The sequence below is a fragment of the Excalfactoria chinensis genome, chromosome 5, assembly GCF_039878825.1.
Source record: "Excalfactoria chinensis isolate bCotChi1 chromosome 5, bCotChi1.hap2, whole genome shotgun sequence".
Taxonomy (NCBI): Eukaryota; Metazoa; Chordata; class Aves; order Galliformes; family Phasianidae; genus Excalfactoria; species Excalfactoria chinensis.
The window spans coordinates 21,491,170-21,552,117 of record NC_092829.1 but is presented as its reverse complement, the minus strand read 5'-3'; the positions used below and the strand labels follow the sequence as shown (position 1 = coordinate 21,552,117).

Sequence of the window (60,948 nt, the reverse complement as noted above, 5' to 3'; positions counted from 1 at the left end):
TCCATGGCTCTCTGAAGCCCACTTTCCCTTTTTACAGCTACAAGCTGCCTCAAGGCCTTTGTGTGGACCTTCTAGGCCTTTTCACACTTTCTTTTAATTTATGTTTTGCTTTCTTGTAGTTGTTGTTGTTTTTCTGTTTCTTTTTTACCTGGTGATTTTTGACATGAGCCATCATTCCCACAGTTCCTCTAAGATAGCTGTTTCAGACTTCCAGACACATTAACGCTTCGTGAGGTCTGCACGGAGCCTATCCTGCTAATAACTGACAAAGTTATTGGTGATGGTTAACCAGGCACACGCAGCTGGGTTTATCTTTTATGCCCCAACTGAGCCTCTGACGGCAGGAGCGCACCTGCGACTGCGTGGTGCACGCAGGTGTCCTCCCCTCCGGCAGGGGGCGCTCGCCCCCCGCTGGCCCCGGTGCCTCCCGGTTGCTTGGTTACGGAGCGCGTCCTTCCGTGCGACTGATGCGGCGTGGCTCCGTCCGCTGCGCTGGGCGGGGAGAGGCGAGCGGCGGAGTTTAAGGGGCTCGGGGGCTGCGCTGTGTCTGCTGGATGTGTTTGTGGTGTCGCGGCTTCTGGTGCGTCCTCGTGGGAGGTACTTTTCCTGCTGTAGAGGGGGGTGCTGTCAGGGGCCTGAGGTCACTTGTTTTTGTAGGTGGAAAGCCTTTGTAGTTACTTTAGTAAGTGCAGAGCTTCAGCCTGCCTCATTTCTTCCTCTGCTGGGCGTTTCTGTGTGAATTCTGGTTTATGCTCCCAAAGATAGCAATAATTCAGTTGTTTCCCTAGGTGGAATGGTAGTAACTATCACTGGTGCTTGGTTATATGCATCCATGGTGGTCTTGGTGAAATCCATGGGGACCTCAGCAAAACATGGACCACTTAAAAGGATTGGTTTCTGCATTAGTATATGAAGTATAAAAACTCCTTTCTGTTTGAGTTTACAGGCTGCATACTGCAGGAGAGAATTGCTGGAAAACATGAGCACTTTGAACTGAGTTATCTGGAAGAGCTGGCTGTGGTTACAAGACACCAGGCTGTATGCAGGGGATCTCAGTGGGACAGCCTGAAGATCAAATTAGCTGTAGTAACTGCTCCTAGAAATGTGGGCATGTGCAAGATTTAACACCAGGCCAATTGCACTGTTTAAAAATATTATCCTCTCCAGAGGTCAAAGAGTTCACATAAGCCTGTCATGAATATAAATAAAAATATCCCTGATTAATTCATTGTTCTGAAAGTAAGGATATCCTCTAAAGAAAAATGAAAAAACAAGCTCCTGATCGCAGGGTAATGAATCATAGAAATAGGACTCTGGGAGAAGACAGCGATGACAAAAACCAAAGTTACTCTAAAAAAGATAACAGTGAAAATGCTACTCAGAGCCAAGAAGGCTGCATTATAAAGCTGCCAGTAATAGCATCATTCGCAGGTACTGCTAAAAAAATTCCTCCTCAGAAGCCAAGGTACTGCAGGTCAAATTTTCACACCAGTAACTCCCCGGTCTTGTTAGAAAAGACAAAAGCTGTTAGTAAAGTAAAGGATAGAGCCCATATGCTACAGATGAATCCCTACAACTTAAGGAGTGATAAAACTGAGAAAATAGGTCCTGTGATTAAAGATAGTGATGAGTTTAGCTCTGCAGATTTAGAGAGAAATGAAAACATTCCCAGGAAGGAAAAATTAACCAGGGAAAGCTGTAAGAAGAGAAGCAAAGAGATTTCAAAACTAAAGCAGCAAGATTTACATGTCGAACTGGGACGAGTGCAGAGAAATGGAAGCAAGCAGCCAAGTGTGAGGTCTGCTCGAGAACAGTTGGAAGAGGTAAGAGATGTGACTAGACACTTGAAAAATATATGAGAACTTCCAGCAGAGCAAACCTGAAGAGCCTACTTCCACAGCAGCATTGCCTGTGAAAGTGGTTGCAGGGTCTGTTGATGAAATAATTGCTTCCCTGCAGTCTGCTTCTCCATCTTCCTCAAAACAGATGATCAAAGAACTCCTGGAGAGTGTTCTTGGCCAGAAATACAACATAAAAATGGAAGTAGGTGAACCAGAACAAGAGCAATATTTTTGTCTTAGGTAAATATTACTTTTATAGGAGTCGTATATTTTTTTTCCAGCTCCTACAACACAAAAGCCAGACAAAACAAACAGACAAAAACACTAATGTACCATAGAATATTCTTCTCTTTTTCTTCTGCCAGATCTTTAATTTCCTTAAAAAGTGAAAATGAGTCGACATCAAAATCTATTAAAGCATAAACCCCGTGGTTTGAGAGTTGTATTAGTCTATTTATAGATTAGTACAGCTTTTTCTTTATGTTCTTCCCTGCCCTCCCACCCCCTTTTTTTAAGATGGCATATTCCAGTCTAAGAGATGAAGAAGTGCACTAAACATACTTGAAGCATTGTTTCTTTCAGTTTGGCATAGAAAGCGTCAAGAAAACAATTTCATTGTTGTAGTTAGGTAGATTGTATCAGCTGTTGTAAGATTACAATAAGAGGCACCAGTGCTACACCAGTAACATCAAGACTTTCCTGGAATCTCACCAGATAGCCTCTTTTGTTGTTGCTAGTTTATTTGTTAACTAGTAACTTAGAGTTGCTAGTAATTTACTCTCAGATAGCTCTTTGTCTTCTCTGAGAAAGAGTAATGGTTTTGTTAGAATGAACCATTTCACAAGGGCTGAAGCTCATGTTATGAAAATGGCTATCATGCTTTGTATTCATGCTAGCCTTTGTTGTGAGGAGTGCTGTGGAACGAATACACCCATATAGGATCAACTACTTTTAAGCAGGAGCTGGCACTGCAAGGAATTATGAAAGACTGATGTGTCTGTGTTTTAGGAAATTGTGATGAAAATTGTTTCCTACAGCTATTAAAATACTACCTTTTATGATCACAGAGTATCTCAAATGGAATGCAAGTTTATTACCTTAATGTTCCTTAGCGTGAGATTGGTTGTCATTGGTTAGGTAAAAATAAAAATAAAATCAGGACAAAAAGGAATGCAGAACTGGTTTAATTCAGTTATGTCTATGAGCAGCAGTAGTCTGAAACTACATTTCTAATGGATCTATGTCCTGTGATTTGATTTATTTTTGTTCTCAGAGCTGTTTGTGTGGCTCAGGTACTCAGAATGTCTTTTACTCTGTATTTTCTGGTGTATATTTGGGGTTGAAATCAGGGAAGCCCTTTTTCAGCATGGCAGCACTGATATGATCCTTCTTCATTGCTTTACTCTGATTTTAGGAGCATAACAATTTGAGACTGTTCTCTAATTAAGTCTGGTTAAGTTTGACATCTGGTTACAAAATGTCAGAGGACACTGGGAAATAAGGAAGACTAAAGAAAATCCCAGACATGGAAAACCATTTCTTGTTCAACTTAACCCCCCAAAAAAAGTCATTAGTGTTGTAGTAATTGTATTGCATTGCTTGTCCTGTCTTACAAATTTATAAACATGTTTTACGTGTTATAGTAAGATTTTCAAAATCTGGCCTCTGGCGGGTCCTACTGTTCTTGATCTGAAGTTGTTTTCTGTTGCTTGTATTCAGAGTTTCTGTGCTCTGAGCTTTGAAAGTGACCTCTGGAGTACTGTGATATCTGAACATATCAATCAAATTCCAAGTAAAACAGAAGTTTAAGCTTGGTGATGACTCTCTGGTCCAGTTGTTAGTTGTTTAATGTTTGGTTTTTGTTTTTTTTTAGATATGGATTTATGGAAAATGAAGATGAATGACACTCTTACTGATTGTGCTTTTTTAATCAAAGGCATTTACAGCTGGCATCTTTTGAACTGAAGTGACCTTACAAATAGGATGAGGACTCTAGCAATTCTTTATTATTATTATGCGTGGTTTGTTTGCTTTAGATTGAGCTTCAATACTTGTCTTCTACCATGTTTTCTGTTAAAAAGTGAAATGCTTATTATAATCAGAATATCATTTCCAATGCCTGGAGTCACTTTGTTGCCTTGGGGCATGTTGCTACCCATGAAGTATCTTGTTATCAAGTTACGTGTTGGATTTAGTAGCCATAGGAGGGTGTTTATATTCATTCCAGAAATACATTTTCTTGGTGTTCAGCTTTCTTAGTGATGAGCTTGCAGCTCATCTTTAGCTGGCATGTTGTTTTCAGCAGATCAATTCTTTGGTATCTCAAATGAGTATGTGAAGGTGGTAACTAAAAGAAAATGCATTTTCTTCTTTTCCCCTCTGGAAAAATAGAATCAGATTTGAATGCTTCTATTAAAGGATGACTATACAGTGTACTGTGCCATCAAAGAACAAACATAAAATAGACTTCTGCTTTGGTATATGTCTCTAGCTCTGCAACTACTCAACACAAAGTGAGGCCTTGTGGGGGCTTTCTCTGTAAAGTATTGGTACTCTCCCCAAAGTACAGTTTTGTTTGCTTTAGCTACAAGCAAATATAAACAAGTATTTGCTCATCACGTTATAGCATCTTAAGTATTTACTGTATACGTTCTTTGTAATTCAGCTGACATGAAAATTATACGTCCGATCATTTATTATTTTTATTTTTTTGACTAAAACAGTAGGCGACTCACTGAAAATATTTTTCTGAAGTGCTGCAAGGTGTGTTCTGACTTTCTTGGAAATGAATGAGACTTGAATTGGTTTCATTTAGCTGTGTAAAATGGTCATGAATCATGACAATGAAGCTTTATGTTATGATTTTTCTACTGTATTATTAATTCTGTAATTGCGTATTACTGATTATACTCAGTAAGATTAATCATGGCATAGCAAAGGAAGTGGTATTGCCTACCCTTGCTTTAGGGAGTCATTCTTTGGGAGTAAACATTACCAATCCTGGATTTATGTTTGATTTTTTTTTTTTTCCTATATTACTTCAAATGTTGTATAACATATAGATATACATAAAGATATACTTTTTTTTATTTATTTTTAAGATATGATAATGAGAAATGCTTAGTATATGATATACATGTGGGGACTTCTGCAATCTAATCTGTTTATCTCTCCAGAGCTGCTAATACAAGTAACTAATTAGAGATAATCCATTTGTGCAGTTTGTGAGATTTGTATCAACAATCACTTTCCAGTATCACAGATCTTTATGCTTATTAGCATAATTACCACATAATCACCTCTTGTTGTAAGAAATGCTGCAGGCTTCATGGACTGCCTTTTTACCCTGAAGTTTAACAAAAGGAGAGTATGCTCCTGATTAGATTGGTGGGATGCTGTTATGAGAACAAACTGATTTTAATCTGATAAACTGTAATTTTTATAAGAGTTTCAAGATATATCAAAGGGATACAGGATGATTACTAATGCCTGTATAAATAATCTGTATAAGTTCACCAAGCTAAAAGAGTATTTTAGAATATTTGTATGATCACACGCCTAGACTATGTTTATTCTCCTGTTTACCAGGGTCTTTTCTACACTAGTGCTTGCCTAGAGAGGAATCAATTGCAGTGAATGCAGAGTAGGGCTATGAAAGATGATCAGGATGTTGGAGCATCTCTCCTGTGAAGATAGGCTGAGGGAGCTGAGGTTATTTGGCATAGAAAAGGCACTGGGGAGACCCATAGTACATATATACACAGTACACATTATATTAAAATACCAGTACAACATTGTGCCTGAAATTCTCCCATGGGGACTGAACAAAAGAGAACACCACACCCACCAAAGAAAAGCAGTCACGTAGTATGTACTGGAGCCTAAAAGAACACGAAGATACTGCTTGTTCATATAGTTCTGATGATTTTGGTGAGGAAATTAATATGTAAAACTAATCTACTTATTCTGTCAGTTTTGATCCAGCTTGTTTGAGTGAAAGGGTACATGAAAAATTCTCTGAGTCCATGCATTAGATAATAAATTGTGTGGGGAAAGAATTCCACATAGGTCAGATGGAGTCTAGTTGATAGTCCATTGTAGTTACTGTGTCTGAAAATGTTCACATGGCAAAGAAAAGGAGGATTATTTGATGCAGTTTGGAAAGATATTGCTGGATCTGTATTTTAATCTAGGATGTTTCATTTCTTTGTTTTTACTTACCCTCATAGTTATGAAAAGTATATGTAATAGGATCTTGTTAAAAAAATTAAGCTCTGACTTTTCTGTCAAAAGTAGCTAATTCCTAGGGCTTTGGGTGAAAATCAAATCACCGATGTGTGCAATCATAGAATCACCAAGGTTGGAAGAGACCTAAAAGATCATCCAGTCCAACCATTCACCTATTACCAATGGCTCCCAAATTCAATATTCTGCAATATTCTGCAATGAAGATTGTTTCCCTTTTATTTATTTATTTATTTATTGCTTAAGAACTCCTTTTGTATCATCTTCATTTTCTAATATGTGAGCAAAACAATGTTGCAACTCAGACTACACTTATTACATGTTTTGTTAAAATTAAATTGAGTATGGCATGCAAAAAAAAAATCCTAGGCATTAAAAATACATTTTTAGATGGCTGGCTCAACAATGCACAAAATAAGGAGTGAAATGTGTTTAAATCTTTTCAAAAGCCTAAGTTTGTTTCTGCATGTGTATGTTGATTTCAAGTATATTTCAAATATAAAGACCCAGCCTTTAATTTGTGCTTGAATATTGATTGATATTGTTTTATTATTTTAGGTAGTATGAATTGCACTATATTTTCTTTCCCTCTGGTTTGTGCAGCAGGTCCCAACTGAATGTAAGGAAATAAAAATTGATTCTCAAGCTAGCCAGGAAGTCCTGCCAAGTTTTCACCAAGCAAGCCTGGTAACATTCTACATTATCTAGGAATGTTGAAATATAATAAGTTAATTGTACTTCTATTTGCTTGTGGAGTTGTTAAGATAGGTAGATCATATTTTAAACTGATAAAACAGGGAAGGAAAGGAAATAGTGCTTGAAAACATTTTGGAACTTCATAAATCATAAACATACTTTTCTTTTTATGTCTATCCCTTTTGGTTCTCTTAATTTCCTTTTTTTGAGGGTCTGGTTCTTCAGCTTCTGGATATACAGATTTTGCCTTTTATTAAGCAGCACAAGGATTAGGGCAATGAACTTACAAAATATTCATTGATATTTGTATGTATTAATGCCTATCACTGTATGTCTTGCATTCAAACGGTTTTAAAATTTAAACTTGTAAGCTTAGATGTTTTTGGAGATGTTGCTTAATGTTTAGAGGTGTTAACAATTTATTTGCTTTAAAGGATCTATACATATTGATATACATTTCTTATGTGTGTTAATTCATGTATTTTTGAAGTATAACTTGTAGAAGAGGCTTTTTAGAAGAAATCTTAATACATATTATTACTTAGTGTCGATCATTGTAAACCTTCTGCCTATTTGTATATTAATTGTGTAAATCCAGTTCTTGGTCAAAGAAATATTTGGCTTCAGATAAAATAGGTACAGTGATCTTGGTGCTTCATAAAGTGCATGTATGATGAAAGAATAATTGAACATAATGAATATTGCAATAATTATTTGTCAGGGAGCATAGAAGTGTCTTTTAAGAAAATACTGTATGTTTATCTCTTACATGGATCCCTTTCCCTTGAAAGGCACCAGTTGTTCAGAAAGATTCTCGAGCAGCAGAAAATGAATCTCAGCCTACAGATGAGCTGTTAACATATAATAAGCAGGTAAGCAGGCTTAGTACTAGTGTGAGATCTGATTAGTTTTCCCATGCTTGAGGTTTTGATGTTTTAGAGCATACAGGGATTTGTAAGCTGTTTTATTTATTTATTTATTACCACCTGCCACTTAAAAGACTCTTTTATAATCCAGGTCTCCATACTGGTCTTGTAGCTTAATGTTAGAGGAAAAAATAAATTAAGGTTCATTCGGTCATATGTTGGGTTAGGTTTTTCATTATGAGATTGGGAAGATTAGGAATGAAACGATGTATAAATAGAATCCTCATTTACATTTAACAACTGTGTGCTTTCCTGGAAAATGGCACAATGATCAACATCCTTTTGGTTATGTGATGTTGCACAAAAGCCTTCATTTGGTATCAACCCCTTAAAGCTTTTCTAGTAAAGAACATATACCAGGTTTTCAGAAGCAGGACAAATTTGTTACAAAGACCAAAAAATGTCTTTGGCCATATGTTGCCAGTTTTAATCATTCTGGTATTTTGAGGATACAACTTTCATGTGCTTCCTTGTGCTTCCTTCTGCTGCTTCTATGTGAATGATTACTTTGCCTTAAAATTACTACATTTGCTAAATGTGTTATGTGAAGAACAACCAAGAGTGGGGAATGTTTCCACTAGACAATTTTATATGCAAATAATACTGAGTAGCCTTGGCCTAAAATCAAATAGAGGTGAATGCAAGGTTTGATAGGGTACATTATGGCAGATGGAGGTATTGAAATGGAGGAAATAAAAGGGAACAAAATGAAAAGGGGATGAGAGAGACAGATGTTGCTATCAACAAGAAATCCATATTATTGGAGAGCAGATTGTTTCTAGGTGTAGTCATAATATGACAGATCTAATCAAAATGAGAAATTTTCTGGATGCCTAAGGTCCTTATGTCAGCCGCTTCTTCAGCTCCTTCCACTTGGCTCTGATCATGTCTTGTCAAAAGGCATGGAGAAAGGCAGAGAGAGTGGTAGTCATACCCTTAGCAGCCCAGAACAGTAGTGACCAATTTTTCTCATCAGTTTTAGGATAGCTAAGAACCTGTTCTGAAGTGCTGAAGGATGTGGGGTACTCTGAGAGTGAGTTACAGGAAGATAACAAACTCCATGTCATTTCTGGTGCTGCATTTTGTTTTGGAGCTAGGATTTGGCTGTATCAGTGCTTGTGGAAGCATAATAATTTCTGTCAGATTGCTACCGCTGAAGAGTGTGAATGAAAACAGTAATTTAAAAGAATTGTTCTAAATCAGGAATAATGTTCTTTTGATGTTGTCCTTACAATATTTGTCTGTCAATAGGTCAAAATTTTTTCTAATTATTCATACTGTCTGTTCTTGACTTTATCTAATTAACAATGATGCTTGCCATAGGTAGCTGTAAGAAATTTCTCTGCAATCATATGCTTGTATATATAGATCTGTTGGTTACAGAAATAGGTGCTAAATGATGTGTAAACAATATACAACACAATGTCAATGTTATGTCATGTGATTTCTATACTATCTAAAACTATACTAAAATTACATATTCTAAGTTATATACTGTTGGCTAACAGAGCACTGCCACAGTTAGTTAAACAGCACTGGGGTACTGTGGTGGCTTTTAGACAGTATTATTTTTGGGCAATATGCCACTCCTGTAATGCTCTAGCAGTGCTGTTGTAACAACACCCATCAAAAGTATGTTTAATTCAGTTTCCAAGATAGGCACCTGGAAAGATAAAAATCATTTGGTTCTACTTAATGTAAGTACTGCAGAATTTAAATATGTTTTCCACAGTGTTCTGTTTCTATATTCCATTGTTATGATTATAGCTTTTAATTTTCTTGAACTTGCTTTGCTGTATTATGTATGGTAACTTTTCAGTGGAGTTCAGATGAATCCATTTTTCTGGCTGCAGTCAGTCTGTTTTATGAAGATGTTTAAAAGCATGCAGGAAGCAGAGTTGTCAAATGCTTGAGGCTGGAAGAGACTTCTGTTTCTTCTATGCTATGATGATTCCCAGCATATTCTGAAGTTTTTGAAGCTCAACTTTATGAATCTGCTCAGTGACAGTAGTGTTATATACTACTCTTGTTTAACTGAATTTTGTTTTCTGTTAGTCAGGGTTTCTTGTGTACCATTGCTTCTTGTTCTTCTCTGGAGTGGGTATGAAAATATCTGTATAGCTTACAGTCTATAACACCATGTTTATCTTTTGCTTGTGAACATCTTAGGCTCCATCCACAGATGTGCTATGGGTGGAAGGAAAAGCGATATCAAAAATTAAACCAGATGAAGTTCAGAAAGATCTACAAGAGGAACGCAACTTGCAACAATGTTTGTCTTTCCTGCCCACTCGTGCTTCAAATGTCAAGTAATACTTTAATCTTACTTCATTATAATGAAATTGATATTGGAAATGTGTTAAATTATAAATATATATGATGGCAGATAAGTATTGAGAGAAAATAATGCCATCTCCCAAAGTCTGGATCTGAAACATGCAATTCTGAGCAAGTTCTTATATAACTGTCAAGTTTAGTGTGGTGGTTTGTTTGCTACTTATCCCCTTGCAATGGATCTGATTTACAGTTTTTAAAACCTAGAGGGCCTGCTCATTCCTGCTGTATGCAGATGAAACTTCTCTTGACTGCAGCAGAGACTGAAGTTGCTTATTCAGGGGTTGAATTTGTCCATACAATTCCAAGCGTAATCTAATCAAAATAATTAAAAACAAACAATGGAAAATACCACAAATTTAATATAAGCAATGCCAGCTGTAAGTCATCATCTTTAAATAGAGAAGATGTATTAAAAATTCATTAACTTGAATTTGTATTACAGTCAGTGCTTGTCAGAAATTCAGGAGATTTTACACAGAGCAGTAATTTAAGGACAACTGCTTATTACCTTGCTGTTGTCATAGGTGGCATCTGTCATTCTCTAGTAGGAGTGCAGATTACTAAAGTAGTACAGCCTGTGTCCTGATTTAACTGATCCTGTCTGTCCCATGTTGAGTGAGACTCCTCAGTTTTATGGTGTTCACTACTAATAAGATCTTTATGGCTAGCTTTGCTTAGATACCATAATTTGCTTCTTCACTTCTTTCTTTTTTGAGGCTTAAAAAAAAAAAAAAAAAAAAAAAAAGAAAAGAAAAAAAAAAAAAAAAGAAAAAAGCTAGAGAAGCAGCTTTAATTATTAGCTTTTGTTGTTCTTAAGGTCCTGAATGGTCTATTGGATACAGAAGAGAGCCTTTTTATGGGAGGTCTGAAGTTTGTAAATGGATAATACTTTCAATTAAGTAGCTGAGAATAGTCATGGGAAAAGAATGCTTAAGTTTATGAAACAGTCAAATTGGCATTTAAGTGACCCTTTGCATGCCATTGCTTATCTGCATTGCTTAAAGATCATTTGGTTAGCAAGATTATATATTAAAACAAATAGTGACAACAGACAATGAGTGTTTTACCTTCAATAAATACTTACTGTCAGATTATCAATGGTGCAGAAACTGCGTGATTTTCTAAAAAACCTGTATTTAGTGCATTAAACGAAGGGTAATGTAGGCCACACACGTAGTATTGTTTCTTCATGTCCACTTTTTCAAAGAATGATAAATAGTCTGTTTTAAGAGTGTGTGTTGTAAAAACACTCACCTTTACCTGCGGCATGCCCTGAATATTTTAGTTTACATTCATAAAGCATTCAGTTAGTTAATTCAATGAAATGATCAACTTCTATGAAAGAGAATTAATTATACTGTCATTAAGATATTAAAAATTCAGATATTGGAAATTAAAACCTGTTTGAATGATAAATTTCAGAATTTATGTGAAAGAGTTCCCAGATGATTTTAAAATAATTTAGCTTACTTTTGTTTATATATATTACTCCAACTGTTTTAAGGTCAAAGTTGAATTGTTTGCCTACTTTTATTTTTAAATGCACATGTATTGATTTGCAGAGAAAGTGAAGTGTTAGAGAATCCTGAAGAAAAATATTTCATCTTAGGTCTTCTTTCTTCAGTTAAAAAGTATAGTGAAATATTTCTTTTTGTTTTAAATTAGCATGATCTACTTCTTAAAGCACCAATATGTTTCCACACACTGAAACAATTGCTTGTTTTCATTTGTGCTGTGAAATGTATGAATTTAACTTAAAAAACGAAAGCAAACTCCAAACACCCTAATTATTTTCACTATATGAAATTGCTGTAAGTCTTAAATTCTAATTAGTTTTATGTATTTTGTATTTCTTTTCCAACTGGATATTTCGTTTTAAATACTTTATCTTAAAATTGTACTCAATTCCTGTTCCCATTTAGTAAAAAGAATCACAAATTTGAGTGGAGGCTTTGGATTGTAGTTTATGGTGAAAATGTCCTGTTGAAGCATGTAGTGGCTTTCTTCAATACATTATTTCTATATGTTACATATATTGCATTAAACATATTATGGCTTGACAAAAAATATTTTAAGGTTTTAATTAAAACTAAAAGGTTATTTCATTGCTACTCATTTATATTTTGTTGTCATGTGCCTGTAAATATCAGGACTCAGATGAGTAAAATCTAACTGATATGGTGAACTCTTAATTGCAAGTCAAATTGATGTTCTATTGCACTATTTTTTGTCTGTTTTTGTTATGTATGATTTCTTTAAGCTTTTTTTTTTTTTTTTTTTTTTTTTTTTTTAACTGTTGTTTCTTTTCAGGAATGGTAAGTACATTGAAAAAGAATTTATATTAACTTGAGTATACATTGCAAGATGCAGTTGGTCTTGTATTTTTTCCCTTGTTTTGTAGTACTTATTAATTCCCCTTTTATAATCTCTTTATTTAAAAAAGACATAATTATTAGTAAAATAGACAAGATGTTGAAGGACTTAACGGGGGAAAAAAAGAGGAAAAAAAAGTTATGCCTGAGAGCTAATTGGTATAATTTCAAAGTGGATTTTAAACCATTTTCATTTAAGATTTTCTGTTAAATATGCTGATATTTATGAACTTTAATTAAAGTAGTGTGTATTTGGGGAGGCATTTCAGGGCTTGGATATTTTTTCTTTTCTGTTTTTCACATTGTAGCTGTCTGCACCTTTAGATACTTATTAACTTTGTAGAGTTCATACAGTAGCTGCAGACTGTTTTTAGAGCATGATCCATGGCCTGTAGAAGTCAATAGACTTTCATCACTTTTAGCACAACTTAGATTGGTGGGTTAAATGGTAGATTTTTTATTTTATTTTTTTAGTTATTAACTTTCTAAAGATAGTTAAAGGTACCGTGTTTCCTCTAAAATCAACAGCTGAATTGAATCATTAGTGATAGCGTATAAAAAAGCCAGCAATCCCTAATTCCAAGATTTAAGAGTATTTAAGTGGTATTCAGTCATGAGAGAGAATGCACTGATGAATGTACGTTACATTTAACGTTCATTCAAATACCCAGTTTAAGCTGTAAATGTATGCTACTTCAATAATTCAAGATTTCAGGGCAGACAGTGTGAAAGCTCTACTTTGGGAAATTAATGTTGACTACTGCAGTTATTCTTTAAAGTTAAGGTTATCGTTGACGTTCTTGCTTTTACCTTTGGTCCCCTCACTGCAACCTCTACTCCAGGTGATATTAACTCTGCTTTCAGTAGAAGTCACCTGGATTACCGGGTAACTTATGCCAAGTATTTATTTTAGCGATTTATATCCTATGGTCTGTGATGTCACACTGTAATGTTTAGATAAGTTGCATACTTTTACAGTTCAGAGAATGGTTATTAAGGCTTTTTTCCTCCCCTTTCTAGACAGCAAAATAATCGAAGCATTCATCATCTGTGTACTGCTTTTCCTGGTTTTATGTTGCCTCCATATCTACAAATGGCTTCGAGAATTTATCATACTTCAGACAGAAGAGGTCACAATGTCTTGTTTGCGGCAGAGGATATAGACAACAGGCAGAAAGAATCAATATGTTCTGAATATATTTACTTGAAAGAACTAGCTGAAAGGAAAAGGTATGAACTTATTATTGATTTTACTATGATTTAATTTTGTAAATTAAGGGATTATATTTTGAGAAATAACTTAGTGGTGTTTCAGTATTTAGTAGTTTTGCAGAAGTGGCAAATAAAAAGGCTTTTTTTTTTTTTTTTTTCTTAACCTTGTTTGTAAGATATACTTTAAATTATATAGCCGAAAGGTCTTAAGTCTTATCTTGCATGGAACGTAAAGGTGGTGTTAATTTTTAAGAATAAAGGTCACTTTATGTATAAACTCTAATATGTTGCAAATTATGTTATTAATCTGAGCTTTTATATTTAGCCCTACTAAAGAGTGGTCCCATTGAAATCATAAGCAATGTTGAGCAAATGAAGTAGGTTTCCTATGAATGTAAAATCCTGCAAGAGTAGAAGGTATAAAGTGTACAGTCACTAACCTTTTATCATATGGATAATCTTACTGATCCTGATTCTTCAAGCACTTAGCATGAAGCATAACTTTAATTTAATGTAGTTCTTTTGTGTTCAACATATAAAAAGTTAAGCACATATTATACTACTTGGATAGACCTGTGGTCGATACTATTAAATGCATATTTTTGAGGTACTCATGATGACTGCATTACCAATTTTTATGTTTGACTGAATTCCTAAATCCTTATTTCTTAACATATTTTATGCTAAAATAATGCGAAATAAGACTAAATAACAGAATGAATATTCATTTTTCACCCCATATTATTTCAGTTACCTTTTTTCCTTTTTCCGTGTCTTTCTGGACAAAGATCTTTAGATCTAGAACCTTTACACTCAAATTTTTCCTGAATATTCTTCAGACTGACAATTTGCAACTAAGGGTTTCTATACTGCACCAGCTCCAGAAATATAAAATCATTGCTTGTAAAGTTTGTAGTGATCTAAAGAATGATAGAGAGGTAAATAAGGATAAGAACAGGTCAGTTTTATTGGGCAATTTGTGTAGCTTGTTAACTTGGGCTCCCTTGAAAAACATGCATTTTAGTGCAGCCAAATGCAAGGTCATAAGGCGAGGAACAGGGAATAGGAGTCATTGTTTATAGGAGAGGAGATTGTATCCTGAAAAGCAGTAATTTTGAGAAGAGCTTTGCACTCTTGAAAGGTAAGTAACTGAAGATGGCTATGTAATAGCCTCAAACCTTCAAGTATGTACATTAAAATGGAGGAGACACAATTTGAATAACATAGAAAATGTTTTGGGGTTAGAAATGTTGTACCAGGTAAGTGCTCTTACAACTGAGGCAATCATGCCACCACTTGTTTTTTTTTTCCTGGCTACATGATTTTTGCGTTCTTTTCTGCTCAGCAGTACAACTTCCTGCACCCAGAACAGTCAGATCATGTCATGATGAGTGAGGTTTGAATCCTAAGATAAGCAATGAATTCTCATATCCGGGCTCTGTGCTTCAATAGCAAATTGTCACAAAGAGATGGAAATTGTCACTTGTTGCATGGCACTATTTCAGATTAGGCCCTGATCTTTCTGATTGGTTTGTGTCAGCTTCTGTAGGAGTGGCCAGTAGTCTGGCCATTAATTGTTTTGCAGGTCATGAAGAAACAGTCTTTAAGGAAATTCTGAGAAAATAAACTGATGTCTGTAGTGATCTTTCGTCAGGCATGGGAGGCAATTTAGGTGTGGGCAAAAAGGTGTTCATAAAAGGAGAAAATAAAACCCTTAGGAAGGTAGTGATGGAGTCAGAAGTTGTGTAGAAATAGCAGTTGGCACAGCTTTACTAATCTGGAGATAACAGATGAAGGAAGGTCTTTGAGAGCTTTGAAAGCAGAGGAGCATCTCCTGCTTGAATTAGCAGTCTTTTGTTACTTCAAAGAGTAGCATAGCATTCAAAGCAAGGAGCTATAACCTTTGCAGTAGCATTTTGAATGAACAAGAACAGAACAACAGAATTGAGTGAATAGAACAAGGTGTTGCTTATCTGAGTTATAGAAACAGATGCTGCAGAACTGAGATATGATATCAGATACCAGACTTCTAGCTTTTTAGGGAGATTAAAAGAAGACTAATTTTAGAATGTTGTGAACATTACCTGTTGCATGATGAGGCTGCTCATCATAATGATGAAAGCAAGTAGTGGGGAAAACATGAGAATTGCAAAAGCTCGTATAATCCTTCAACTTCAGGCTCATTGAGCTAGCATTGGCATCTCTAGGAGGTAGGCAGTCTGGTATTTTTGTTGGGGCAGAATAGTTATGAATCATACTGGTTCATTACTTTGGAGAGGCAACTTGTACAAAGTGTTTATTTGTACATATCATTGGGAATAGGGGAAGTGGGTAGAGAACAGGATGCTTTAATGTAAAGAGATGGGAATGAAACTGTGAACTGTGGAAGCTATAGGAAGGTGGGCCTTGAAGGAGAAAATGGTTTTGTTTTCAAGGGGTAGATGATGAGTGAAGGATGAACCTGAACCTTGTGTGTCAGAAGAAAGGTTTCAATGGAGATCTACATTCCCACAGATGAGAAGTTTTAAAAGATGCCTGTTTTCTTTAAAAAACAAAAACCAAGTCCTTACTCAAATTTGTTTGACCCAGAAAAACCAGAAAACTAAACTCTTTGGAGCACTGCCATCTAGTGGCATAATCTGCCACAATCTGTTACTATTCTTAAGAACTCTGATTCATGTGAGTCTTGAACATAATGGGTGTAATTTATATGGTACTAATTTGAGTTTATTTAGACTACTCACATCTATTGCTGATCAATCCTTGGCACTTGTCTAATTTCATGAATACAAATAACCTAATTGGGAATAATCATGATTTCCATGTGTTTGGTAGTAAAATTCAAATGACTTTGTCAAGCAAGCTTACAATGGTAAGATTTTGTTTTAAATTTTTAAATTTTTTTATTTTATAGTGGATCGGATTAATAGAGCAATAATTGGTTTGCTTTCAAGACTTATCTTTATTATGGAAAAACATCTGGAGGCTTAAAAAGCAACAACAAACTTTTCATTCACTACTTCATTCATGCTACTTTTCTAGCCATAAAGACTTAAGAATGAGAATGTACGTTTATGAGTATTATATATGGATGGCCAAATCTATTCCTGGCAGAAATCTTGCAAATATTTTAACATGATTTTTAGTTTCACCTTATCTTTGTTAAAATCCCTTCAAGCAAGAATACTTCAGTCTCCTAGAAATGTTATGATAGAATTTGTATTTATTAACCAACAGGTGGAATAGGAGTATTATTAGAATTTATTATTAGTGCATTGCGCTTTCCTTCATGTTGTTTTCTAGAAATGAGAAGCCTGAATATTGTTTCACATTAACTCACATTCTGTTACTTGGTATAAACTCACTGAATTGAGAACTTTTTATGACAAAAGTGCCTTTAAAGAATGGCAACTCTTACCTTGTTCATTAAAGATCGTCAAATGCTGAAGAATCTTTTGATTGTTTTATACCTTTCTCTATCTTGTATTACATCTTGACATACCTTTTATGCAGACTCTCACCTTGAAGAGTCAGAACCACCAAATACTTAAATGTAAACAAAAACTAGGAAGGACAAACACTTGCCAAAAGTTAGGCTTTCAGTTCATGGTTTACAAGAAACAAGTCTTTTTTTATTTTTTTTTTTTTATTTTTTTCTCCCAAAGCTTCCACTTCAAGAAAGGAACATTCCAGAAAGTGTTTAAGAAGTACTTTCAGGTCTACAGTCTTTCTCTGCACTAGTTCTGCATTTTAAAGATTCCTTTTCAACATGGGGTTGTACTTCAGAGGTGTTTTGTTTGCTAAATCAAATGGCTGGTTCTGAGTTATATTGAGAACTCCCTGCCGCTCCCTTTTACAGTGTTTTGATAAGTCTTAAATTAAATGCAACACGTTTCTATTTTAAGTGAGAATGAAGCCCACTGCAGCAGATATACACCTGACAGTGGTGTTACAAGTAGCAGGAATCAAGCAGTTTAATTCCACAAAAATACAAGGAAACCTCACTATTTAGTGTTTATAAACTACCCCAAACCTGATTAACACCAGTAGATGTCAGTGTTGGCATATGCCAACATGTTAAGAATAATTGTATTTATGTCATGAGCACTTTATATACAGTTTTCATACATATACTTAATTATACTTTTCTTGTACCTCTGTACATATAATAATAGGTGAAACATTTAATATATTTTGTGTTTGTAATTCTGGTACTGTAAGAACTATATAAGTGACAACAGAAGTAATTCTTGTACTGTCAAACAAACAACAACAAGAATAGCTAAATATACAGATGTATTTTCTACTCTCTGTAAAAATATTTCTTGTCATTTTTTACATAAATCCTGTAAAAGACATGTTTAAGTGATGAAAGGTATTAGATCTGGAACAGTGATTACTGCTGTCCTCTAAAACAGTTTTACTAGTCTGTTAGGAGTAATATGTTCTTCAGATATAAATTTGGCTTTTCAGGTGCCAGGAACAAAGGAAATAAAGGTGAGTTATAGGATTATATACACCTATGGACATATGTAAACAAATGAGTTACTTTGTATTGTTTAAGTGTTCACTATTTTTGAAACTGAAACATTGATAGGAAATTAAGATGCATAATTTCTTACTCAACAACCTTCTAAAGTGAAATCTTTTTTTTCAAGGTGATTGCTATAGGTAACTTTACTTAAAATAATAAAAGGCAAGCAAACAATCAGAATCCTATCCCAAAGCAATCACAAAAAATACTGCTCAAAACCAGCACAACATTCTTGCTGAAATAATTTCTCTTGGGTGTTTAAGTATATCTGACCATAACCACAGTACTTGAATCGTGTATTTGCCATGCATGAAAATGCACTTCATACTCAGAAGTTACTGTTAAATTGTGACTTCATTTACAAGTAATGTACACCATGGGCCTAATTATGAAACTCTTAAATTAGAAGCCTAGCAGCAGGTTCCTTGCATATGTGAAGTCATTTCAACCTTTAGTTCTTTCCTTTTGAGAAAAAAGCTTTTCTAGTTTGATTAGAAATTACCTGCTTTTCTGTTTTACCAGTTTCAAACCTGACAGCATCCCAATAATTTAAATAATCTTCTGTGTTGCTGCAGAATTTGTTTTGAAGGAGTTCCTGCTTCAGAACTGTTTCAGAATAATCAGAAAGATGGGATTCGTTCTCTTCCACGTCATACATCAACAGCTCTACCTGAGTGCCAAAAAGCTGATTATAGTCTCAAAAAAGCGCAACTTCAACTGGTAGGAGAGAAAGTAAGAAATAATTTTAATTATTATGTCACTTAGTTATGCAATTCTGCAAGTGAGGCACAATATTTTGGGAGTATTTTTTAGTTGTTCTGCTGCGTGAAACACCTACAAGAAAAACATAAAGTTTACATTTGACAAGATGCAGTATAACGATGTTTAAGGCTTTTATTGATGGAGAGTGTTATTCTAAAATCTCATGACTCAGTTCTTAATTTGTCCTCTAATAATATTTTGCTAAAGTGCCATTAACAAACAAAACTACTAGAACTACAAACCGTGTAGTTCTTTCAGGTGGCAGAGCCCTGTAAGTCACTAAATTTCATTGTATTTGATACACTTTAAAGTGTTTTCTATTACAAAATAATGTACAACACCATATTTTATCACCTAATAATTCAGACTCAATACTGACAATAATAAACTTGATTTGTATCAGCTGATAACTGAATTCCATTTGTTCTGAAGGTTTCTATTTATCCAGAAGCATTGAAAATGTTTTGGGCTCCTGTTCCACCAAAGTTCTTTGCTCCTATTTCTTCTATGAAGGAAATTTTATTTCCTAAATATGAGGTAAATATTCTAAAAATGTACCTTTTGCAAAAATATTTGATTTTCTAATGTTATATTTATTAAATGTAGTAGTTACATTTTGTACTGCTATTTTAGTAATGCTTCACTATTTATAAGTATGGTATGTAACTCATTGTACAGTTTGTATTAATATATGCTAAATAGTATTATTTAATTTCCATTTGGACAATCAGAAAGTTTTTGGTAGTAGATAAGAATAACTACTGATTGCTACTCTATATTGCTTATTAGCATTCAACATAGATGTGAAGATATTTTTACACAGGCTTTCTTCTGCTGTACTGGCTCTGATATATATCAGAATTTAATAACATTACAGTATCTAATGAAGTCTACTTTGTAAATTGTCAATGTTTTTGAAGTTTGAAATTTCTTGCATGTAAAATCTTCTGTATGGTTATGTTGTTGCAAGAGGTCAGCCATTCATATGAAAGCCCATAGATGCTCATATTCATGGTACATTGCACCTTCCAATGGCAAAGCTTACAGGAAAAAAAGTCTCTCACAATCAATTCACACCCCTTTGCAAGATGTATAGCACATTTATGTCTGGATTAATTAACAGCAGGAATAAACCTGATATTATTTGCTATTTCCTAGCCTTACTGCTACCCGAAATGAAAGCTGTGTTAATGTTATTATATGGACTGCCGTGAGCTGACATAAATTACCAAGGCTACAGATAAAAACTTTAGAGAATGAGGTAGCAGTAACTGTTTGTTTCAGGTTATATGCCCCTTTTGCACCATGTCATTCTTAATCGTATTAAATAATGTTCCACTGCCTGTCCTTCAGAAACTTAAGATAAATGGCTTTTGTGAAGTTGATCTTGACCATCATGTGTCTTTAGCTCAAATATGCAATAGGCTTGAATTCTGTTACTATGGTTTCTGTATGGTTTCTGACAAATAATAATGTTGTATGTATTTAAACACACAAATATATTCGTATTTCAGAGCAATGTTATTGAAGATATAACTTATGAAGACTTTTTAATTTCTGATGAAGAAGAATTGGAAACTGAACGAGATGATCTTGATTTCTCTGATTATTTTCTGGTGTGTATCTTATTATTATTATTATTATTATTATTTTGAGTGCAGTTAAGCTTAGCAAAACAATTGAGTCTGATGTCGTAAGGCAATATATTATTACATATATTTGACTGCTAAAATCTGCGCAAATGAAATACAGTATTTAAATTTGATTCATGTTTGAGTATACAGCAAATGCTAAATTTCATGTTTTAGAACCCAAGATGGTTCTTAGTTGCTTCTGGGGCGGGATTTATAATGTAAACAAGAGATTTCCGGGGTGCACAACAGGAAAGATTACTGGATGTTCCATACAGCCATCTGAAAACCAGCAAGAGTCAAGGAGGAGAACAGGGGAAGAAGAATATATCCAAGTATGCAAATTTTTTCATGTAGAATTTCTCCAAAGGTACTATTAATGTTAGAGGATAGACAAGGAATTCTGTGTTGTGTAAGTGAGAACTACAAATGTAAGTTTAGTGTGAGTCTGTCCATTTATAAAATTGTGACCATCTTAAATGCCTTTGGTCTTTAGAGGCAATGCTATAATGAGAGCCATAGGCTTCACAGAGAGCCTGAAGTGCCAGATGATGCTATTCACTTCAAAGTGCTAACTCTCTGTGAACATTTAAGTAAATGGATCTGAGAGGTAGAAGTAGGTAAAAGCTAACCCAGATCCCACAGGACAATCTTTCCTTACCAAAGGATGTGAGATTCAACTGAGTATTTGTGTATCTGAAACAACTAAAACCTGGTTTATTTTATTATGTTATGATTTAATTTCACTTTTTGTTTTACTTATAGGAAGAAAATCTGCTGAGAAGATGCCAGTCCTTCTCACATTTTTCTGACAGTGAGAACTCACAGGTATTTTATATTTACTTTTATTTGTTCCCAAACTGTGGTTTTCTATTTGTGGAAGAAATTCTTACACTGAACTAAACTGAACTTAATATTTTCATATTCAATGCAAAAGTGAGCACTTCAAAGATCTTTCAGTTTCCCAATTAGAGAACACAGCTTTGTAATGAGAACCTTAAATTAACTTCACAGGCACTTGGAAAGCAGTAAGTGAGAGGAGTCTTATATCATATTGAATAAGTTCGGTGAACTAGTAAAGTTTTGCAGTGTCTGGTCCTTGGATTTCAGATATTCAATGGTGTCAACATTAAGTTTACAATCTTTAAAGTTATGTGTTCTTTTAAAATGTTTATTGAAGTAATGTTAGATGTTTCATGAAATATATAAAACTGCAATAATTCGTGCATATTTTACACCTCTGTAAAAAGGACTTTATATAGCTAGAGTTTAATTGAGAAAAGTAGTTTTGAGTAAGAATTTGCAGAGTCTATATTTAAAACTTCTGTATCGTCCATGAAAACATGCTTAAGGTGTTATGGCCATTTTATTTTTAAGAGGGATAGGAAGCATGGTAGCAATTCAAACTGTGTGCAGTAATAGATTGAGTAGCTTAAACACTATGTCTGCAGTTTGAACTGTGCACTGATGATTTTTAAAACATCAGAGTTTCCTGTTCAAATACAAGTAGTCTTGTTGAATGTTTCATTTGTTTTTTTCAGATTATCAAATGCTTTCTTTCCTCTCTAACTTTCAGGCAGTGAACATGAAATTGCATTTCAATTTCTTTGATGAATTTGTTATGCCTCATATTGTATAGAGTAAGACAAGTGAAATGAGATTAACTAAAAGAGTGGGATGCAATATACTTTTAAATTGCAGATGATAAGTAATGACTAATTGCAATTAAACACCAGATCATACCAATTATGCTTTTTATTTTTGTCAGGTGATTCGGGTGTTGGGACACAAAATAAGTGTACCAAATTCAACTCAGATTTTAACTGTATTTCTAGGCAGTACAACTGTATTTCTGAACATTACAGTTGTCCCATCTTTTGTTCTAATGTTACGAATGTATCTCTGTTCATCTATTTTTAATGTCACCATCAGAGGTGTACATTTTCCATTTTAAAATTTCTGTTCCTACAGGAAAAGGGGTATCTACTTCAAATTTCTCATGATAACATTCTAGAGAAAATTAAACTTATCCCTACATGACCTTAATGCTCATGTCTTTGTTTTGATGCATATCTGAAGGTGTGTAGCTCTTTTGTCTCATTCAATACTATGCCTTTTTCAAGCATAGTACCCCTGTTGCTTTTTTCTTTGTAATTCCATTCAAAATGAATTAAAATCCAGTCTATTCAAACTAAGGAAATGTGGTACATTAATATTAACTCAAATGAACATTTAAATGATTTTTTATTTTTAATTATTATTATTATTATTTTAAAGGAGATAAATTTGATTAAAAGATCAGCCTCTGCTCCGGAGATAACTGTTTTCAAGCATGAAACTACATTAAAGATGTCAGCTAACTTCAAAACCAGCATGGCAGAGTTGGAGTTTATGAAGCAACAAATAGCTAAGCCAAAAAGCTCCCCTGCCAAGCGTCCTTTGAATCAAATCTGTGATGATTGCCACTCAAAGCAGACAAATGCACCAGCAGAAAAGATGCCTACTTTGACTGGACAAGAAGGTAGTGAGAATACTGCAGTTGCAAAGGGAGCTCAAAAGGCTGGAATTAAATATGTTATTGTCCCAAAAGGAAAGAAGAAGAAGAAATCAAAGAAAAAAATAAATCCTAAAAAATTAGAAGATGTGATTAAGAAATTAAATCAACCTCCAAGAATCCTCAAAAGGTTTTCTTTACTGTTTTGCCATTTTAAAGAATGCATTCTAATTTATATTATCTACTTACAGGTTTTATCTTTTTACATATAAGGTATTCTCTAAAATGTTGCTCTAGTGAATGCTTATTTATTTGGTTATACATTTGTTATTATTTATTTAGTTATGCATTTACTTATTTATTTAGTTACATTTAGTTATTTAGTTATTATATGGGTTACCTTAAAAAATATACAAGCTGTAGTTTTGGTTTTAGCAGAATGATACTTTTTAAATACAGGTGTTTTGAAGTGTAAGCTCAAAAAAACCTCCTAAAGGTTTTCTCATTTTGCTCATCAGTTGCTTTAACCTATGGGGGTTTCATCTTCATATTGTTTTACGTATTAATACTCAAGATTGCTTTATTTTCCTTCACTTTCCCTTTTCCCAGTGGGCTCTTTAAATTTAAAGTACTATTGCAAATAAATATCTATATTGCTTATGTAAAAAAGATTTCTTAGTAATCTCTCCCAGTATTTCATTCTGTGTTAGCAAGGCTAGTATTCTTTGTGAAAAATATTAAGTGTTTCTGTTAAAGATTTGTTTCTACTACTTTGAGGTCCCAAGCAGATGTTGATTGTGATACTTTGTGGAGAAGAAACTAGTTTTCTTAGCTTATAATTTTGGAACTGTCCTTTCAAGTTCATGTGGTGGTGTTGTAGTTGTTCAACTGTGATAGCTAATTCTTATATTTTCATATCCTTCTTCAAATATCATCCACGTATATATATGATACAATATAACATAGTACATATATTATTATAGCAATATAGGTATTATATACAATACAATATAAAATATAGATATCTGTATCATATTTAGCCAAACTGAATTATTTTCCTTTCTTAAATTTAGCATTGTCATTGTAAACTGAAGTTAGAAGGTTTTGGAAGAAGTGAGCATGAAATTCCAAATAAGCACTGAACTACTTGGGATCACGAGTCATTCAGGATTCTGCTTACCTCATATCTTCAGCAATATTCTTTATAAGTGGATGATGTTAAAAAGTTGTTGCTATTTGTAAATGTACTGTCAACTCTCTTGTTAATTGTTGACTGGCAGAATGTAATTTAATATTGTTAATATAGCTGGAAATATTAATTTTGAGGTTTTTCCCTTAGGTCTGTGTCTTTAGGAAGACTTCTTATTCATAATAAATTCATTATCAAGGTGTCTCCAGCAATCAAACTATATCAGAGCCCAAGTGTCCCTTGTTTGTTGGATTTTGAAAAGTTTGCTCAAATAAGGGGTGGAATTCCAAAAGAAACTTCTGCTCGTGAGTGGGTCAGTGGAATCTGGAGCTGCTGGTTTGATGAAGCATTTCCTAATTGTAGGACTGTTCCTGAGGAGGAAACTGAATTGCTAGAAGGAGCTAAGGCAGTGGGCTCTCAAGAAACAAATCTACAGATAGAATTAGCTGACTCAGTACAGTCTGTTCTGCTTGAAGGTGCTGTATATACTACTGAGGATTTAGAAGAAGAAGTAAGAAGATTGACTGATCTAATAGAAAAGGTTGAGCGTCCTTCAGCTTTTCAATATTGCAGGCGTGGAGCAATACGAAGAAAGTTAGGCAAGCTAAAATCAGCTATGGATGACTTGGAAAAAGTAAGCTTAATGCCAAGCTTTCCTACTGTGTGACACCCAACCTGCACCATCTATCTATCTATCTATCTAAACTCATTTTATGACCCTTGCTCAGGATACAGCAGTTTTAAGACCTGAGGTGATATGATACACGTTGGAGAGAGGATAGATGTAAAGGACAGAGGCTATTTGCTTCAAATAATGCTGCTACCAAATATATTTTTAATTTCTGCAAAAGCATAGGTAGAAATTAGAATGGAAAGTCATGTATTTTCTTTTTATGATTAAGCTACCATTTCACACTGATGTTTTATACGGTAGTATGAGTATGGCCCATTGACCAGTGAGCCCTTATCAACTGCTTGGAAAGCTACTGCATAATTTAGTGAAAGCAATGACTGTTGTTTTCATGATACCCAAATGCAGGCTCTATGTAGTTAATGGATTCTAGAAATGGCTTACAGACCCAAATCTGAGAATTACTTTTGTAGAAGACCAGTCTCAGATATGTATATGCCTCTATTTCTATATGGCTGTTAAGTTTGTATTATCTGTACGATGAATATATGTGGAATATATATATGGATAATATCTATCAAATAATATCTTAGAACACTAGGAATATAGGAATATTAGGATATATTAGGAAATGTATAGTGCTTTTATGGGAATCATGACAATGTAGTTTGAAAAACAGGTACCTTTTTTATGGACACATGCTTATTTCTTACTTTCAAATAGACGAGCAATGTTGTTTCTAAGCATTCTGAGTTTCTGGAAGTAATTCAAGTAACTACTAAAGAAATAAATGTGGTAATGCCATGACTGTTTTCTGTTTTATACTGGATTCTGGTAGACTGGTTTTTGATTATGTGTATTTGTAAGCATGTGTAGCTTTTAAATGGGTGCATCAGTCAAACTCTTCAGATTTATGGGTTAAATAGAAGTTTGTCTAAGACTTATTAAAAATCATTTTGGTACAAAAAATATTTCATTTCCCACATACTATTGTTAGCACACTTGAGAAGTTGCTTCTGCAAAACAAAGTATTATTCTTATTTTGGTTGCAGGCTATAAGCTTAGAACCACTACTACTTGATGCTTACTGGCATAGACATTTGATTTACCTCTTTCAAGACAATTTTTCTGCTGCTTTAGATGACCTGAATCTCATAACTAAGTGGAATAAAAACAAAGCAGGTAAGTATCTACTGAAGCATAATTTAACTTTCTCAGCGGCTCACTTTTTATCCAAAGTAGATATTTAACCAACTTCAGGTGGTTTATCCCTATTATAGGAGAACTGTAAAGCTAAAGTATTTGGGACAGGAAATTGATTTCTAAGCCAAAAAAAAACAACAACAAAAACTTTAGTGTACTTTAAACAAACAAACAAACAAAAAAACCAAATGTGTGTGTGTGAGGGGGGGGGGAGGGATTCATTAATTTAATGGGGAAAGCTGATTATCTTATAGTGGGGACAACATGCTATTGTGCATTCAATCAGACCTATTCTACTATGAGCTTTATACTATAAAGGAGGACCTAAATAGGAAAATGTGTGACCTATTGGCCAGAAAAATGAAGAGAATCAAGTTTGGTCCGTGTCTTCTAAAGAATTGGTGTAAGTTTTTTAGGTGCCTGTTATCTGTATGGACTGGGAACTGGTGACTGAGTATCAGCTCTCCAGTACAAGATGCAAGTCATCAGAGCAGCCTTACATCAGGGAAGGCTAGCTATACTCTGGATGCATTGGGAAGAGTGTGGCCCTGCAGGTGGGGTAAAGTGATGCTACCCCGCATGACTGTGGTGTTGCATCTCCGATACTGTGCTTGATTTGAGAAGGGAAACTGGAGAGAGTTCTTTGGAAATCTGTTAAGATGGTTAGGTGCCTGGAACATATCATTTTTATAAGGAAAGGCTGAAGAAACTGATATGGCCTTCAGAACATGAGGCTAATAGGTAAATATGTCCTCAGCTGTGGGATGCATAGTAATAGAGAGACAGAATCAGACTTCTTTGTTCTGTCAGATGGGAGGTAATGGACACAAGTTGCAACAACAGAAATCCTTGGGCATGAAAATATTCACTGTAAGGAATGGTAGAGTACTGAAGCAGTTATTTCTTGGAGATTCAAAATCTGGACAAGGCCCTGTGCTGCTTGATCTCAATATTTAGTCCTGATTTAAGCAGGAAGTTCGACTAGGTGAGTTGAAAGCTCCTTTGTGATTTCCCCCCCCCCTTTGATTTTTCTTTAATACTTCTTTAAATAACTTAGGTGATCTTAATTTACTGTAACCATTTCTCTGTGCAGAACATCGAAAGGATAGCTAAGCAAGATACTGAATTTTAAAGTCCCTGTACTGTTGTTTTGAATACAGTACATTCATTATGTGATCTCAGTGTGTAGTTCATATTATTATAGTTGATCAGAAAATGTCTACGTTTGATGATAAACCTCTGTTTATAGTGCAAGTATGTGTGGGAAGTATTTTTCATGAGGAGAAAATTTTTGAATTGAAGGATGACAGTGCAAGATGAGTAATTGTATGCTTTTTCTTGGATAGATGTTGAGTTATAAACTAAAGGGATTTCTAACCATTTTAGGAGTGAAGCTCTGGAGTGGCTTTCAGAATTGAATAATGTAGCTAAGTGAGGTGTTTAAAGCAGAGCTTGCTAATGTGAAATTAGTTTTATAACAGTATTTGTGGGCATACAGATTTAAATTCATGACTGTCTTTGGTTGTCAGGTCCAGGTGGTGAAGGAAAGTGACTTGCTGTTTTTTGCATGACATGTATTATGTGTTGCTTGAGGCTTTGGCTAAGCTATATGTAAGGGGCAAACGTGGTTTTCTTTGTGTTTGGTTTCGTTTCTTTTTTCCCACCCTCACAGTCAAACATCTTACTTGTGCTCTACTTATGATCAGTTTTAACTGATCAGAGGCGAGCTTGAGACTGGGAGAAACTATTCACTCCTTCGTCAGATTGTCATTGTCTACTGGAGAGTTCTGTTTTTTTTGTATTTGGTATTGCAGTTGAGGCCTGCTACAGGACACAAAAATGAGAACATCCTACTTCTGAGGATCATTTGAAACTTCTGTATCACTTGCTAGTGTGGAGGCTTAAAAGAGTATTGGTGCCCTTGTCTTCAGCTGTTCTGGTGCCACTGTCCTCTGCTCTATTACAATTTTTTCTTTGAATCTTTTTCTCTAGAAGTTTGTTAGAAGGCACTGGGAAGTGTTCAGCCATTTGTGGAAGTGGATGTGTGGGGTGAGTTGACTCAAGTGCCTAAGGATCTGTATAGCTGCTCCCTTGCTCTATCCCACCCCTGTCAGGACAGAGAGAAAATGGGTAGATCAAAAGTGAGAAAACTTATGAGTTGGTGTGCTGACAGTTTAACAAATAAAAAGGAAACATTCAAAGAAAGGGAAGACAATCACTCATCGCTTCCCACAAGCAGTATTACTAACCCTATTTTTCACCCCAAATTCAAAACACAGCACCATATAGGCTGTTAGGAAGAAGGCTAGCTCTATTCCAGCAAGGATCAGTAACTATTTATAGGTCCATTTAAACCAAATCTACTCTTTATATTTGTTTGTGGCCAACAGGACTAACTCAAGTGGCTTGATGAGACATTACTACTGAGCTCTGCAGAGAATGAAGAGATTTTAGCTTTTGTTGGATTCACGGGTACAGTCAGTTTCCATCTGTATGGACTTGATGACAGCACACAGCTCTAAATTTCTGAGCTCTGTTGCAACAACTTCCAGACTTTTTGGTTTATTTTCTACTGCTTGTTTCAAACACAAAAAGCAGATGATGTTATTTTGGGCTGCTAAATACTGCTTTTTATATTTTGTGGGATTATTTCAGATGCATACCTGTCAAAGGCTGAAATTTACAGAAAACGGGGTGATAATACAATGGCCATCATCAATTACAGCTCTGCAATACAGTGCAACTCTACAGATGATGACACTTATTTCAGAAGAGCTGAGTTGTATTTTGAGGAAAATGAATTGTTATTGGCTGTAGATGACTGTGCCAAAGTAAGTTAACTTTTTTTGTATTGTTACAATAATGTTGTAGTTCTTGTTAACTTTGAAAGTAAACGGTGAATATATCTGGAAAGCAGCTCTGAGCACAGGCATCCTTTCTAATAAATGATGTTTAAAAAGAAATCAGTGTCATAGAAATTACTTATTTCTGTTGTTCCTGTAAATTACTGAATGTCTACAGATTATCAGGCATTGATAGTTTGCATCACTGCTTCTATATCTCAGCGCACTATTAATGGAAATGACAGCAGATGAGAGAATCAGAAGAAAAAAAAAATAAAAAAATGAAGGAATGTAGTTTTATAACATTATTTTTATAGCATTATGTAATTCTTTATTTTTCTTTTACTACAGTGTTTTCAATATAACCCCAAAAGAACAGATGCACTTATGAAACATGGAATATATTTCTTTGACCATTCAATTTTGACAAAAGCTATTCGGGATTTTACAGCTGTGATTAGAGAAGACCCTAGCAATGCTCAGGCAAGGTACAACATAGAGTGTGACATAAGTATTTGAATTTTAATTGGATTATTAAAATATTAATATACAGAAGACTAAATATGCATTATACAGTAATAAAGCAATTGCACTTTCGAAGAGGTATATATCAGAAACAGAGTAAGACTATTCGGCCATGATATTCACAGGGGACTCTTTGTATTTCTTTAGTGACTTTGGATTAGTACCTAATCCTTAATTTAACTATGCATTGAACCATGTATTCAGATTCCTCTGAAGTACTCCAAATATAGAGTAGGTTTGATGTGCTTTGCTGTAAAGAACTGGATTTAAATAAATGTGAAGTGAAGAATATATTCAGTATTGCATAGTTCTATGCTTAATTTCAATTTTTTTTTTTTTTGACAGTTCTTAGCATTATGCTTAGTTAATGTTTTCTGCAGGATAAAAAGAAGAACAACAATGAATATATGGATGACAATCTTTATTTTCAAATAACAACAAGGTTTTTGAGTTTTGACTTTAAAAGATTGTTTTTTTTTTCCTAGCTTTTTTCATTGGATAATGTATCTAATTTTTATTAAAGTTCCTGCAAAGATTTACATTATTTCTATACTATAATCTGTGAAATAAGTAAAACAAACAAACCACACACACACACACACGAAAAGAAAAAAGCAATACCACATGATGACACTCGAATTTAGATGTAAGTGCTGTTTCCCTGGGATATAGAATTTTGAATTTCACTGTGGAGTAGTATAATAGGTGACTCTGTAAACCTGGCTGCTTTAAAGAAATATTGAAGAAAGAACTGATGCTTTCAGAAAGCTTTAATTAGTAATGAGACTGCTTTTATTTCTTGTTTATGTAAGGTTTGAGGAAAATTAGCATTTTCCATACTCAAACTGTTGCACCAGTACACTGTGGAACTTGGAGAGTCTCCCATTCAGCTAGTCTCCAAGCTGACAGTGCTGTGTTATACTGAGCTTCAATTATGGAAGTGCAATAACATGCCTGTATGTTATAGGTTGTAGGACTTTGTTCCTTTAAACTTTCTTCAATGCACTGAGAAATAGAACAAGCATTTGGTTTTATCTTCAACTTTTTTTTTTTTTTTTTTTTTTTTTTTTTTTTTAAATACCCTAAATAACTGCTTCAAATTTGCATGTTATTAAGAAAGGAAGAATGTTTGGTATTAAGTTGACTCAAGTTGTTTCTTCTGTATTAGGTTATATCGAGGAAGAGCATATGCCAAACAGAAGCAGTATAGAAATGCACTACGGGACTTAACAGCAGCAATTCGTCTAGATCCCTCTTGCTGGTTGGCATTCTACTATAGAGGTTGCATCTTACGGGAGATTGATCCAAAAAGAGCTCTGCGGGACTTCAGTGTTTCTGGTATTGTTACTATTAAGGGTGCATGTGTTTGTTAAAAGAGAAATGATCATCAGTCATTAATTACTTAACAGCAAAATTACAGCAAAATTATTTCCTGTTTAGTTTCTGAAAAATATAGTTGGTTTTCAGTATTTACTAACAATTTGTTCCCTTTCATTTCTATTAAGTTCACTACATCAACTGTTGCTGCTGTTGCTACTCCTCAGGTATTTTCACTCTGAAAATAGCCTCTTTGATTTCACTTCTAACTATTTGAATGAATGTAACTAAGAATTCTATACACCTTGAAGATATTTGAAGCAATATTGAAACCACTTGTGTTATGATCCAATATGTTATGTTACAATGCTGTTAAACAATTATATTTTATAAAGCTCTAGGAAAGCTAGAGAAAAGAGTGAACTGCAGATAAGTTGAGTAGAGTAACAGAAATACATGAGAATATTTGAACTATGGATTTTTTTCATTCCTTCTTTTTCACAGTTCTCATCAATGACACTCAGGAGAATTTTTCTTCTTTTCTTCATCGTGGGGTCATTTACTCAAAGCAACAGCAATGGTCAATTGCAATCCGTGACTTTGAAAGCCTCATAGCATTGGACAGGTAACTGGACTTCAGTACCTGAAAGCATAAAAATACTAAAAGGAAATAAGTACTAATAAAGGAAAGTTGAGTCACTAATCAGAAAATAGATTGGAATTAAATATAATGTTAAATATAATGTTGTCTTCTGAAAAAAGTATCTTTCATCTCTTTTACCATAGTAAAAATATATTAAAATAAATAATTATTTGGTTTTGATTTAAATTTTATTTTACCATTTATGGCATCTTGGCAAACAAATTGCTATTTGGCAAATGAAAGATGAAATTGAAATCCTAATTACAGGTGATGATTCATGCCATAATTATTTCACAGGTCTTCTGAAAGGAAGTTTGTGTACAATGCAGGTGAAAGCACTTTTTTTTTTTTGCCAAAAGAACTATGCCACAATATTTTGCTTAGCAAAGTCACTAAATAGTATCCATGAAATAAGTTAAAGCAAAAAAATTCCAGGTAACACAAAATAAAACAAAACTGCCTGTGATTTGTTACAGTTGGTGACTGAAGCTCATGCTGTTTCTGCAAATTGGACTTCTTGCTGCCACTTAGTACTCTATAAGCAGACTGTTTGCATGATCAGGCTTCTGGTGACAGTCTTGCAAATTGAAAAAAGCTTCCTATTCCAGTTACTTAGTTACCCATTCTTTTAAAATAGAGTTCTTTCAGCCTCAACAGTATTGTCTTGAGCAAAGGCTTCCATTCCAGTCTGTGGCAGATGTACAACCCCCTCAGCTCTTCCTTTTTCCTGTCTCTTTTGTTGGAAATCTAGAACTTGCCTAGTAACTTTCTCCAAGAGATGGCTGCATGAGATACTGCAAATCCTGGAAACTCTGGTCTCTCACGCTGCTAGCCAAAAAAGTAAGGGAGCAGGCTAGGTGAGAGACATGTATGTTTTTTTTAGAGTCTCTTATAAGCAGAGCATGCTTCTAGATTGGAAAGTTCAGTGTTCCTTTGTTTATTCAGTATTTGTGAATTACCATCTAGGTCTACTGTTAATCTGTTCTGTGCAAAGAAGCTATTTCCTCAGCTGGAAATTATTATTATTTTGCTCAGTGTGATCACAAAATATGTTATAAATGTCATAAAAGCAAATTAAGCCTGTTGCAGAATTTATAAAGTTATGTTATTTCATGCAATAACAAAAAATATATATTTTTTAGGTCTGTCTTCTTTGCTTACCTAAATATTGGTTTGATACTGCTGTTGCATCTGGATCAATACTATGAAGCTATTCGTCAGTTTACTAATGCCATAAATATTGATCCTCTCAATGTTCGAGCATACTTGTGTAGAGCACAAGCATATCACAAGGTAATACTCGCCTTTAGTTTTTTATTGTCAATTATACAGCTTTGTATTTAGCATGATTGCAAATATTTTAATATTTACATATTGATATTACATTGTTAGAACCTGTTTATAGCTATACGCTTGAAGTAGTCATTATCACCATACTAGTATTTGAAGGGTATGTAATTATATAAAACAAAATTGGCATATGATGCAGCAACATAAAATATTTCAATTTCTTTTTTCTTTTTTTCTTTTTTTTTCCCCTACATCAGCATCCATCTACTCTGGGATTTAATAAAATATACTTGAAATAAAAGAAATTGAAACATATTTTCTAGACATAAGGTTTAGTTCCCATTAAAATATTTTACATCTGCATAGATGAGAGAATAGCTTCTGCCAGCAGATGTTTTTTGTGAACTCGGGAGTATGAGGAACATAGCCTTCAGTGTGACTTAATTTCTGTGGACTGTCATTGGAAAGATGGAAATAATTATTTCTCATAGTGCTTAATTCACTTACTAAGTGTTTTGATCAATTATTTAATGGTATTCCTTTTATTTGACCAAAGAAAGCTACTTTTAACTCATCAGTTCACTTGGATGGACTCTTATATCTTTAAGTTTTATTTTTTTTTAATGATACTGAATTTACGAGCTTGTCTGACAGTTCATATTGGATGTCTTCTACTAATGCTCAGGTGCTTCTGTAGTTTGTTTGAAATATAACTGAGTTATGTAGAGTAGCTAAATTAAGATTAGTGTGTGCATTCCAGCAATATTCTTTGATGACAGTTCCAGCTGGTACCTAGCAAGTCCTTGACATCTTCACTGCAATGATTCTTGCCATTTCTGTTTCCCTTCTGAAAAGCAGTGAATGGGACCACAGATGCAACCTTGAAAAATCACTGCTGTAATGATTTGCAGTTAAAATTAATCAGGACATTTGTGCAGGTGGATCTCATGTCCCAGTCTTCTTTGCAGTAGTCCTTATTTGGACTCTTATTTGGATTTCGGAAAAGACAGTATCTGCTGTTCAAGTCTGCCCTGTGGGAGAGTATGGAAATCTGTAGGTGACAGGCCTTTTAATTAAAAAAGTGTTGAGCTCTTACTTTAGAGGGCATTTGCCTCATGAATTATGATTATGTGGGTATTATGTCTGTAAATGTGGCCCTACAGGACATAATTTTCTCCACATTGTGTTCATAATACCAGTTAAATAGTAGTTTTTTTGTTTGTTTTAAATCACAGATTCATAATTTATCAAATGCTGTGAAAGATATAAATCGAGCCATTCATCTTTATCCAGATAAGTCAGATCTACTGAAATTGAGGTAGGAAAGTTTTTAGTGGAAGTCTTCACATGTACCTTACTCTTAACAGCATTTCCCACTGGAATTATTTTTGTAGACACTTTGTATGCTTTGAACCCTGCTCTCAATAGGTTAAAAAAAAAGTGTATTGTAATGGCATTTTCGAACCTTAGGAACTTCATATCTGTTTAATGTCATCCTGTTAATGTAATCTCAAAGGAAATGTGGTTTTGTAATTCCTACAGTCTGCAAAGAAGCAAGCCTGTTGTGTCTTGGCGCTTTTATGTTAAAGAGGAAAAATTAAGATTTGATATATACTTCTGATGGGCATAAAAAGAAAAAAATTCAAATGTTTTTATTGGAATACATTGTTTTTCTTTTTTTTCCCCCCCTCCTTTTCTATGAAAGAAAATAAGTTGCAGCAGTGTTTGCATTTTGACAGAAATACCTGGGAGCTTTACTAATTGTACCCAAAAATATTTCCTTGCAGGGGAAAGTATTTAATGGAGTTGAAGAAATATGAACTGGCAAGCTTATGTATTCACCAACTTGCAAAAATGAACAAAGGTAATGTCAGTTTGCTTGTGTTGTTGTGTGATCTCTAATCAAGGAATTATGAGCTTACATTTAAAAAAAGAAAAGTTCAAGCACTCTAATAGGTTACTTACCATGAATCAGCTAAAATACAGGATAATGTTTGGAGACAGTAAGTGTACATTATTTCCTAATTTCCATTTGTGATTTCAGAATTTCTTTCTTTTGAGTTTTTGTTGGTTTTGTTGTTGTTTTTGTGGTGCTTTTTTTTCCTTTTCAATTTTCTGATTTCTGCTTTAAAAGCAATACAGAGTATGGATTCTGTGCTGTACTCATTTACAGTCCTTCCAAATAAAATACTACACAGCTCCAGGGTTCAACCTTTGCAACGCATTCGAATGGTAAAAATGTTGCAGTATAGAAATTCCTTTTTATGTGATGAACATAAAGTGGCAGTATACAGTGTATCCTTATAGTTATTCATGAATCCATATGAATACCAGTTCTGCTCAAGATGAATGATCTGTCTCTTCTAGGGATGAATTTTGGGTGTGCAATCTGTAGCAGTATAAAAACAATAGAAGCATGCGGTGATACTTCCAACATAGCACAGACTTCCTAGATGTGGGAAGAGGAGGGTTTGTGGGTTGTGGGTGTGTAGCCATTGAGCTACCCTTGTTGATAATTGTTCAGCTTGAGATTTTTATGTGGATTTTTTTTTTTACCTTATTGAAAAAAAATATTTTAACAGCATTCTGAAATTGGTATATAATTTAAAGAGATTTTATACTAGAAAACACATGTTGAAGTAAAAGATTATCATTTTCTGTGGTGGTTTTCTTCCAGTGTCCTCGGAGTTCCAGCCTGTTCAGCAAGCACTCATTCAGTCATTTTGTCAAAACCACAGTGAAGCCATAGAGTGCTTACAAGAAGCTGCTACAACTCACCCTGAGCCTTCAACATTTGTTCTCTTAGGAAAAATACAAATGAAAGCTGCAAAAATAGAGGTTAGAAACATCTACGTTATACATCTGTGCCAAGCAAGACGATGTTTTTCCTTAATTCTTTTAATATTTTATCTTTTAGTATACAAGTACGCATTTGGTGCACCTTACTGCTTAAAATTCAAGAAGACCTGTGTCAGACATTTTCAACAACAGCAAAACTGCAGTTCTGCATAATTTAGGCAAATTGAACTTTAATACATTTTCATTGGGGGAAAAATATTAAGATATAACTGATCTTAGTCTATAACTGCAGGCAACAATTTCTTTTTCTGAAATAAAACTATAATATTTAGTGTTCTTTTTCTAATTACTGTACAAATATGTCATTAATGTACATGAAGTGAATATATATTGTAGCAAGTATTTCTCAACTTTTTGAATACTTCTGTCATAGGATTTAACTAATACTGTCACTTCTCTGGCTCATGCAGTTAGCTAATGCCTGAGGCCTGCAGAATTGTTGAAACTGCCAGTATAGATATGTGATTTCTTTCTGTACAGTCCTATTTATTTATGCAAAATGTAGAGAGTCCCGTTTCTTTAAATAACAGCAGTAAGTAACAGGTAGATCAGGAATAACTTGAATCTCCCTATCTAGCAAGTTCTCTATTTGACATGCATGGTCTTTGTTTCATTTAAGACTTGTTTGCACACACACATATATATATATATGTATGTATATTAAAGTGAATATTAGGTATATTCTATGCAAAAACCATACTCCTGCTCTCTGTACATGTACCAACTGAAGCATCTTGAAACATTCACTTTTTTTGTTAAGCTTGTGGGTTTCATTAGTCTGAAATCATAACAGAGCAATATTATTTCCACTGTCTTTGAACCAATGCTAAGTGAAAGATGGCTATTGTTAGTATCATCTGATCCAACCCGTTTCAGTTGTCATGGTTAAGAGGTGTGTATTAGAGTCCTGCCCTGATTCCTCGGAGTTTTAGTCCCAGTGAGGGGGCCTCACTGCTGGCAAGGATTTAGACAATTCTTCTAACATGAGTAAATGACCAGAAATCAGGCTGTGCTGCTCCAGCATTAAGGAACTCCATACTTGTCATTTTTACATTTATGTTCCGAAGACTAAGACATTTTAAAATTTCACTTAAGTGCTTTAAAATTCTTGATATTCCCTGTTTTGTAGGATGCTGTGGAAAGTTTTAAGCAAGCTATAAATCTTCTGATGACCTCAGAAAAAATCCTGCCTCCTACATTTGAGGCTGCAGAAACGTATTATCTTATGGGCCTGTGTTATATGGAACAAATGAATTTATCAGAGGTTGGTATTAGTTCTGTGTATTTGACTCCTTTGACTCCAGTGCCTACAGACAAAAGTGATAACCAAATGAATAATATCAATATTTTCAACAACCTTAACTGCCTTAACAATTCTTTTTAACTTATGACATACGCTAGATTGCCTTGCAAGTTTGTGAATCATTTTTCAGTGTTAATGTTCTGATTTTAATATATGAAAATAATTCATATTTTGATATCATTAGAAAATGGCACAATTTCTTACCTTCTTATCAATACTTCCGTGGATCTTACAAATACTCATGTAGCAATCAGTGGCTTTGTTGATTTCTACTAAACTCAAAGGAAATCCTAGATTATTATATTAATTATGGAGTTTGCATATAAGTGTTTTTTTTGTTTTTGTGTGTGTGTGTGTTTTTTTTCTCTTTGTATTACTGTAGCTCAAAACAACCCCTAGATGGTTGTTTGGCACTTAGTTTATATGTGATACTTAGCAAAGCATTTAGTAATAATAAACTTTTTTCAATAAAATGAATACCTCAGATTTGAGGTAGTGGGGAAAAAAAGATTAAAGTCTTCCTGAAGAAAAGTATTAAAATATTAAACTTTACCTGTGGGCTTTTGTAGCAGGCTTAGGATGGGTTCTTGAAAATGCTTTCTATTTTGATTTGGTAAACATGTGTCAGTTGCTGATTTACTAAAGGCTCAAGACTGTAATTAGAACTGTGTGAAATGGCAAACTTTCACAGGGCACAGTGTCATTCTACTCCTGCCTCTCATCTGCATTGTCGTAAGTCAAAGCGGATACTCTTTTGGAAGAAGGCTTTCAAAGTTGTCATGTGTTACCATACCCGATAATTCAGACAACTGATAAAGTTAACTATGCCATTGCATATTATATTATATTATAGCTGATACTATAGCTGATATTATAGCTGTACACCCTGGAAGAGCCCATGACTGTGTGATGAGCAATGCGGAAGAAAAAAATGCCGGGATGAATTATGAAGGAGTTTCATGTCAACCACTGTAACAAATAACTGCACAGTTTCAGCTTTTATAGACAGAAAACCATGTACTTTATAAGTTTCACTGAAGATCATAAAATGAGTTAGGTTGTACTTCCCTGTGATTATGATTGTACTATTAGGGCATTTTAAGTCACAGTGGACTAAAGCAATAAAAAAGTGGATACATATTATATTCCAAATGCTTAAATAATTTATATCTCCCTGTTCAAATGAATCTGTTAATTTGACAGCCTGTGGTTTCAACTGAACAAACTGTTTAACCCAGATGACTGTAATACTTCTAGGCCTGTGATGCTTTTAGTATGGCTATAAGACTACATTCAAGATACCCTGATGCTTTTTATCAACGAGGGCTGTGTCGAATGCAACTCAGACAAACAAAGTGCATCCAAGACTTCAATCATACTCTTATCCTTTGTCCATCACATTTCCAGGTAATACTAAAAACTCCTGATGGTTTGTTTCCTTGAGGCATGTTAGGATGGGTTCAGAATATGACTAGTTCTGTGTTTATGGATATTTTGCCTTGTAGCCTGCCAGCAAGCACAATGATCTATATTTTTATAAAGCTTGTTATTTCTTTTATTTAAACCTTGTCTTAAATAAGCAGCTTTATCTTTTCTTTTAGCATTATTCTGTCTTCAACTCCGTAGGCTTATATGGGTCGTGCTGCTTACTATGAAAGTAAAGGCAGATACTCAAAGGCAATTATGAATTGTAATGAGGCAATCAAAATTCATCCTGACAGTATACAAGTTTATTTTTACCGAGGAATACTGAAGTATCAAAATAAGGTAGGTATCTCTTGTTGTTGTACTGCTGCTTTCTCCCTTAGAACTTAGTGTATGAGGGCCACGCTGATAGTAATCCTTCCTATTTTATTGTGGTGGACCACAACATCAAAGGCACCTGTTTGTGGTATGGCAGTATAGGTTGAACCTTCTGCCAGTATTCCATTACATGTTGCCGCTGTGTGACAGGTGGCAGCAGAGCAGTCTGATAAAATGATGTCTGACATGGAAGTGTGTAAGCAAAGGTGTGGAACTGAATACTTCAGTGTGGAAATTATTTGCATCTGTTGACATCCACCAATTCTTGTTGATAAGACCAAACAGTTGATGTGTACAGTGAAGGAGTGGGTGGTGCATTTCAACAGTGGAAATTCATGTCTATATGACAGACAACCCATGTTCTGGACAGACAGGCAGACAGACTTCTGTGAGTGTGACATACAAGCTCTTGTATACTGCTGGCAAAAAATTCACAGCTAATGGTGGTGATTATGTTGGGGAAAAAAAGCGTTTTGTAAATGAGCTTGATTTTTAAATCAAATAGCTTCAGAGAGCACTATAACACTATTGTAATTTCATGGGAATAGATAGGGGGCATTACTTTTGGAGCAGCCCTTTATCTTACTTATCACTTTATGATAGTAAAATATTGGCAAAACTTTGGAAAGCAGTGTTTCTGATGGAACCAAGAAATTCATCTTGATTTTTATGTTGCTTTCCTTCTTGAAGCCACTCTGATCTGTATGGTTTTAATGATGAATTGAGCAAGCTACTGTGTATCCATCTACGTGTTTTCCTCCTAAGTTCTATGGGATAGTTTGTCACTTAGAGATAGGTGTAAGTATTAAAACTCCACATAATATACTTTTTAGGTGAATATAAGAAAGAAAAAATAAGCCAGAAAAATTAAAGGTAGATTACATATTGCAATATGAATATTTTCTAAGCAAACAGTAAAAAGATTGGGATGTACTGACTGTCCTAACAGAGCTTCTGAAAAAGTACTCCCTCTACAGTATCTAGATTTTAGTGAAATGATACCTTCAAGTACTGAAGAAATAAGAATGGAAAACTATGAAACTAAATTTTACAGTATGCTGTAATTTCAGTAAGAATATATGATGTTGTGAATTGTAACTTCTACATAATAATTTTTCATTTCCAGACATTTCAAGCTGCAATTGAAGATCTCTCAAAAACTATTGATCTTGACAATACCTGCATTTCAGCATATTATAACAGAGCAGTCTGTTACCATCAAATAAAGAACTTCAGAAAGGTACAGTTCATAATTTTACAACATCACTCTGTTGTTAACACCTGTTCATAACACCACTTCACAAAATTTAAAGGAAAATTCAGTTAATACAAGTAGTGGTTAATCTTTTCAGTAAAAATAAGATGTATTTGAAAATAGTTTAACAAGTACTTCGTTTCAATAATAGAATATATTATTATGAATAATAATACATCTATGACATCATTAGAAATAAGAATATGGACAAAAATTTTAGAAGAAGAAGCCATTATGAATTTTGGTTGGTTAAACAAAAAGAAATTTAAATAACAAAATGAGTTTTAATGAAGCCGGTTTAATATATCTGTATTAACTTTGATTTTGTACTCTGGGATTACTTATGTACATAATTATGGAAGGCAACGTATATTTCTCTATGAATAAGCAGTTGTGTAAAATGCCTTTTTTTTTTTTTTTTTAAACAGGCTTTGAAAGATTATGGCATTTTTCTTCTACATGAGGTGAGTAAGGAAATAGTTCTAAGAGTGTTCATCAATCGTGGACTACTCTACCTGGAACTTGGTGATCACGCTAATGCCTGTGAGGTAAAAATAAATAATCCTTATCTGTGTAGAGCAAATAGAGGTTTTTATCTTAACGATGAGCCCCTGCTTACATAGAGACCAATTTGCCAGGCTTAGTGTTTCAAAAGTAGTTAAGGTTCCCTTTTAATTTGCTCAGCATCTAATACCAAACTGCGCAGTGAATCTGCAAATAAAAGACAGTTCTAGTCATTTTACAATTTTGTACAGCTGGAGTTAAGTACAAGAATTGTACAAAATTCAATTAATGAGAACAGACTTGTCCTTCTCTTTGTAAAAAAACAAAACAAAAACAAAAGAAACAAACAAAAACCAAAACAAAAAACCCCATGAAAACAAAGCACAACTTTGTCATTTATTTTGGGTCTAAATGAGTACTGATTCATTGCAGAATCCTAAGTAAATGGAGGAATCCAATCGTGTGAGCTTGTTTTCTCTTCCTCTGTGTGTGTAAGTGACTTTTGTTGAAAGACAGGGAGGGTCAGATCTCAAGAAATGACTGACACAATGCAAATGATTCATTCAGAGGGACTCCACCAGGTGCTGAAGTAGCAGGCTTACAACTTAAGTATTAAAAACTACTCTTTCAAACACGAGGTTTTTATTATTGAATTCTCAATCATTTGCAAGTTGTCTGAAACTTTTTTTTTTGTCTGTAAAGTAATATGTATATGAATGCACCAACTGCTGTTGAAAAAAAATACACTGACTGTGTTGTGGACTATGAGCTTTAAACTTTATTATCCATGTTACGTGACAGCAATGATGCCATTCTAAAAATTGAGTAGTATTTCTTATTTGCAAGCAGGAATTAAAGAAAGGATGTGAATCCCTTTCCATTAACCCCAAAATGTCCTGCAGGAAGTGTGTGCCAAAGACTCTTTACAGTTGGTAGACCTTATTTAGAAACAAATAGAAACACTGCATGATCGGTCTCATACTTCAGGATCAAATTGATCAGTATTGTTCAGAAAAGATGCTGAGAGTAAAAGGAGACTGGGAAATGGATCACAACTGGCAAGATGAGCAAAAAAATTATTTGACTAGGGAAGATGGATTTTAAAAAGGCAATTGAAAAACAGGCACAAAACTATATTAGCTAATTTAAGAAAAGAATCAGTGATTATAAATGTGCTGGAGCTGTATCAGTTTAATTGCAGGTATATCTGTATACATGTATTAATGCTTGCTGAAATGTAATTATTTTACTTCTTCTCAAAGTGAATGTATTTCTGAATTGTGCACACTGGAAGAAAGACAAAGTTGCAATTCAATGTATGATCTGAAGTGATGCATAGAGGTGCCTGTCTTTTCTGCATGATTCTAAGAAGAGTGTGTGGTGATGTTTGAGGATAGGACTTCTGGTTTAGAGTAAACCAAACCTAGTCCTTAGAACAATCTGCTGTGCTCCATGCATGCAGCAAAGTGTGTAGTTCAAACTGAATACATGAAGAGTCACATTAGTTTTGTTGGGAATTCACTGAGAGGGTTTGATAGGTTGGATCATTGCTGCTCAGTGATGTTGGTTTTTTTTTTTTTTTTTAGGTTTTTCATGATATGATTTTATGATAACATGTTTACTAAAAGAAAGGTTTTATTTTAACAAAGAACTGATATATATATTTGTATTTCTGTACATATTGAAGTATTGTGCCACTTTTGTAATTCTAATAGCACATCTTCCACATCATTTTTAAATTTGCACCAGTAGATAATGCTTCTGACAGTGGATGCATCAAGTGAACCACTCCTACTGCCTACAGGTTTCTTTCCTGTGGAAAGTGCTAAAGAGCTTCCTTATAACTGAAATGATTGCATTCAATTTTTAAATCACTTCTACATTTTTCTTTTTACAGCTGAACCACACGGAACACACTGTGGTTCAATTGTTCAATTGAAATCTAAGTGGTGAGCACTAAGGTTTAGTGGGCTATATTGGTGTCAGAGGGATGTCAATATTAGATCTTAGAGGGCTTTTCCAGTGTTAATGATTCTATGAGTCTGAAAACCACAAACATTTTGACAGTGTTCTGTGTGTTAGTAAAAAGGAAAAGTTAAAAGCCCTGAAACAGTGATTTATAATAATAATGGGATGTCCTTCACTAGAACATTGTAAGCAGAGTTCTAATGCAAATATGAATTTGGTTTACTGTAACTTTAAAATGTAGTAATTAAAATAATTTGCTTACTGGAAGAGTTCTGTTGAAACTGCATGTAGCAAAACACAGTTTCAATATATATGTATTTAACAATAGCTATTATTTCTGTTAAAAACAGTACCCCTCTGGGAAGCTTTTTTATTGTCCTGGAAAAATTACTTCCAGCTTTGTGAGAAATACTGTGATATCGCATAGCTTACTATCAGACCATAGGTCATAGAATGTGAGAACAGTTAAACAGTTATGCAGTACTTCTGACATTCACCAACATCAGAAGTTAACTCCCTTTTCCTGCAGAGGTGTAGAACTGTTCAGCAGAAACCACAGTTCTAGTGAACTGTCTAGAAGTGAAACAATGTCAATTCTCATTCTGGGTCTGTTCATTTCAGGATTTCAAAGAAGCAGCGCTGCTTAGTCCAGGTGATAGCCAGATCTTTCAAGCTATTGGAAACTGCCATTATAGGTATGGTGTAACTGCTGTGGAGTACAAAAATGAAATAATTCCTAGAATTTGTTTTTTCCATGTACTTTTTCATATTTGAGGGCACTGAGAATGGAGAGAGGGAGACGGGACTGCTTATCATAGTGACACGTGGAGTCAGTTATTCCCATTTCACACAAATATCACCTAGGATAAAAAGGGAATGACTTTTGCTGCTTTCTTCTTCAGATCAAAGAAATTAAACTGATGTTTGACTATCTTCTTTTTATAATAACCATCAAGATGAACATAGAAAGCAAATTTAAGAAATAGAGTATTCCCTTCAGTCTGAGTTGAACTACTTTTTGAAGTCAATCTTGTTTATAAATTTTCTAAGCATTAAACAGAGGCAATGTTAATCTCCTTTTTAATTTTAATTTTTATTTATTCATTTATTTTTAGACTAAATGAGTTTGAAGAAGCTGCGAGGTCATTCAGTCAGGTTCTCAGACTAGAGCCTGTTTCTGTGGAAGCCTATATTGGACGAGGAAATTCATATATGAAAAATGGACATCAGGCTGGTCTTGAACAAGCACAGAAGGATTTCTTGAAAGCAATTCACCTGAATCCGATGTGTACGAAAGCCAGAATTTGCTTAGGATACATCTTGCAGGTAAGACACAAAAACTCATTGTCAGCACAATGTATAACCTAACATAATACAGTTTATATAATGTGTGTATTTCTATAGAATCATAGAATGGCTTATGTTGAAGGGGATCTTTAAATATCATCTAGTTCCAAACTCATGGGCAGAGTTGCCGACTGCTAGAATGGCATCCCTGTCCATGCAAAATATAGAACAGTTTGTGTACTTAAGATAGATTGTTTTCTTTTTAAGTCAATGAATAGACCACTCTTTTCCCCACACTTGTATCCAGTTGTCTTGTAAATCTGTTTTTAATGAAATAGCAAGTAACTTTACCTTTGGTTTGTATATTTGATTATCTGATAAATGAAAATTAAGAGCTTGTATATTCTGTGTGTATGAGCTGTTTACAGATTTAAGAAGTGGCAGAAAATCACTCTGCAACAATCTCATTTGTTCCAATTATCTATAATAGAGTTAGCAAATCTGCTAATATCCCTTGGAAAAGAGCTTATGATCACTGAAAAATACTTAACTACATAGAAAATGTAATTCTATATTAGCAAAGGGATATAAATTATGACTTGACAGCTTTCCTTCCTCTGTTTCTAATTCCTGTGATTTACTTTGATTTATAATATCCACTTACCTGAAATGTCTTGAGTTGTCATGAATTTTGCTGGGAGTTATTTTTACGAAGGTGGCTGAGGGACTAATGTCAGTGACTTGGGTCAGATCTTTTGGCACTGATGTCAAAAATTTCCTTAAGCTTACAGATTTACCAGTATAGTTGATTTCTTACTAATGCTTTCACTTGGAGGGAATACATAGAAATTAGACATCTCGGAGGCAGGAGGAAGCCCAGAAAGTTCACGTCATGGCATGTGCTTAATTTCAAGAGGCCTAAATCTCACTAAATGCCTTTTCTTCAGCCTGATCATACCTTTAGGACTTAAACATACATGTGTGTGAGTATTTTGATGTGGGGAACTAGATATTTAGCTTTCTACCTTTACATAATTAGCCCAAATGTATTGCCACAGGGAAAGGGAGATTGGAATGTATAAGGGGGAATTTTTATCAGTGTGTATAAATACATAGTGGAGGAGCACAGAGGAAAAAGGAACCAGGTTTTCTTAATGGTGCCTAGTGATAGGACAGGACGAAAAGAGCCGTAACTAAAATACAGTAAATTCAATTAAAAGTCAGATTATCATTATTTTTACTGTGAGAATGACCAAACACTGAGAGCAATTACACACATAGGTTGTGAAGTCTCCATCCTTGGAGCTGTTCAAAACCCAGCTGGATGCAAAGCTGAGTGATCTGTTGTAGATGATCCTGCTTTCAGCAAGGAGTTAGAATAGGCAGTTCTTAGAGATGCCTTCTAACCTCAACTATTTGGTTAATCTATGATAAAAAGGGGAAATACTTTCAGGTAAAACATTTGTGGCAGGTATATTGCATGGTTGTAAGTACAATAAGTATTGCATAATTAACAAAACCTTTTTAATTTTTTTTTTCCTGTAATTTAGGTAACTGCATTAGTAAATATAAGCATGCTTCCTTATTCTACTGTAGCTTTCTTAAGTTGGACAATTAGGGTTTTTGATATTGTGTGGATTTCTTTTTGTGTGCAAATTGCAATTCATTTTAGGCCCTTGGAAAGCTTCGGAGTGCTTGGAACCAGTTAACAGCTGTCATTGCTATTGATTCAAAATGTGACACTGCATATGAAGGGCGAGCTTCAGTCTCTCTTCAAATGGGTGAAATTTTTTCTGCTCTTCAAGATGTAAATGCTGCGTTAAAGGTAGGTGTGAGATTAAAGTAGTTTTTACTAAGATTAACCTGTTTCTATGAAGCTGGCCAACACTGTACATGAACAATTGATGATTTGGATTCTTAAGTGCTATTCTATTTTAAATAAATAGAATAAATAAATAAATTTTTGAACAACAATGAATTACTACATAAGGGTAAATTTTCCCTAATAAGGATGCCTCTGCTATCTCCTTCTAGCTCACTACCACTGCTCAACTGCTAACAAATCGGGGTATCATCAACCAGTTAATGGGGTATTTATCCTGTGCCATGAAGGACTATCAGCAAGCAATTTCTATTGACCCCAACTATGCATTAGCTTATTTCAGTGCAGCAAACATCTACTTCAATAATCATCAATTTTCACAGGTAAGACTTCAGAAAATTTATACTGTCTCTATCCTGTCTTCAAAAAAAATTCTTATACTTGTCTTATTAATAAATACTGTAGGTACAAAGATGTCTTCTAATATGCTTAACTTGAAGCTTTTTTAGATTAATTTTATGATCCTCTAACAGAAAATTAAACTATAGTAGTTAGTAATAAGTAATTGCCATATATGGTAGCATTGGTATGAATTGAGATTCATAGCAGTTAAGACACTCATCACAAAAATGGAGCATGTTACCAAAATCTCACTGATGCTGAGTAAGCTCCCTCAAGCCTAATTGCTGTGTGTTAAATAACTTGCCAGTTTCACCATAACACCATTAGAAAGGGAAATGAACAGAATCTTCTGCTGATGGGCTTTGATTAAGAAGTCAGATATTACATCTGTAACTACAGTATCTTAACAACATTAAATCTCCTAATTCTGCTAAAATACAGTATGCATCTTCCAAATACGAAAGAAATACTTCAATTCCTCTTGAGAGTATTCAAAACATTTATTTTTCTTCCTGTAAGGAGGGCCCTTAAGCTGATTTCCCCCCCCCCCCCCCCCCCCTTTTTGGCTTCCTGTCATGCTTTTTGTCACATTCTGTGGGCAAAGTTAGGCTTTTGATTAGAACTTTATGGTCCAGCATCTTTAGTAATGCAGAACCAGTAAAGATGCTTCAGCACTTTTGATCAACTTGAATTAATCCCCTACTAGAACTGTATCTGTAAACACTTCAACTTGCAATTCACCATGTAAAATACATACTCGACATATGGCTTTAAGCTGAGATTGTACTTCATACAGCACAAGAAGTCAATGATGTTTGAAAGCAACTTAATGTTCCTGTTTGTTTCTCTGAGTTAGACTCCTTGCTGCTCTTGTGAATTAGTTAGACTTGGATCATAAATCCCTTAAAACTACAAGGCCAGTGGCATGTGGCTTCTCCTGTGACCTTGTACTCTCTTTTTATCTGCATCTGAAATCATTCATCAAGACTGGTCTTGGAAAGGTTGTTCTTAATCTTTGCTATTGCTGTGATTCCTTATTCTGTCTTCTAGAAGCTGTTTCTTTATGGAGAAAAGTTCAAGAATGGGAGCTGGACTATAAATTACTTTGTATGTTAATCCAAATTATCCCTAGTGAGTGGTTCATTTATTCTGTGCTGTGATTATAATTCAGTGAAGCCAGCTGTTCCTTTTTCAGAAGTCTGGATGGTTATTGATCCCATACTGAATGTTCTGGGTTAACTCTGGTAGGCAGCTAAGCTCCATGTAGCCATTTACTCTCTCCCTATCAGTGTGATGGGGAAGAGAACTGAAAGGGTAAAAGTGAGAAGACTTATGAATTGAGATAAAGACAGTTTCATATGTAAACCAAAGGCTGTATGTACAAGCAAAGCAGGGAATTCATTTACTACTTATGATCAGCATGCAGATATTTACCCATTTTCAGGGAAACAGGGCTTCATTGTACATTATGGTTACTTGACAAGACAGACACCATCAGTCTAAATTAATCCTCTCTCTCCTTCCTTCTCCCAGATTTTGATGATGTTCTATAGAATAATTATGGTTGGAGTAGACCACTATGCACCTAGTCCAACCATCAGCCCATCACCACCATGCCAACCATGGTGTGGAATATCACTTTGATCAGTTAGGGCCAGCTGCTCTGGCCATGTGGGTGCTGTGCATGCCTCTGCTATGCACAAATAATGCTAAACAGCATATTAAAATTTGAGGGATGTTTATTCGGTCTCTTACTTCCAATTCATGTTTTTGTTGTTTTTTTTTTTAGGCTTATTGCTATTATTCAGAAGTACTAAAGCTTGAACCAAGAAATGAATCTGCTATTATGAATCGTGCTGTTACAAATACAATATTAAAAAATTTTGAAGAGGCAAAAGAAGACTTTGAGAAGGCTATTTGCCTCTGCCCATTCTCTGCAGCAGTGTATTTTAACAGGGCAAATCTCTATAATGCATTAAATCAATATGAACTAGCTGAGAGAGACATTTCAACAGGTAATCTTTTTTATCTACTGTATAGTAGCATAATAAAAATTATGATAGAAATTTGTTTTTATTTCATAACTCAGCAACTATGTATGCATTTTTCTAATGCTTCCTAACTAGTTTGATCAGATATTATGATGTGACTAAATAGAGGATGACTGATTAATTTTAGTCTTTCTTCCATTCTTATACCTGAAACAATTATGTAAATTAGAAGGAGAAATTGTTTCATATTGTCTCATAGCAGCTGAACTAGCTTTTGGAACCCTGTTCTAAACCAAATTGCTGCAAGAAGTGCAGGAATATACTGTACATACCAAAATTGTTGCATGTGGTGAGAAATCTAGGTGACATACAAAAGGGTTTCATGTAGCTTATTTCATGTATTAACAAGAGATTTAGTGTGTGCTTATCCTAGAACAAGTGTTAAAAATGGTATTAGTCTTCCAATGGCTTTTGCACGGTAATAGCATGTTTCATAGAGAAGAGGATCCGAATCAAGTTTTATCAAGGTCCAGCACCTGGGTTGGGGCAGTTTCAAGCTCAGATACAAATTAGGCGGAGAATGGCTTGAGAGCAGCCCTGAGAAGAAGGATTTGGGTGCTGCTGGTCGATGACAGATTCATTGTGAACTGGCAATATGCGCTTGCAGCTCAGAAAGCCTATTGCACCCTGGTTGCATCAAGAGAAGCACCAATTGACTAGACTACTAGTTTTCTCTCTAAGGCAGAATTTTAATACAGCAGATTAAACTTCCCATCAATTTCCTAAATACTACTTATATAATAGAGAAACTGAGTAAAATATTGGTTTCCTTGCCATGTAGTAGAATGTGGAGAGTTTTCCTCTTTTAGATTTTGCTCATTTTACAGGACAGCAAAGTTTCTGCTGTTCAGTCAGTGTTGAAAGTGAAATGCATAAATTGCATCAAAAAGATAACAAAATCTAAGAAATAAGTGTTGTGACAAAGTTGCCTACCTTTTCATGGAACACTATTTGTGTAAGTAATGTTATTAAAAAATGCTTGGAGAAGAATTAGAACACAGACTTTATGGCAATACTTTTTTGACTGCTTTAGCAGGGCAGCTGGACCCAGTGATCTTTGAGATCCCTTCCAACCCCTGCAATTGTGTGATTTTCTTTACCTAACATTCTATTTCTCATTTTTACAGCATTGTCGATTCAGCCTAATGATGCCATGATGTACAGACTTAGAGCCGATATTCGTGCTAAATTGGGTTTCAGTAGAGAAGCTTTAGAAGACTACAAGCAAGCAATCAGCATACAAGAAGAGACTAATTACACACAAAAAGATATTGGTTCTATTTACCCATTTCTCACACTTTAATTAAAAAGTCCAGTGTGCAAGAAATATCTAAATATACTTTATACACATTGTATTTTCCTAATATAATTACTTTGTTTCAGCTCTAAACTAGCCACAGTTATGAGAACAAAATGCAATATTTTAATTACGAATTTATATACAATTCTTTATTTCTTAGTGTTGAAAAATAACTGATTGAATTGTTTGGTAAATGAAAGAAGTAGTAACTATAAACAAAAGGCCTGAATGACACTGGTGATAAAAGGATGAGATGTGTGCTACCAACCAGTATAAATGCTTACAGTGATGGGGTTTTATGTTGTCTGGAGCACCTGAGAAGTAATAGTTTTAAGGTGGATGACTATCAAATGTTGGTAACTGCTAATGAGGTCTCACTTTTTACCTTCTACACGTCTTCGTAAGACTCCCTGTTCCCTGTCACAAGACAATGTGCAACATAAGCTGTTGCAGTGCATGAAAACTACTCCAAGAACTTGAATTTGAGAGGGCCATGTAATTTAGACTGAGAGTAAATGCTGAGGTAATTTTCTTCCATGTAAATGTGTTGCTGTATTGGCTTTGAAGAGGCATGTAAAAAGTCTGAGTAATAGATTATGGTTTTTGTTCTAAATTTCTAAGAATTGCCTCATCTGAACATGGAGATATAAGTATGAATCAGTGTGATGAAAATAAACTGTCAGGCTCTAAATTAACTCCCCCAGTTGTGGCATACTATGGAGAAGACAGTGAAAGGAAGGAGCTAAATAGTTGCCTCAGGACGGAGAAGAATTGACTTTCATTTTGTGCATTCCAAAAGAGATTTTCATTAGGTTGTGTTGTTGAAATGAAAGTAAAAAAATGTTGTCATTGTTTTGTCTTTAAAAACATCACATTTTATTTTTTGAATACTTAACACAACACTTTAAGCTCTTTTTCTATAGCCGCTGTTCTTGCATACCTATGTGGCAACTGTGTAGCCAGTGTAATAGACAAGAAGTTTAGCTTTGTTCTGGCAAATAAATTTTGCATTTGTAATATCACATTACATTGTAAACACTTCTATGCTTGTTATACTTATGATGTTTAGGCTGGGAAAAAAAAAAAAAAAAAAGACCTGAAATCCTGGAAATTGAATATCACAACTAGTGCCTTAATTCAGAAAAGCATCTGACTCTATCCCTGCTCTCCTGGATTGCCCTCTTACCTTAATTTAATACCTACAGCAATGAGACTTTGCACTTGTAAGATATGTTATGGTTGACTGGTGTAAGATAAGAAATAATACAAGAATGGTGGAAATAGATAGCCAAAAGCTATCTATAGGAAAAACTCACCAGTGTTATGCCTTTAGTCTAGCTGGAAAATGCTGAGGCTGGTAATCTAATCTTCACAAAGGAGCAATCTCCAACAGAGATGCTGCCTTAGTGGTGGTCAACCCTTACATGAAGTCTAGGAGAGGTGGAGTCAAGCTCCACTGCTTCTGGGAGCACAGCTGAATTACCTTCACCTGTGCTCCCACAGCTGACCCAACACTTGCCTCAGCTGGTTAATCACAGGTTCAGGCTGTGATTACCAGTTTCCCATAAAACTGGAATAAATGAAGTGAAATTAAAATGCATAAAAGTTAAGAAAAAAAGAATCCCTAAGCATTCTATATTTAATTGTGATTAGTCTTTGTTTAAAAATGGACGTTTATAAACTAAAATAAAATAGGTCTAGATGTTCTACGGTGATACATTAATATTTCTATTTGTATTATAACATGCATTAGTGTGTTATTGGAAATCTCTTGGAAATGGTAGTTTTTCTGGAAATGAAATTAAAATGTGGCCATAGGATGATCAGAAAGCAATTTCTGATTTTTCTGCTTTGCAATAATTTTAAAAAAATGAATTGTCAATAACTTTTAAAAATACTAGTTTTACCATGCTTAATAACTACAATTAAAACAAACAAACAAACAAAAAAAAACAACAAACAAAGCAGGTGGTATGCTGCAAAACACAACACAGAGAAATTCTTTATGACTAATGCTGAATTCAAGAATCAGAATAATTATGCCAGGTTTCACCAGATCATAGCAAATACACGCTTCTGTAAGGTGTCCCGAGAGGTGTTTACTTACTGATGTTTCTAATGCTGATTCTTCTGTTACTAAAACTAAGTTTGTGAAGCCTGAGTTGATTAAGCAGTTGTTTACTGCCTTTTCCATCTTGTTCTACTTCCATCTTTTTTTTTTTTTTTTTTTTTTTTTTTTTTTTTTTTTTTTCTTTTGGGGGGTATTGTGACCTACACAAGTGGTTCAAATATAATTTACAGTATATACTTTTATGTGCATCTACATTTAAGTGTGTGATTATCATGGTGGTTGATGCAAACTGGGAAAATATTTACTTGATTTCCTGTATGTGCACAAATCCAAAGTTTCCATGCAGAGCAGTGTCAGTGTGATGCAAAAATGGGGTCTTTTCCCCCTTTCTCCTTCTCCACATTTCTCTTCAGTGCTCTTTATTATCTAAAGAATTGTTTATTGATGAAATCGTTAAATTATGCATGCCTCTATGGCATTTTCCTTTCTTTGATCCCTTTATGAATTACCTGCTGATGGGTTGTGAGATAGCAGTGCCCTCATCATGTATAGAACATCATCAAAGTTAAATCGGAATGAAGAGAGGTCAAACTTTTCCCTTAGATCCTTTTCTTGCAGTATTCAGTGCTGATTTTCTTTAGCTTAACCCCTCTTGAATGTCAGACATAAATGGACATTTATAAGATTTTTATCTTCACTTTTAAAACTCGAAACCAAGGACAATCAGTTATGACTCACTGTTGGCAGAACATCTTAAGTGACACGGGCTATTGTTTTCTCTCTTCTGCTTGTACTAATTTTATATTCTGGATGGTATATCTAATTCTTAAAAATATTGTTTAATTCTGTGGTTGGCTGCATGGAGGTTTTTTTTTTTTTTAGAGCTTTTCATCTGTTGCACAATAGTCAGTGGTGACCCGCTTTATTTCTGATTTCATAATTTAGCATCACACTCGTTCACAATTCAGGGAGCCATGCTAGATGCTTTTGAAAGGAAATGGGCTATGGATGAAGAATATATTTACACAATATAACAAGAAGACTTCAGGTTGCACGATTAAAAAATTAAATGATTTGAAACAGTATATTACCATCTCTTCAAATGTTTCTTCTAAATTTAATTTACAACATAAAATAGTATTTTCTAAACTTTTCTAAATGACAGTGGAAATGTTTTGTGTAATAGTACTTCATTGTCATATAAAATGAAGTTGCTAATAAGGATGCTAGTGATTCTAAGGACCATTGTTCCACTAAATTATGATTGTATTTTTCAGGTTTGAACTTTTCTGGAAGGCACTATGGTAGGATTGCTACAGCCTTGACTTTGCCCAGTTCAAAGTGGGATGGTTACTAAAGTCTGAGATTTCTTCCACTAACAATAGCAGATCCAGGGAATCTGAATTCTTGTTACTACCAAAGTTATTTTGCTTTCCAAACTCATTTTAGGAGAAGCTCTTGTCCTTTGTTATATAATAGTAATAGATCTTCCTGTATTTACAATATTTAGAGTGGAGCTTAATTATTATTATTATTTTCTGTATTTTTTATTTTCTCTAAAACAAATCCATTTAACCATAGAATCTTTACTTGGAAGGGACACTTAGAGGCCATCCTGCCCATGTTCATAGCAGGGAGATGGACATGTGGTGCCCTGTCTCTGGAGATGCTGAAGGCCTGGTTGGGTGGGACCCTGGGCAGCCTGAGCTGGTGGGGGCCAGCTCTGCCTGCAGAGCAGGTTGGGACTGGGTGGGCTCTACGGTCACTTCCAGCCCAAGCCTTTCTGTGATCCTATTTGTTCTGAAAGAAACAGTGTGAAAAATACGATGTCTTAAGACTTTTTTGAAAAGAATTTAAGTAAGAGCACCGGCAGATGGCAGCCTGTAATCTCTAGTGGAGGAACTCTGCTGCCTGAGGGCAGATAAGCCATACCGGCATCTGCTGCTCCTTGTTCTGAGGAGGGATTGCTGTATAACTGTTTGGTGTGTGCTGGTTAATTGGTAGTATTGTTCTCTTCATTTTTTTATATGCTATATGCAATTATTTTACAATAAAATAATTACTTCACAAGATTTTAAGTATTATACAGTAGTAATGTTCTGTATTAGTTACATATATATATACTAAATATATATATACTAAATATTATAATACATATGTGTATGCATGCTTGTATGCACACATATAGAACAATGCAAGCAATAAACAGCACAAGTCTTGAATAACAGCTCCATTCATGTGCTGTTTTTTTCTCTCCAATTTTGAGGTACCTTTCTACAAAATGAGGCAGAAAAGAAAGGCAAACACTGTAGAAGCTTTTAGCTGCTCCCAGCCATTATATTTTACAGCAGGTTGCTTTGTATTGTATGCCGCCTCATATTTGCTGTACAAAGTCTGTAAGCTAGTTTTGCTGTAAAGAGAAAAGCGACCTTCATCAGACTCTCTCTTTTTTCTTTCTTTCTTTTATTTTATTTTTTTTCCATTCTCAAAATGCACACAGTGTTTCATTTGCAGAAAGTGGGAACGAAGTGCTTTCACTCTGAAAGAAAAACAAAAACAAAGCCCAACCAAGCACAAAACAACCAACCAACAAAAATGCATCAGACAAGCTTAACAGCAGTGTGTAAATTTATAGTTTATAAACAAGCTTATATTGTGCAAAGTAGTTCTAACAAGTAGTGTGTGCAACTTCATTTTGCATTCTCTTAAGCATACTGTTCACTGACTTTGTTCTCATGGGGAGATAAAGTGTACCGTCTGCACTGCAAAAAATGCAATGGAAGTGCATATGCCATATTACTTGAGAGTAGCTTTCCCAAATAGACTGCTGTAGCATAACGTATGTCCCCATGTGCTGGATTTAACTCTAGTCTCCCCAAAAAAAGAAATCTGGTATAAACTGATGAAAAGTATGTCTTGGACATGGCAAAGAAGGCTTCTTTTAGAGATCCCTTTTCCCAAAAAATACCAGCTGGCAATGAACGCTGGATCTATTCTGCGTACCCTTCGTCCAAATGCCTAGTCAGAGGCCTTTAAGCAGTGATCTTCTATCCTAGCACTGTTAGTCAAGTAAGAGCTAATATGTGTTTGTTTGTGTATCCTTAGATATAGCAAGTATGTACTTTTCCAGACCATCCCTGAAACTGAGAACGTGGTTAACTTGAGGAATCCTTAACCACAGTGCTATAGTTAAGCTTGTCTTTGAAGACAGAAGCATCTTGAAACAATGTGGTTATTTAACACGCCTAGCTGGCCTGCAGGTAGGGAGATGAACCCTATATTTAACTGACCAGTTGTAGGCTGTATTGGAGAAGTGGTCAGGAGATGAAAGTATGCATTAAAAAGCATTGTGAAAATCTTAGTTTGTGCTAACACTGTGGGAGACAACCTAAAACTGAAACTTGTGCAAATTTGCAGTAAATCAGTATCTCTTTTTGCATGCTTGGTGATGAAACTGCCTTTGGGAGAACACTAACTGTATACAACCGTGGTACAATGAGGGATAAAGCTTTTAGAAAATTATTTTTCACAGTGATGTTACTTATTTTGAAAATCAGTGTAGAAAGCAGTAAGCAGGCTTGGTGTAGCTCATATGGTTGCATTTTCCCAGACATCGTATCAGAGTCCTTTCCATATAAAGTTTGAGACACTTTTCAAAGCTTTGCGTTCATAGAGTTTCCCCTTGTGATCTGCTTGTTCACTGTGAGATAAATTCTAATTTATTGTTTGCAGTATGAAATCTGTAATGTATTCCTCTGCTGTCCTTATTTAATAAAACTGTGGCAGCAACTGTAGAATATTAATCACTCGAAGGAGTCTACATAAGTCTTCACAGCCAGTCTCTATCAGGACAGCTTAAAAATTAAACTAAGTCACATTTTCTCTTATTTAAAAAGTGGGAATAGTATCTTATTTGTGTGTTTAGTAATGTTTTTGCTTGGCCCTAGTTTTACATGTTGTTGAATCTGACAAAGCCTGTTCATACAGTTTGAAACTATAAGCTGGATTTTAATGAGAAATGCTTATGCATGTCTTTAAATAACCAGTTGTTTAGGTAAGTAATTCCCCCTTACTTCTTCAGACCCTCCAAGTAGTATTTTAACTCTGATTAGTGTTATTCAGAAGCCATGAAGAAAGAAAACCTGCATCACAGAAGATTAGCTCTTTAGATACTATACTGAGTATAAAGTAGAACCAGTGTGTTAAGCTAGTATCAATAGGGAGCTAATTAGCTCAAGAGCCATTAGCCTCTTTTTCTAATTTTATCTAATATGCCAGCCTTCCCTCCTTGTTGTTTTCATGAGCTCATGGGGAGAAAGTACATTTTATTTTCTAACAGTGCTGTAAACTTACTGCCTTACTTAATCTCATTAAGTAATAAAGTGTTTATTTCTGTATCGGAGGACATTGTCAATTTTCAGGTGATAAAACATGTATGTGAAACTTTTGGTATGTGCATTTAAAAAGCAACAACAAAACAGAAAACAGGATGTGGGTACAGAAAATAGTAGGAGACAGAGAATTGGCCTTTTGGAGATATAAATCCCATGATAAATTAACCACCCCAATACCCCACATGGGTATGACTGTGCAGTATTTATGCAATAAACCCTTGTTCAGCTGTTGCTCTCAGTCACAGGATGGGGTTTTGTGCAATAGGATTGGGTCTGTACAAATGAAACCCAGCATTCCTATTTCTGATCGGGAGAGGCTACCCTTGGCTGCAGATGTAGAGGACAGCTAGTACTATCTTCTAAAGGCTTAAATGGACTGCAGGCGCTGGTGTTGCTGGTGTACTAAGATAAGGAAGTGTTTACTGTCAGAGATGGAATTGTGCAGCCCTGTAGACATCACCATGGCAGTTGATGGCCTCTAGTTGTTATACCCAGCATTTAATGCCCAACTTATAACTCATTCTGGCAAACTGTTTTTTCTCTCCTTGTATATTATTATGTAGGCTTTGGGAGTGTGAGCATCTGCAGTATGGAGCCATAATGGTGGAGGTGCATTCAAAATGGAAGTGCAGTCCTTAGCACATCTTTATCACTCCATCTCCATGAAATATTTCACAGTGCATTCTGTGAAATATTTCAACTGTCAGTTGCTGGCCCATTTGCAGAAATGCTCTTAATTCATGAGTTCAGTAAACAGGAGTCCTTCTGGCATGGCACAGCAAGGCATGGCAATGTGAAGATTCTGCCCCAAATAGAAAAGATGCACAGAGGACTGCTGGAGACAATATAGCTTTTATCTTCAGAAAGGCAAGTGAATGCCTAGGAAGGAACCCAAGTGCAATGTCATCTTGAGGTGGTAACATTTCTGTGATAAAACCGTGCAGGCTCTGTGCAGAAACACTGGGTTACAGTGGCTGGCATGGATGTTAATAAGTACATCGGTGTAGAAGTGAACAAGACCACCCATACTGTGAGGCTGGACAGACCAGCAGATTGAAAAGGAAGACAATTTTTAGTGAACAGTATGTCTGTATTGTGATACATACAGTTCAGTGAGGTAATCGTGCCTGTTCAGTTGTAGGTGGCTGCTTCTTCATGCAACTTCATTGTAATGGATGCACATGCATCTTCTTTCTTTCCCTTTTTGCTGTTCTGTGCTGATTTCTCTGATATTCATTCTGCTATAGCAAAGGCTTTACATAAGGTAGCATCCTCTTACAGTGTTCAAAAGTACTGAGGTCATCTCAAACATTGCGGAAATGAGAACTGGACCTGGATAGATGAACAGAGCTCACTGTTCTAGAAATGCTGGCAGTATCTTCCATCAGTTGCCAGGAATGAGGATGACTTGCAGAGCTGCCAGCTCAGTCCAGTTGGAGTGCTCATGGCTACCGCAGCTCTCAAGTTCCGGTTATTAGTTTCTCCTTTAACTTCTGGAAAATAACAACAGATGGATTACTTGTTTAGAACACACAAGGAAGCCAACAGTAGAGCAGAGCCAACTGTGCTGGTATCCTAATCATTCCCTAATGATCCATTAGTCCTGCGACTGATGTGACTTTGTGTTGTCGAGCAGGAAATTACAAAACACAGTGCAACATGAATGGTGGAGCTCTCTTGCCGTCTGTTCTGGAGCGCAGAGGCCAGGATTTCCCAAAACATTTTTTTCTTTAAACAAAATATAATTACAAAATTAAACAGTTGAGCTTAAAATGAATATTTTCTGTATGTTCTCTGAGGGAGAAGGAAAGAAAGGTAATTCAAAATGTGATAATAAAATTAGATTAAAATCAATTTTTCAAAAATAGCCAAATGTTTTACAAGGTTATTTCTCATTTTCAATAGTGATATATATATATATTCTGGTACTCTAAAATATTCCATTTAAGGACTATCTGCATGTTTATGTGCCATGTCCGTGTCTCAGTATTCTTGCTCAGACAGAAACAGTGAAATAAAATATCCTACTGACTTTCTATTTTGATGCTTACAGAACGAAATGCTTTGACTTTTGCTTCAAAACAATGCATTTCTTTTCTGAAATGCTGTATCTGCTTTACTAATAAGTTTGAAAGGAATATAAATGAGTTGATAACATTTTAATTAACCTGGAAGAAAATCTTAGCCTACCGAAAATGAAATTTCATCTGAAGTATTAGTTCCAAAGGGGGCTTAGACTTCCTTTCTGAGCCAGATAAAGATTTCAGATTAATTTTACTTTCTATAAAACCAAGAAGTCTAGTTCTCTCAGTCAATGTGAGGATCCTATCTTTAGAAAATTTAAACCAAAAGTGAGGTTTTTCTTGTGCTATATTTCCTATCATTAGCAGAAGGTTTAGGTTTCCTGACTCTGTTTTCTGAACATCTTTTGTATGCTTTAAAATCTATTAGAAATGATTAAAACTATGTGTTCTTACTATCTCTGTTTTTTTCTGTGCACTTTGTTTCTCTGCATCAGAACGTAGCTATAGTGAAAGAAATTAAAGTAAAACCCTGTGTGAAGTTTCAGAAAGCTCATTGTTTTTCCTTTTTGTCTTCATATTTTGTTTCTCTGGAACTGTGAGGCAGATTTTTGTCTTCAACTACAAGCATAAACTGAACTGTAAGCTAACAAGGATAAGAAATTGTATTGAGAAGGCAAAAAGAGTTCTTACATTAGTTTTTCTGGAGGATAAAGAAAAGACATAGATTCTCACTGTTTTATTTGTTCCTGTCACTCACTTCATAGGGAGAAATATCCATAGGATTATGAAAACAAACTAATTAAGTTGAGATAAACACATTACATGTTTATGGTAATGAAAATATTTTTATTTATGAATGTTAGAAAAAAAAATACTTCTGAATATAGCGTGGCTATTTTCCTTCTTAATTGAATTTTGAATGCTTTACTTCAGCTTCAGTTAATATTAAGAGCTGATTAGGACTTGGCAATGAGCAATTTGAAGTTTTTGTGTAGCTTTTGTTTCCTCAGTGAAAGTTATTTTTGTTCAAATTAATGAGAATCTAAGATCATTATAACATAAATGATGGTTTCCAAGACCACCATGTTACTTCATGCTGTAGGTTGCACTGAAGGTTAGTGTTTGCCCCTTGGTTTTCTTGTACCATACTTTAGTATACTTTAGTAAGATTTCTAGTATGGAAATAATGCACTCCTATGATTGTATTAAAAGGAGTTAAAGGAGCCAATTGTCTATGGTACCGTAATGGTGAGTGCATGGCTTTTTTTAACTGAAGTGAAATCTGGGGAAACAGTAAAATAAATGAAAGCAGGACACCAGATGTGGAAAAACAGACATACTGGTTACCACTTGCTTTGGTAAGCCCTTGGACTAGGACCTGTGAAGAAGGAGCATGAAGAACCAGAAGCTTTGAAAGCCACCATGAGTGGTGATGCGGCTAGTTTTAGAACCCCAAGCTGACCTTGAGCACCTGATGCCAACCTCCCACACTGCGATTCCCAGCACTCCAAGAGTTCTGAGCACTGATGTGCACAGAGTTTCTGGGGTCTGCTCTGGCTCTGCCGCTAAATTGGGCACAGACAATGTTAAGTAGTCCTTTAATCAAATAATAGTTTGGAGGATGATGTTATGCTACATGAGAGGTCATGTTTTAACCTTTCCTGTAGAATAAAATAAGCCATTATCATTTTTTATGTGCAGCTCTTTGCATTTTATGCATTTTGTTTAACAATTGTCCAGGGTAGCCATTTAGGAGCCATGAATTTTATGAGTGTCGTTCTTGTCCTGAGTAACTGATCAAGGCTGGGAGATTCGTTTTTGGGTGCTGTAGGTTTTGTGAGGGGCAGAATGAACACTGTTTTGGTGACTGTCAGTGATTTGACTTCCTTCTGTAAGCTGGGTGCAGATGTTGGGTACTGGAGATCTATTTGAACTATTTGACCTCGTCTCTGCCATTCTTCTTACTGTTTGGTTTTCACTCGCTTGTAGTTAATATAATATTACCATTTTTGGGTGGTTTCACTCTTCACAACCACTAGCACGGAAATTCATGCCCAAGATATCCTTGCAGCAATTTTTGTAAATGTTTTTATTTCCCAAGTGTTAGTTTTATCAAGGAACCACAAATTTTTTATAGATAATTAAAAAAAAAAAAAAAAAAAGAAAAAAAAAAGAAGAAAAAGGCTTAAAAAAGGCTTAGAGCACTTAGAGCAGAAACAGTTAATAACAGTTAATAACCTTATTTTAGGTTGCTTGCAAAATAACTGATCAAATAACATGGCAATTGTCGCTCAGATATTTAATATAATTCTACAAATCAGGTCAGCATCAAGTCTTCTTTCTGAAGTTTCTGAGAATATTTTCTGTCCATCACTTCAGTAAGAACTACTTAATATTCAACGCCTATATAACAGAAAAAAAAAATGCTTTCAGAATTTCCATACCCATTCTAAAGTCTTGCTTGTTTGCATATTCACACTTCAGTCTTTATTCCATGAATGGCTTTCACAAAAGACTAAGAAACGTATTTCTCTTACAGTACCTAATCGACTTTTTGAAATACATGAAATTAACTTGTACAATCTCTGACAGTTCTGCTGAGATAGGAGGGTGATTTTCAGTGGAAAGACAGAGCTGCCACAGAGTAGACTGGAAGATTCTTGAAAGTGTAAATTTGCCTGGATGACTCAAAAAGGGCAGGCATACAAAACCTTAGCATGAGTCAGGATGTAGATGAAAAATAGAAATTAACCTGTGGAAGAATTTTATTAAGCTTGTTGCATTACCTGGCAGCTTCTTACATAATAGTGAGGATCTGGGGAAATCCACTAGTGCACTAATTAGGTGGAAATTGGCAGTCTTAGTGCTTAATACATCTTCCATAAGCATTGTTTAGGGCATTACTGATTCATAGCCTCTGTCTTTTATTTACATCTTTCCAAGGGAGAGACACTACCTTTATAGAGAACAAAACGAACTCTGGGGAAGTACAATGTACAATTCAATAAATATTATTTGTGTGCTGTGCTGTACAAGAGGAAATCTTGTCTGTGGAAGCTGAATGTGCTATTCTTCTAAATCTTCCAAGTTAGAATCGTAGAATCATGTGATCGTTTGAGATGGATGGGACACTTAAAGGTCGTCTAGTCCAAATCTCCTGCAATGAACAAAAACATCCACAAATAGATCAGATTGCTCAGACTGGTCCAGCCTG

General features: G+C 34.8%; 1 protein-coding gene across 1 annotated transcript; it reads left to right on the top strand.

Annotated features, from left to right (window-relative positions):
- Window positions 1-280: 280 nt before the first annotated feature.
- TTC6 (tetratricopeptide repeat domain 6) lies at window positions 281-49,893 on the top strand. The gene is made up of 33 exons (XM_072337488.1): window positions 281-597; window positions 1,259-1,823; window positions 1,873-2,043; window positions 6,693-6,773; window positions 7,574-7,654; window positions 9,878-10,017; window positions 13,438-13,647; window positions 18,739-18,895; window positions 19,358-19,462; window positions 20,440-20,541; window positions 21,322-21,384; window positions 22,834-23,240; window positions 24,390-24,873; window positions 25,923-26,052; window positions 28,729-28,904; window positions 29,268-29,404; window positions 30,610-30,779; window positions 31,263-31,383; window positions 32,544-32,694; window positions 33,927-34,009; window positions 34,479-34,555; window positions 35,369-35,529; window positions 36,680-36,814; window positions 38,111-38,260; window positions 38,480-38,620; window positions 39,783-39,896; window positions 40,340-40,459; window positions 43,005-43,078; window positions 43,499-43,709; window positions 45,343-45,495; window positions 45,705-45,875; window positions 47,684-47,909; window positions 49,073-49,893. The coding sequence occupies exons 1-33, from the start codon at window positions 281-283 to the stop codon at window positions 49,246-49,248; spliced, it is 5,760 nt and encodes a 1,919-aa protein (XP_072193589.1). The 3' UTR covers window positions 49,249-49,893.
- The last annotated feature ends 11,055 nt before the right edge of the window (window positions 49,894-60,948 follow it).

Bases quoted from the DNA above. Each gene is read 5' to 3' on its own strand.
- TTC6 (XM_072337488.1), top strand. From the start codon at position 281: ATGGTTAACCAGGCACACGCAGCTGGGTTTATCTTTTATGCCCCAACT. The intron at 34,010-34,478 runs GTAGGAAAGTTT...ATTTCCTTGCAG, and splicing joins TCAGATCTACTGAAATTGAG to GGGAAAGTATTTAATGGAGT. The intron at 36,815-38,110 runs GTTGGTATTAGT...TAATACTTCTAG, and splicing joins AACAAATGAATTTATCAGAG to GCCTGTGATGCTTTTAGTAT.